The sequence below is a fragment of the Elephas maximus genome, chromosome 4, assembly GCF_024166365.1.
Source record: "Elephas maximus indicus isolate mEleMax1 chromosome 4, mEleMax1 primary haplotype, whole genome shotgun sequence".
NCBI lineage: Eukaryota > Metazoa > Chordata > Mammalia > Proboscidea > Elephantidae > Elephas > Elephas maximus.
In genome coordinates, this window is record NC_064822.1 from 180,819,214 (window position 1) to 180,889,350 (window position 70,137).

Here is a 70,137-nt window from a genome sequence, read left to right on the forward strand (position 1 = left end):
TAGAATATGACAAAAGTGATGGGATATCACTTCCAAGATTAGATAAGTGACTTCTGTTTTGTTTGCACTCTTTCTCTGGGTCTTCTTGGGTTGTTCTCTCTGATGGAAGCCACCTGCCATGTTTTATCCTACACTGTAGAGAGACCCATGTTGCAAAGAACTAAGGGAGGCCTCCTGCTCATGAGGAACTGAGGCCCTTAGTCCAACAGTCTGTGAAGAACTGACTGAATCTGCCACCTTAGTGTGCTTAGAAGTGGATCCTTCCCCATTTGAGTCTTGATATGAGAATGCAGCCTGGTTAACACTGTGATTACTTCTTTGTGAGAGACTCTGGGCCAGAGGGCACATATAACCCACACCCAGGATCCTGACTCATAGAAACTGTGAGATAATAAATGTATATCGTTTTAAGCCACTAAGCTTTGTAGTAATTTGTTATGTAGCAGTGGATAACTAATACATACATTTTCCTACCAACAGTGGGGTGCTGCTGTAACAAATACCTAAAAATGTAGGAGTGGCTTTGGACCCAAGCAGTGGGCACAGATTTGAAGGATTTTGAGAAACATGACACAGAAAGCTTAAATACCCTTGAACAAATTATTAGTAGAAATCTGGACTTGAAGAACATTGTCAGTGATGGCTCAAAAGGACATGAGGGACATGTTATTCAGAACCTGGAGGAAGAAAGGTCCTTGTTATTTAGTAGCAGAAACTTAACAACACTATCAACTGCAGTTATGTGGAAAGAAGAGCATGTGATTAACAAACTGAGTGATCTAGCTAGGGAGACTTACAAGCAAAATATTGAGGATGCCACCTGGTTTCATCTTGTGGCTTATGTAAAACCTGAGAGGAAAGAGAGAAGTTGAGGGAATGACTGTTAAGAATAAGGAGCCAAGACTTAATGGTTTTTGAAAATTTCTCATCCCCAGATGACAAAAGATGTTAAAATTAAGAAATAGATTCTTAACGCTATCAGGAAAATGTGGTACAGAGATAAATCCAAGGGTGTGACTCTATAATCTTTTGATAAAACCTTAGGAAGATCAAAGATTAAAGAATTATTCAGTCACACAAAGGAACCTTTAAAGAGATTAAGGGTATGCCTCACATACCTTTATGGAACAACGGTACTTTTGGGAAGCTTCAGGGTATTGTCCCTCAACAGAAGACCCAGGTAGAGAAGAGGTAGTTTTTGTTCAGCGGAGTGAACCCCTCCAAGTTTCATAGTTTTCATAGTTTTGAGAAAACTATACCAGAAGAAGTACTACTAGTTTGGAATAAAAGTGACAAAACAGTGCAAAATGAAGGAGACCATTGGACTTCCAAACTTCTGGCAGAAAGCAAGCCAAGAAAACTACTCAGTGGCAAACTTATGTTATCTTTCATAAAATAAAAATAAATAAGACTCAGAGAGAACTTAAGAGTCCAGAAGGTAGAACTGAGAGCCATGGAGAGTTATTCCCCAGACTTGAAACCTAATCAAGGAACTTCCAACATTTGCCTGACTTGATTTCAAAATTACTATGGACCAGTGATTCCTTTGTATCTCCATTCTACGCGTTTATGAATAGAAATGTCTGTAGGTGTTAGCCTATGTTGTCACACTACTGTATGTTAGGTGTTAGGAGCATATAACTTAGTTTCAGACTAGTTGTGGAATGACATCAAGGACATCATTCATGAAGAAAGCAAGAGGTCATTAAAAAGACAAGCAAGATGTCCGAAGAGACTCTGAAACTTGCTCTTGAATATCGAGTAGCTAAAGCAAATGGAAGAAATGGAGTAACAGAGTTAAATAGAAGATTTCAATGCTTGAGAAGACAAAGTAAAGTATCATAATTACAGGTGTAAAGCCCTGGAGATAGAAAACCAAAAGAGAACGCACCCGGTATTTCTCCAGCTGAAAGAAATGAAGAAAAAGTTCAAGCCTTGTAATATTGAAGGATTCTTCAGGGAAAATAGTAAATGACACAGGAAGCATTAAAAGAGGTTGGAAGGAATACACAGAGCCACTATACCAAAAAGAATTGGTCAACTTTCAACCATTTCAGGAGGTACCATATGAGCAGGAACGAATGGTACCGATAGAATAGGCCCAAGCTGCACTGAAGGTATTGGCAAAAAACAAGATTCCAGGAATTGATGGAATACCAGTTGCGATGTTTCATCAAAAGGATGAAGCACTGGAAGTGCTCACTCATGTTTGCCAAGAAATCTGGAAGATAGCTACCCAGCTGACCAACTGGAAGAGATCCATATTTATGCCTATTCCCAAGAAAGGTGATCCGACCAAATACAAAAATCATCAAGCAATTTCATTAATATCACACAGAAGTAAAATTTTGCTGAAGATCATTCAAAAGCAGCTGCAAAGTTCATAGATAGGGAACTACCAGAAATTCAAGCCATATTCAGAAGAGAACATGGAACAAGGGATATCATAGCTGCTGTCAGATGGATCCTGGCTGAAAGCAGAGAATACCAGAAAGATGTTTACTTGTGATTTATTGACCACACAAAGGCATTCAACTACGTGGATCATAACAAATTATGAATAGCATTGCAAAGAATGGGAATTCCAGAACACTTAATTGTACTCATGAAGAAGCTGTACATAGATCAAGAGACAGTCGTTCGAAAAGAACAAGGGGATACTACATGGTTCAAAGTCAGGAAAGGTGTGCGTCAGGGTTGTATCTTTTCACTGTACCTATTCAAACTGTACGCCGAGCAAATAATCCGAGAAGCTGGATTACATGAAGAAGAACACAGACAGCATCAGGATTGGAGGAAGACTCAATAACAACCTGCAATATGCAGATGACACAACCTTCCTTGCTGAAAGTGAAGAGGGCCTGAAACACTGATGAAGATTAAAGACCACAACCTTCAGGATGGATTATACCTCAACATAAAGAAAACAAAAACCCTCACAACTGGACCAACAAACAACATCATGGTAAAGGGAAAAGATTGAAGTTGTCAAGGATTTCATTTTACTTGGATCCACAATCAACACAGGGGGAAGTAGTCAAGAAATCAAATGACGCTTTGCATTGGGAAAATGTGCTGCAAAAGTCCTCTTTCAAGTGTTGAAAAGCAAAGATTTCGCGTTGAAAACTAAGGTGCGCCTGACCCAAGCCATGGTGCTTTCAACCATCTCATATATGTGAAAGCTGGACAATGAATAAGGAAGACCAAAGAAGAATTGACACCTTTGAATTGTGGTGTTGGCAAAAAATATTGAATATACAATGGACTGCCAAAAGAACAAACAAGTCTGTCTTGGAAGAAGTACAACCAGAATGCTCTTTAGGTGCAAAGATGGCGAGACTATGTCTGACATAATTTGGACATGATATCAGGAGAAATCAGTCCCTGGAGAAGGATATCATGCTCAGTAAAGTTGAGAGTCAGCGAAAAAAGAGGAAAATCCTCAATGAGATGGATTGACACCGTGGCTGCAAGAATGGGCTGAAGCATAACAAGGATAGTGAGGATGGCACAGGACCAGACAGTGTTTTGTTCTGTTGTATATAGGGTCACTGTGAGTCAGAACTGACTCAAAGACACCTAACAACAACAAAAAACAACTTAGTTTCACAGATCTATAGATGGAAAAGAACTGTACAAGAGAAGCTGTACTCAAGAAATGACACCAGAGGACCCTCATCCATACTTGGACCTGATTTATTTAATAAAATTCTAGATTTTAAGCTAATTCTGTAACAGGATGAGACTTTTGGAGGTCTTGGCAGGGAATGAATGTCTTTTGCATGTGAAAGGGATGTGTACCATTGGGGGCCAAGGGGCAGATGTGATAGGCAATCTGACATGGTTCCCAATGACTGCTGCTTCTTAATATTCACACACGTGTGTAATTTCCTACCTTGAGTGTGAGATGGACCTAGTTACTAGAATATTGCAAAAGTACTAGAATGTCACTTCCAAGATTAAATTATAAAGAACTTGACTTATGTCTTGTCCACACTCTCTCTGACACTTCTAAGCTCACCCACTCTTACGGGAGCCAGCTTCCAGGCTGTGAGTCATCCTATGGAGAGACCCACATGGCAAATAAATGAGGGTGGCCTCTGGCCAACAACTCGTAAAGAACTGAGACCCACAGTCCAACAACCCATGAGAAACTGAAGCCTGCCACTTTGAGCAACGCTGGAAGAGGTTTTGAGATGAGACAACAGCCCAGCCAACACCTTAATGACAGCCTTGGGAAAGACCCTGACACAGAGAACCTATCTAAGTTGCTTTGGTATGAGATGATAAATGTTGTTTTAAGCCACTATGTTTTGGGGTGATTTGTTATGCAGCAACAGATAAAAAATACACCTTATGTGTCAAGTACTCTCACATCTAGGAAATTAGTCTGTCTTTACAAGTACCCAGTGAGGGGCTGAGGGAAAGTATTAACTCACCTCCTTTCACAGATGGAAAAACTGAGGCTCAGAAAAGAAATAGGACCTCACTAAATGTAGCTGAAACCAGGCCCCACATCCTCCGTCTCCTTCAAGCTAGCTTTCTGCTCCTGTTTTTGTTCCACAGATGTGGGCCCAGATACTACCCTGTCCCTAGCCACCCAATGAGCCCACAGCAGCTCCCTGTCTGCCCCAATGGCACTACCAGCCCAGTGCCACCTGGATCAGTTTGTGAGAGTGTAGACTCACTGCCAATTTCTGACCTGGAGAGAAAGGTCCCAAGAGACGTTCACCAAGGAGAGGGGGAAGGTAGGTCCAGTGGCAGTCTGAGCACACTTCACTCACAAGCAGCTCTGAATGGGGAGAAGAAAGATTGGATCCTGTGTCCTGGCAGACCCCTGGCCCACCTCCCAAGTCCCCAACTCACCTTCCCAATCTCTTTCATAACATCACAAAATGTGTGAACCACTCTGGTGTGTGCTGAAGCCCAGGAGTGCAGATCTGCACTGTAGAACTACTGTTAAGAGCAATGGATGGTTGCCAGGCAGCACCCCTCCCCCAGCTGTTTATGGGAGTTGCCTTGGCGACCACTATTCTCAGGGCTCTGTTACCTCAGAAGGCTGGTAGGACCACCCCCAGGGACAGAGGTCAGGAGTAAACCAGTACTGAGAGGTCAGGAGGAGCATTCCTGCTTGTCTACTATTTCATTCACTCAAAATGAGCACCCACCAGGTGTCAAGTTGTGTGCCAGGCACTGAGGATGAGGAGAGGGCTCAGGTTCAACCAAGCACAAAGGAAGTTCTTGGGAGTACAGAGGAATAAGTAGAGACAGTGACAAACTCTATCCAGGGAAAAGGAGGCAGGTCTCACAAAGGGGTGGTTTTAGCTGGAGCTTGAAGGATGCGTAGGACTTTCACGGTTTAGAAGGGACTAGAATATTAAAGACATGGATGGGTTTAAAAGCATGAATGTAAGTCATGGCAGATAGAAGAGGGAAAGGAAAGATGCACTTGGAGCTGTTTGAGTTGGAGACAAAGGGATCAGGGACCAGGGAGTAACTTAGAGCAGAGTTGAGACAGTGAAGGTCCACTGTTACAGAAGGAGATTAGCAGTTATGTGGTTTCTTTTCTTCACAGTGAAGAGGCAGAAGACATTGGCGCCAACACTGACTCTGTCTGTTCTGGCTGCTCTCAACAGGAGCTGGCCAGGGATGGGGGCAGGTCTTGACAGGGATTGTCACTGGCTTGGTCAGCCTTTCAGGGCCTCTGCAGGATGCAGAGAGCATGATGGTTAAACCTGGGGGCTCCAGAGTCTGGGCCTGCCACTTATTAGATGAGTGACTTCGGCCGAGTTCTTTAGCTGAACTTCCCTTGTATGTGAAATATATGTAGTGGTTGTTGTTAGATGTCTTAGAGTCGTTTCAAGTTGTAGCGGCCCTGTGTACCACATAACGAAACACTGTCCGGTCCTCCACCCTCCTCACAGTCGTTATTATGGTTGAACTCATTGTTGCAGCCACTGTGTCAATCCATCTCATTGAAGGTCTTCCTCTTCTTAATGACTCTCTACTTTACCAAGCATGATGTCCTTCTCCAGGGAGTGGTCCCTCCTGATAACATGTCCAAAGTATGTGACAAGAAGTCTCACTATCCTTGCTTCCAAGACAGACTTGTTCATTCTTCTGGCAGTCCATGGTATATTTGATATTCTTTGCTAACATCATAATTCAAAGGTATCAATTCTTCTTCGGTCTTCCTTATTCATTGACCAGCTTTCACATCCATATGAGGTGATTGAAAACACTCATAATTCAAAGGTATCAATTCTTCTTCGGTCTTCCTTATTCATTGACCAGCTTTCACATCCATATGAGGTGATTGAAAACACCATGGCTTGGATCAGGCTCACCTTAGTCATCAAAGTCACATCTTTACTTTTTAACACTTTGAAGAGGTCTTTTGCAGCAGATATGCCCAATGCAATACATAATGCTGGAAGTTTGTGCATGAAATATATAACCCACCTCAGTGGGTAAGGGTTAAATGAGATCATTTCTGTGAAATTTTTAGTGCATTGTCTGGCACAGAGAGAAATGTCATGTATAACTCTAAGCTAACCCCATAAGCCACACGTCAGCAAGTCCTTCAAAGTGTACCAGACTCGGATCCCTTCTTCCACTTCTACACCTCCCCTACCCTTACCCCTCTGTCCAAGTTACCACCACCTCTTGCCTGGATTATCACAGTTGCCTTCTCCTGGTCTCCTCGTTTTTGCCCTTCTTCACTGTACTTACTAAGTGTCAATTGCTGCATAACAATAGTACCACAAACTTAGCAACTTAACACACATTTATTATCTCACAGTTTCTGTGGGTCAGGAGTCTGGGCACAACATAGATGGGTTCTCTGTTTCAGGGTCATAGAGGCTGCAATCAAGGTGTCAGCTGTGGACTCTTGTTGGCATGGTGTCCACAAAATCAGTTGAACCATCTGTTGAGACGTTGTGGCAAGGGTCAGTTGTTTGAGGATCAGGAATCTTGAAGAGGGATATCTAAAATGAAGCAGAAAAATATTAACATAAAATGTTGTATTCAAGTCCAAGAGGTCAACAGATGAAAATCTTTCAATGATTCAGCGCTCTTTGTCCAGTGTCTTGAAACTCAGATGTTCTTGGTGAGGTTGTCCTGTTCTGGTTACTGCTCCTAAGGGCATCATCACCTGAGTATTTTATTAGACTCCCTTAGTGATCAGACAGCAGCTTGTCCAGGGAGAACTCCAGCCTATGCATGGTCTGATGCAGTGATGAGCCCCTATGAGGCATATCTCAAGTCATTGGACTTAAAGATCCTGGCTGCAGGCGAAATCCAGCTGCAAGATAATCTAGAGTCTTGATAATAATCTGGGCAGTGAAGTTTTAGTTCTCAGGGATGCCAAGTCAGAAGGGAGGGAGAAAAATTAAAAACATTAGTGTAAAGTGTTGGAGCCAGTTATCGAAGGGAACTGCAAGAATTGCGAATGTGGTTAAGGGTTGGCAATGTGTGTTAAATGACAGGATCCAGTCCATTTACAGGTGGATAACAAAATCACCAGTTGCCTGGAGTTTACAAAGACAGGCAGAATAGCTCAAAGACAATGAACAGGACCAGAATCTGATAACCCACAAGGGTACTGTGTCATAGTGTGAAAATTCTCAAAATGTGAAGATCAATCAAATCCCTACTTTTTACTTCTCTCTTCAGTTCTGACACCAGCTGCCCCATGCAGCACTTCTCTGACCCTAGCCACCCAGAGGTAGGTCAGATCCCACAAGTTAAAAAGACACCATCCATCAGACTGCCAAATAGGCAGATGCCAGTCGCAAGTTTGGGGGTCAACACAATACTGTCACTTCTGACTTGCTAGCTACAGTTTTAGAGTTTCCCTGTACCCCTTCAGGATGTCAGCCACAAACTCGGGAGTCCTTCCTGGGCTCCCTTGCTTCGACCTATAGCTTCCACTACTGTTTCGGGTTCGATAGTTTGTTGTAACAACTTATAGAACTCACTGGAAGTGCTATATGTACAATTACAGCTTTATTATAGTAAAAAGGACATAAACAAAGAGTTGTACAGGACAAGGTCTGGGAGGGCTTCCCAGTGTGAAGCTTCCATGTCTCAAAGGACATGTTACCCTCCCACATCCATTTGTGTCTTTCACCAACCAAGAAGCCCATGGAGCTTTGATGTTCTGAGCCTTTACTGGTTTCATTACATAATCATAACTGATTGGATCGGCCCCCCTCCCTTCCCTGGGTTAGCTAATGTTGGCTATGCGGTGATCTTTCTGGCCAGACCAGCCTCCATCCATTAGCACAAACCTCCAGCTGTGGTCTACAGGTCTAGATAACAAAAAAAAAGATAACAAAGACACTTTAAATCCTCAGGAAATTCCAAGAGTTTAGAGTTATCTCTTAGGAACCGAGGACAAAGGCCAAATTACTTGAAGTAAAGGAATTCATTAGCCCACAGAAGTGCTATAGTTTTCTATTGAAACAAAATTTTGTCTCTACGGTCACCCCCTTTTGGTCAAGCAAGATGATCCTTGACCACAAAATAAGACCGGCCTTTATTATTTCCACAGCTGCAGAAAGAATGGTAATTTACCATATACGCCCACTCCTCACTTATTGACTATCTCATTTTCTGACATTTCACATTTATGACAATAGTAAAAAATCTACTGTCTGACTATTTTGTGCGTTAACAATGTGTATCTGGCAGTAACAAATGCCAATGTGTGAGGTGAGAGTAATGCTGGTTGTGATAGTTAAGGTTATGTGTCAACTTGGCTGGGCCGTGATTCTCAGTGCTTTGGCAGTTACGTAATGATGTAATTTTTATAATGACATAGTTTGGCAGTTTTATAATGATGTAGCCATCCTCCATTTTCTCATGATGCTGATTTTTACATAACAATCTGGTCTTTGGAACCTGACCATGTTGATAAGTAAGGAGTGGGTGTAGGCCTTTTTAAGTTTGCTTTGCTGGAAGTTTTCATAAGGTATCTCAGATTGGACTTTTAAAAACCCTTCAAGTCTAGGAAGCCGAGTCAAGAACTTGCCGTGCACTTTCACCTGCAGCACCTATAAATTTGGATAAATTCCTCTCTTTTTGAGGTCCTCAAAATATAATTTTCCTGGACGTGCTAGGAAGTTACTTTTCTTACCTGTAAGTCTGGGAATACTGTAAGCAAGGTACCAGATCAGTCTTCCTGGGACAGCTTTGTAAACACTGGCTCTGTAAATTCCACCTGAGTTGTTTTTTTTTTTTTAATGTCTGGTCATATATGATCCTATAAGCATCGTTTTCAAACACGACGTTCCAGTCAAAGCCTTGGTTATATAACTGATATTTCCAAACACGTCCTGTTAACAAGGAGAACAGATTTTTATTTAACCCATGGGAATAATTAGATAGATAGATAGATAGCTTCCATCGAGATGACTCCCACTCATGGTGACCTAACGTACAACAGAATGAAAGCTTGCCCATTCCTACATCGCCCTCACAATCACCAGCGTGTTTGAGTCCGTTGTTTCAACAATCACGCCAATCCATCCCACCAAGGGTCTCCCTTACCTTTGCTGGCCCTCTACTCTACCAAATATGATGTCCTCCCCCAGCGATAAATCCCTCCTGATGACATGTCCAAAGCAAGCAATTCAGACAATGCTCTGTTGTGAGCCACAAGGTTTTCAGTGGTCAATTTTGGGGATTAGGTCACCAGGCCTTTCTTCCTAGTCTGTCATAGTCTGGAGGTCTGTCAGTTCTTTGGAAGGTGGTAGCTTGTGTGTTGCTGTGATGCTAGAAGTTATACAACTGGTATTTCACATAGCAGCAGTGTCACTGTCTTGACCATCTAGAGCTGCTATGAGAGAAATACCAAAAATGGATGGCTTTAACAAAGAGAATTTTATTTTCTCACAGTCTAGTAGGCTACGAGTCCAAATTCAGGGTGTCAGCTCTAGGGGAGGTCTTTCTCTCTCTGTTGGCTCTGGAGGAAGGTCCTTCTCATCAATCTTCTCCTGGACTAGGAGCTTCTCCATGCAGGACCCCCAGGTCCAAAGGATGCACTCCGCTTCCAGCACTGCTTTCTTGGTGGTATGAGGTCCCCATGTTCCTCTGATATCTTCTCTCTTTTATATCTCAAAAGATGTTGGCTTGATACACTATTTAATCTTGTAGCTCTCATCAATATAGCTGCTACTAATCACTAAACCAAAAAAAAAAACCAAACCCAGTGCCATCAAGTCGATTCCGACTCATAGCCACCCAATACGACAGAGTAGAACTGCCCCACAGAGTTTCCAAGGAGAGCCTGGTGGATTCGAACTGCCAACCTTTTGGTTAGCAGCTGTAGCACTTAACCACTACACCACCAGGGTTTCCACTAATCATCAGAATGATAGAATTTGGAAATCCTGGTGGTGTAGTGGTTTAGAGCTACAGCTGCTAACCAAATGGTTGGCAGTTGGAATCTACCAGGTGCTCCTTGGAAACTCAATGGGGCAGTTCTACTCTGTCCTATAGGGTCACTATTAGTCAGAACTGACTCGATGGCAATTGGTTATTATTATTTTTTTTAATCCATCTCGTTAACATCGTGGTGATAGGATTTACAACACGTAGGGAAATCACATCAGATGACAAAATGGTAGACAATCATACAATACTGAGAATCATGACCTAGCCAAGTTGACAGATATTTAGGGAGGACACAGTTCAATCCATGACAATCAGTCATGCAAATGATTATATCACCATAAAAACAAAAATACTCAATCAGAGTTTCAAATTCTGGAGGAACAGGCAGGGAGGAAAAGATAAACGTTTCACTTCTGTTTACAAAAGCATAGTCTACTAAATTGTCCAGTTATACACAGCTGAAGAGACAAGGAAAAGGGGCTGCTTATATCTAGAAAATAGAACATTAAAGCATCCTTCATCCAAACCCATTGCTGGCAGGTCAATTCTGACTCATAGCGACGCTATAGGACAGAGTAGAACTGCCCCGTAGGTTTTCCAAGGCTGTAATCTTTACAGAAGCAGACTGCCACATTTTTCTCCCACAGAGCAGCTGACAGGTTTGAACCACTGGCTTCCAGTTAGCAGCCGAGTGGTTTAGCCACTCCACCACCAAAGTTCCCTATATCAGCTTACCTATACTTAAGGAGAGCTAAGCATGTCTTCTTATCTGACAATATTTCCCATGCAACTCATAACATATCAAAGAAGCCTAATTATTTCTAATTATAAGCTTAATTATCTTTCTTTTCACAAGGTGAAAGTACAAACTCTTTGTGATCTTCCAGAGGCCTTCTGGGAAATCTCAAAAGACAGTTTTAGGTGTGACCAATATATTTAGGATTAGATTTTTGGAAGGCAAAAAAATCAAAAGTTGTCAGGGGTGTTGAGTACTTGGTTAAGAAGGATCATGGGTCACTGAGAAACTATACTTCACCATCTGCTTAGCCAAAGAAACAATAAAATATTCTAGAAGTAACATAATTGTTTTAAAAAAAAAAAAAACAGCTCTTTTAAAAGTAAGAAGACTTGGTTCTCTTAAACGATGAAGGACATGACTGTAAAGTCAGTCTAAAGGGCAGGGAAGTTATTTTGATAAAATACAGAATCTTTGCCTTTTAGGCAGATTACTCAGAAGGCAAAGATAATTTTTTACAACCTCTTACTAAGAGCAACCCAGTAAATAAAAAAATGTCATTTTAACAGAGGGAAAACCAAATTTTAGTCTTTGACCAGTATACTATTTGGTATTAAAACTCTTTATCAAATCTTAGCCAGTTTTAACCAGGGCAAATAAAATTACTTTTCCACAAACATTCTACACCTTTCCATATTCATTTAGGTATTGTCCTACACTTTCCTCTCTCTCATTTTGAAACAACCAGTCATTTTATGTTAGGACAAATTACTCTCTTTTTTCCTTAAGACATACATCCTGCATACCTTGCATATACAATCCAGCCTAAGTCCAAGATTTTGAATGACCAAAAAGATCTTGAAAACTGTCTTCAAGCTGACATACCACAAAACATAATTACTGTTGAAATAAAATTTTGTCAGAACAAATTCATGTTCATTAATTTTGGGAAATATTAAGACTATTCAACTTATACAAGTACTTATCTATCTCTCAAACCAATAAATCTCTCTTGGAAAAAGTATAGCCAGAATGTGCCTTAGAAACGAGGATGGCGAGACTTGTCTCACATGCTATGGACACCTTATCAGGAGGGATCAGTCCCCGGAGAAAGACATCATGCTTGGTAAAGTAGAGGGTCAGTAAAAAAAAAGAAGATTGACATAGTATCAATCCATCTAGTTGAAGGTCTTCCTCTTTTTTGCTGACCCTTTACCAGGCATGATGTCCTTCTCCAAGGACTGATCCCTCCTGATAACATGTCCAAAGTATGTGAGATGAAGTCTTGCCATCCTTGCTTCTAAAGAGCATTCTGGCTGTACTTCTTCCAAGACAGATGTGTTTGTTCTTTTGGCAGTCCATGGTATATTCACTATTCTACACCAACAGCATAATGCAAAGGCACCAATTCTTCTACGGTCTTTTTTCATTGTCCAGATTTTGCATGTTATGAGACTATGGAAAACACCATGACTTGGGTCAGGTATGCCTTAGTCCTTAAAGTGACATCTTTGCTTTTTAACGCTTTAAAGAAGTCTTTTGCAGCAGATTTGCCCAATATAATACATTGTTTGATTTCTTGACTTCTGTTTCCATGGGCATTGATTGTGGATCCAAGTAAAATGAAATCCTTGACAACTTCAGTAGTTTTCTCTGTTTACCATGATGTTGCTTATTGGTCCAGTTGTGAGAATTTTTTGTTTTCTTTATGTTGAGGTGTAATCCATACTGAAGGCTGTAGCCTTTGATCTTCTTCAATAAGAGCTTCAAGTCCTCTTCACTTTCAGCAAGCAAGGTTGTGTCATCTGCATGTTGCGGGTTGTTAATGAGTCTTCCTCCAATCCTGATCCATGTTCTTCTTCATATAGTCCAGTTTCTCTGATTATTTGCTCACCATACAAATTGAATAAGTATGGTGAAAGGATATGGGATGGTTAAGGTTGTGTGTCAACTTGGCTGGGACATGATTCTCAGTGGTTTGACAGTTATATGATGGTGTGATCACTTCCACGACAAGATTTGATATTATGCGATCACCTCCATGATGGGATCAGCTGTGAGTAGCCCATCAGTTGAAAAGAGTTTCCTTGGGCTTGTGGCTTACATTGAATATAAATGGATATTCTGGCAAGGCTTGTGGGCTTTTGCTTGTTCTGGATCTTGAAGCTGACTCCTATTTATCTGACCTCCTGTACTTGAAACTTGAGCTACCAGTTTACCTGCAATCTTGTCTGCCTATCTTTGTGATTCATTGATCTTCACAGTCTGTGAGCAAGAGCCCTGCTCTCCAACCTGCTGATTGTGGGTTCGCCAGCCCATGTGGCTACGTGCATCAGAAGAAGCCTCTATCCTGGCCCACGGACTTGGGATGTTCCAGCCTCCACAATCATGTGAGCCATTTCCTTGATATAAATATCTATATATATATTTATACACTTTACTGGTTTTGTTTCTCTAGAGAATACAGCCTAAGACAGGATACAACCCTGAAGTTGATGTTACCTGTTCAATATGAGGTCTGAAATGTCCCCCATCAGCATTTGTGGAGGAGACCATTAAGATTGCCTTGCCGCCACGTATAATCTTACGGAGACTATGGACTAAATTTTGAGCAAGACATTGAGAAGAAACCAAGTGGCCACCTTGGTGTCTCCAAAGCCATTCTGAGTGGGTAAAACATCTAGCCTGTTTCTAATTAGCTTTTTCAGCCTCATTTGGTTCTTCTTGGGGTTTCCGACACTCTTCCAAGCCCCTCAATGGGGGCAAGGGTCCTAAAGCTTTGGCGACTCTAGGGAGTTGAGGATTTGGGATACAAAGGCAAAGATCTGGCAGTAAAGGAGGAGTAAAGTAGAGGAGTAAAGGAGGTCAGGAGATTAGAAGGGGGCAGAGGAAAGGTTTTGAGGAAGCTGAAGGAAAGTCTATGGTGGCAAAAAGGAAGAAGTGGGGGGAGAGTGATGGCAGGGAGAGGTCTTAGATGAGCCAGTTGGGGAGATCTCAAGTTTCCCAAAGAGGCTATTGAAATTCTAAATTACCTTTAGTAAAATGTTTCCATGTTTTGAGATACTGGGCAGAGTGAGTGCCATATTGATACAGCATATAGTCAATAAGAGAAAAGGAGGAGGAAGTGGACACCTAGAAGATTGAGAGTAACTCATGGGAAGAGCAGAATCAAATAGAAAAAGGAGCAGATATTTAAAAAAGTCCGCTCATGCACAATCCCAGCCTGGGAACCAAAAGGGCTCCTCATGCAATTCTCTTTGAGGAGTGAAGGACTCTGTGCAAGTCCTGGACAATGAGGCAGGAAAGACCATGTGGCCTCACAAGAAAAGACCCAGAGCAAGTCCTGCTCAAACAGAAAAGGGCCCTGCTAAGACAAAAATGAACTTGGCAGAGCCCTGCTGAATAGACTTGAAGTAACCCCCTGTTGGGCTTCTACAGACCAATGACTGGAGCACTGGATTAGGAGCTGTGACTCACCACTATGGATCCCAGTTTCCCCATCCAAGAAAGGACACTAAGGGTCCAAGAAGCTGGCGTGATTACCTGGGCAAAGGCAATGAGATGCAAGGGGCAGTCAGCGCTCCATCCGAGTCACAGCACCGTTAACCACCAAATAAAAAACAAATCCAGACTATGATAGAGAAAAGTTTTATTCAGAAAGAAAAGGGAGAAAAGGAAAGAAACGACTATGATAGTGGAGGGGGGCGGGCACTGCTATAATAGGGAGAACACTCTGACCGTGAGATATGCAAGCGTTTCGAAGAGGGAAAAAGCATTTTCTTCTACAGAGACTGAGCATCAACAAGGTTAGAAAAAACCCAGGTGTGGGGAAGTGGGATCAAAGGGTGACATCATCCAATAGTAAATCAGAATGTTTTACACTGAGGCCACCCTATGTCCAGGAGGGGCCCTTAAAGAGATGTGAAGCTGGGCCAAAGTTCAGGGATTTAGGGGAAGGAAAGACGCTTAGCCAGTTTGGTTTGCAAACACTTGGCTTCTGATCGATCAGTGGGGACAAGCAATTCAGTTACTCTCTTATGAGGCAAGGAATTTGGAGCATCTGTGTCTGACCTGACCATAGGTAAACAAGGAGGCGTCTGGGAGTCTTATCTGAGTCATATAGAAAGGTTGGTCATTTACAGCAAGTTGTATGCCTGAACACCAAGTGTTATGGATTGAATTGTGTCCCGCCAAAATATGTGTTGAAATCCTAACCCCTGTACTTGTAACTGTGAAACTGTTTGGAAACAGGTGGTTTCCTCTGTTATGCTAATGAGGCCATGCCAGAGTAGGGTGGGTCCTAAACCTAATCACCTCTGCGTTGTAAAAAGAGCAGACTAGACGCAGAGACACATACAGCGGGAAGAGAACAGGCAATAGGACATGCATCAGTAACTGTAAGGATTGCTGGCAGCTAGTAAATACTGAAACAGACAGAAAAACCTCCTCCTGGAGCCATGCCCTGAATTCAGACCAGGGCTTTGAACCGGTTGGTTCCAATTCGACCCCCTGCCGAGAATTTACATGGAAATTGTTAAAATGTAGATTCTGATTCAGTATATCTGGAGTGGAAATGCAAATTCTCAGCAGGGGATCATACTGGAAGGAAATGGTTCTAAGCCCTTATTCAGACTTTTAGCCTTCTGAACTATGAGAATGTAAATGTTTGTTTTTTAAAGCCACCCACTTGTATTTCTGTGGCAGCAGCATTCCAAAAAAAAAAAAAAAAACCCATTGCCATCAAGTCGATTGTGACTCATAGCAACCTTACAAGACAGGGTAGAACTGCCCTATAGGGTTTCCAAGGGACACGTGGTAGATTCGAACTGCTGACCTTTTGGTTAGCAGCCATAGCTCTTAACCACTATGTCACCACGGTTTCCATAGCAGCATTAAGGAACTGTAAAGTCTCTATTCTCTAGTGAATCCTGCCAACTGTACCAATTGTGCAAACTGGACTAGGATCACCCACTTCTGATGCCAAATTGTATGGTGAATAACAAAGCCCACTCCGCATGTCAGCTGCATCATATGGAAATCTCACCTTCCCTTCTCTGTTCAATTGACACCCCAGTTGCACATGCAACCCTTCTCTCATCCCTAGCCACCTGGTACAAGGTCAGCAGGTACTAGCCATAGCTTGGGATTCCACATAACTCTCTCCTCTTCAGACCAGCTGGCCCCAAATTTGGGGTTTTCCTCTACTCCCTTAGGGTATCAGCCACAAGTTTAAAAATCCACATGACTCCCTCTACTTCAGATCAGCCAGCCTCCACTACCCCTTTGGGTCCTATATTTCACTGGAATGAATCACAGAGCTCACAGGAAAGACCATATCTGCGATAATAGCTTTAATATAACAAAAAAAGGATATAAACAAAAAGATGCATAGGGCAGGATCTGGGATGGTCTCCCAGTGCAGAGCTTCCATGTCCCAAGGGGACATACTAACCCTCCCAGGAGCAAGTTCACTCTTACCAACCAGGAAGCTACATCTGAACCTCAGGGCTCAGGACTTTTATCAGCGTCGCCACAGGTCCATGATAGGTTACATCATGCCCCTTGAGGCTTAGTCAGCATCGGGCCCCCAGGCCGATGGGGTCTGGTCAGCTACCATCCATTAGCCTCAGGCATAGTCTGATTCTCAAGAACCCAGAACAAAATCAAGGGTAGGGGAGATGTCATTAATCATCGCTCTTTTCCAGTGTCTCAGGGACCAGGTAAAATTCAATATTTAACAGAATGTGGACTGTTTTTCTCACTGCTGTGCCCCCAGCACCTGGAACAATGCCTAACTCACAGTAAAAAACCTCGATAAACGTGTTGATTGAATGAACTTTAGGATTGGTGGAGGAAGAAGAGGAAGAGGAGGCGGAGTCACCATTCCCTGAGGCTGGCTCTTTGGCCCATCCCTCCATGCCTATTCAAGGCTCCCATAAGGGACCTAAAGCTGGTGTGAGAAGGACTGTGTGGACTTTAGAGGTGTCAGTCGTGCAGATTGCACTCACCCTGCTCCACTTCAGACCCTAAATGTCACAACCTTTAGTGCCACCACCCAAATCCCCAGCTACCAAAGGAGCCTCTTCCACTGAGCTAGGGGTTGGGGTATATCAGTGACAGACTTGGTCCCTGGCCTTCCAGAAGCTGTCTAACCCCCTGCAGGCTGGGCAGCACAGAGCCAGGAATCCCCAGTAGGCGAGTCCTGAAATTCATCTTGCAGCCTGTCTTAGTTTCTTAGTGCTGCTGTAACAGAAATATCACAAGTGGATGGCCTTAATGAACAGAAATTTCTCACAATTTAGGAAGCTAGAAGTCTAAGTTCAGGGCGCCGGCTCTAGGGGAAGGCTTTCTCTTTCTGTCATCTGTAGGGGAATGTCCTTGTTTCTTTTCAGCTTCTGTTCCTTGGTTCCTTGGGCATCTTGGAGTGGCATGTAAATTCCCCACCGTTTGTGCTTCCTTCTCTGTGCTTCATCTTTTATATCTCAAAGGGGATTTGCTTTAAAATACACCCTACACTAATATAAGGGAGCCCTGCTGGCACAGTGGTTAAAGCACTCAATTCTAACCAAAAGTTTGGCGATTCAAACCCACCAGCTACTTCATGGAAGAAAGATGTGGCAGTCTGCTTCTGTAAAGATTTACAACCTTGGAAACCCTATGGGGCAGTTCTATTCTGTCCTACAGGGTTAATATGAGTTGGAATCCACGTGATGACAATGGGTTTGGTTTTGGTTTTTACATTAATATGGCCTCATTAACATAACAAAGAAAACCCTATTAAAAAATGGGATTGCATCTGCAAGTGTTTGCTGTTGTTAGATGCCATCTATTTGGTTCTGACTCATAGCAACCCTATAGGATAGAGTACAACTGCCCAGTAGTGTTCCCAAGGAGTGGCTGGTGGATTTGAACCTCCAACCTTTTGGTTAGCAGCCAAGCTCTTAACCACTACTCCACCAGGGCTCCTCTGCGAGTGGAGGGTTAGGATTTGCAGCACCAATTTTTGGGAGACACAGTTCAATCGACAACACAACCTCAAAGGAGGTTTAAGAGAGTCTGTGTCTGGGAAAGTCAAAATTCAGCCATGTTGGTCCTGTCTACCAGACTACTTTCTTCCACTGTAGCTTCCTGATTCACAGTGCCGGGTCCTAAGACCTTTCTCCCGGGGGCTGAAGATGCTTCCCCAGCCCCTCCCCTCATGCTCCACAGTGGGGCTTGTTCTGAGTTGGGAAGGGCACTCGAGGCAGGAGGTCACCTATCTTTCCCCTCTTCTGAGGGCCCTAGTGCCTGTGTTACACAACTTTGGACACTCACTTGGAAGGCCAGTTTTCCTCTGGCCCCTTAGGGCACCAGGCCTACCTACCACAGGAGGGGTCAGTGCCCTAGCTAACCATGGCTTCATCTCTCTCAGGCTCCTGACACCTCCTCCTAGTTAGCCCTCCTGCGAGGTCCCAGAATGCTCTGGGGGCAGGGGGTGGAGTCCACCTGACATGGGACAACAGATAACTTTCCTTACCAAAATTATGTAGAAAAGTGGGTGTCCTCATGGGGCCCAGTTAGAGGTCACTACGGAGGGTTTCTTTCCTTGGTGGAGTCAAAGGAGCCCGAAGGAGATGGAAATACAAGAAAGGATGGAACCCAGGGAGATGCAGACAAACACACCTTCTCAGAAAAGGCAGATTTTATTCCAGCCTTATTGGGGAAAGGGAGAGTTTTACATAGCAATTTTTAAAACTTGTCAATCTCCTTCACCAGAGAGGTATAGGCCAGCTGCAGGTCACGCCAGGGTCACTAAACTCGCCAGAGTTACAGCAGGCGAGTGAAGGGGACTCTGCTCAGGCCTTCTCACCCTTCTGCTGGGACACACGGGTCTCCGGGGGGGCCCGGCGGAACCACTCAGACCAGGAGCCATCATAGACGGCCACGTCAGGCTTGCCACAGAGGTATGCAGCCAGGGCAATGTGGCAGGCGGTGACGCCCTTCCGGCAGGTGGCGATAAGGGGCTGTTCAAGGTCCACCTTCTTGGCCTCGAACATGGCACGGAGCTCCTCAGGGCTCTTCTCAAAGCCTTCTTCCGTCAGGAAGTCCATGAACGGCATGTTGACGGAGCCACGGATGTGGCCCGAGTCCAGTCCTGGGGTAGGGGCAGAGGACGCAGGGAAAGACAGGGTTAGGGGCAGCAGTGGGAGGGGCCGAGTGGCACCTGCAGGCTGGAACCAGCATGGCTTTAACTACTGAGAGCTTTGCAAATAAAAATAACCTCTTTGTCCTGTTCAGAGCTCAATATATTCCCAGCCTTACTTGCGTTTGCTGCCCATGACTTGAGACACCTGCCCCCCCCCAAAATCTGTCTTGCAGTAGTAATATCCAGAGCCATACCCATTGTAGGAGACAGGGATATGAGTCTCAGCTCCACCATTTATTAGCTGTTTACCTTGGGCAAACAGTTTCATTTCTCCGAACCTCAGTTTTCTCATCCGTAAAATGGACTCAGTGGTATGTACCTATCTCATAGGGTTATTGAGAAGGGCAAATGAGATGATTCATGAGAATGCTACGTGTTGTGGCGGTTGCTGAGAACACAGTGGGGAGAGAGAGACACATCCCAGGCCTTCTAGGAGATCACGGTCTAACAAAGAAGACAGACGTTAAACAGATAACCACATAATGCATTAAATATATTGCTCCATTTTATAGGTGAATACCCCGAGGCTTGGTGAAATGAAATGGCTCACCTAGGGCCACACACTGGGTCCCCTGGTTTCCCAGTTGAGCAAATGGTTGTGGAAAGAGCATGTGACCTATTGTTAGAGGTAAATTCAAATCCCAGCTTCTGCCACTTACTGGCTGGGTGGCTAACCAAAAGGTCTGCGGTTCAAACACACCAGCCACTCCACGGGAGAAAGATGTGGCAGTCTGCTTCCACAAAAGATTACAGCCTTGGAAATCCTGTGCTGAGTTCTGTGCTGTCCTATCGGGTCGCTGTGAGTCAGGAGAGACTCGATGGCAATGGGTTTAGTTAACGGGGGTTTTCCCTATAGGTAAAATGGGAACAAGTACCCACCTGTGCAAGGGCCATAATAAGGTGCAAATAACACATGGAAAGCACTGGTTGCTGCAGAAAGCGTGTTAAAAAAAAAAAAAAAAAAAAAACACCAGTTGCCATCGAGTCGATTCCTACTCCTGGCGACTCCAGAGAAGAACGGCGCTCCCCAGGGTTTTCAAGGTTGTGGCCGATGGGAAGTAGATTGCCAGGCATTTGTTAGTAGTCAAGTGCTTAACCATCTGTGCCACCCAAGAACTCCACAGAAGGCAGGCAGATGCTCAATAAGCGTTAAGAGTCCCTAGGTAGTGCAAACCTTTAACGTGCTCAGCTGATAACTGAAAGGTTGGAGGTTCAAGTCTACCGAGAGGCATCTCAGAAGAAAGGTCTAGCGATCTATATCCAAAAGCTCAGCCATTCCGGAATTGTCTCCACTCCTAGTATGGCCCCTCTGCCAAATTCAGTCACGGAACAGCACAGCAAGTGAAGCAAAGGGGAACGGGCCACCGCCAGCACCGGAGCTGCCCACAGGGCCCAGCCCCACTATGCCTCCAGCCACTCCTCTCTTCCCGCAAGTACCCCAGACCCTGGCAGCCTCTGAGCCCTGAGAGTACGGCCCAGTTGCCATCCAGCCCATTCCACCTCAGGCCAACTCTGTGTGTGCCAGAGAAGGTCTGTGCACTGTAGGATTTTCAGTGGCTGACTTTTTGGAAGCAGACTGCCAGGCTTTTCTTCTGAGCTGCCTCTGGGTGGACTCAAACCGCCAATCATTTGGTTAGTAGCCAAGTGCCTTAATTGTTTGCACCACCCAGGGACTCCAGGAGTAGGCAGGAGCCAAGTTTCTCTTTGTCTGTTTTCTTATTATTATTAGGTGCCATCAAGTCCTTTGGAAACCCTGGTGGCGCAGTGGTTAAGAGCTATGGCTGCTAACCAAAAAAGGTTGGCAGTTCAAATCCACCAGGCACTCTTTGGAGATTCTATGGGGGAGTTCTACTCTGTCCTACAGGGTCACTAGGAGTTGGAATCGACTTAATGGCAACTGTTACCAAGTCAGTTCCAACTCATAACAACCCTATGTACGACAAAATACAACACTGCCCAGTCCTATGCCAGCCTCGTAATCGTTGTTATGCCTGAGCCCGTTGTCGCAGCCACTGTGTCAGTTCATTTCGTTGAGGGTCTTCCTCTCTTTTGCTGACCCTCTTATCTGTTTGGGCTCCCCTTCGTCAGAGAGATAGAAGGCAGATATCCTGCTTTGCTTTCAGCATTTCCTTACTCACGAAACCAAATATTCACTCTAGAGAAATTCCTGACCACAGATGATCCCGCCAGTGGGTTTTCTCTCACCCAAAATTGAATCCTTTCTTTCCTGTTGGAAGTCAGCTTGGTGAATTTGAATTTCAAAAGATATGGCTGGGTGGAATGCCAGAGACCACGTGGTAACCTGATACCAAACCAAAACCCAGTGCTGTCAAGTCAAAGCAGGCTCAAGGTGACCCTATAGGACAACGCAGACCTGCCCCACAGGGTTCCCAAGGGGCAGCTGGGGGACTCACACTGCCAACCTTTTGGTTCGCAGCCAAGTTCTTAACCACTGCACCACCAGGGCTCCTGGGCCTGATACCAGCTGATCTCAGTAAAAGGGGAGGTCAGGGTTCTGTATTTCTCCCTGTCCCCCGCTTCTCTGTAAACCTCATTGTACCAGCTTCTTTGAGCCAGTTGCTTTTCTGGAATCAAAATGGTCTCCCTATATGTTCTGGTGGCACAGTGGTTAAGAGCTACGGCTGCTAACCAAGAGATTGGCAGTTGGAATGACCAGCTGCTTCTTGGAAACGCCATGGGGCAGTTCTACTCTGTCCTGTAGGGTTGCTATGAGTCAGAACTGACTCAATGGCAAAGGGCTTGTTTTTTTTGGTCATATGCATATAGAATAACTGCTCAGAATAAAACTTATGTTCAAATCTCTTGGTTTTAATTAATTTTAACACCTTCCTCCAAAAGTCCCTCCCACCCTGTTGAACCTGGCCAGGTGGGAGTGGGAGGAAGAGCCTCACCACGATGGCCAAGGTGGCTTGGGGCAGTGTGGGGCAGTGCAGAGCCAGGCAGGCTCAGCACCTGTGATCCTCAGTGTCCCCATAAGTGAAATGAGGGGATAACCCCACCTACCTCACAAGGTAGTCAGGAAGTTTAGCGATTGTAGGGAGAAGCACCTAGTAGCACTCACATTTCTGTCCCCTCTCCCCAAAGTCAAAGAGGATCCCAAAATTCTTTCACACGAGTCAGTCAAGAGTTCCTTGGCTCTAAGAGGTGTTCTATTTTCTAAAATTATAGCAATTTCTTCCTGTTGCAGTTTCATCTTTTTGTCTGGAAACTTTAATCTCATGTGCGCTGACCCTACCAAAAGAGTTTATCTGTTGGATTCAGGGGTGTTTATCTGCTGGTTTCAACATAAAAATGTTTTCAGCCTCCAGGCAGTGGGCTGGATTGAAGCACGTTTAAAAGCTGGAGCACGCAGAGTTTTGAATACCGTTTTGTTTCTCTCCCCACCCCCATTAAACAGCTTCATTGTTTTCTTCTGAGTATATAAAGGGCACCTCTTCTATTTACACTTGAACATGCAAGTACAATTAAAGGGATTCCCACTCCTTAGGAGACTCTCACTGGGGTCTCCTGAGGAGACAGCGTAGGAGGTGGTTCATCCTGGCCACCCTGGCTGAGCACCCAGGGAAGGCCCAAGGCCTCTGGGGGAAATGCTAGGAACTGACGGGCTGCGTGCAGCAGGGATGGAATGAGCCCTGACCAGAGAAGCTTGGAGAAGAGCCAACTAGGGGAGAGGCACACTGGCCAAAAAGCAGGGCTCCTTGCTTCTCTCCAGAGTCTGGCCTCTCACTTCCTGGCTTTCCCTCCCCACCAGGCCTGCACAGTTCTCATAACCTCTGACACCAGGCACCCTGGCAGCTGGTTCTTCCAAGAACTTCATCTCTTTCAGTCCTGGCAATGCAGGGAGATCACCCTTCTGACACTAAAAGGGATCCCAGGCTCAGAGGGGAGAAGTAACTTGCCTCAGGACACACAGTAAGGGTGCGTGACATGACTCAGGTCTGTCCAAGCCTGTGTTCTCTAGCCCCCAAGCCTCCCTGGCAAAGGGAGCTGAGACAGGGGAATGGACGAGATGACCTTTTGTGCTCCTCTGCTGCTCATGCTCAGAAAGTCTGATCTTTTTGCTCCAGCTTTGGTCAGAAGATGCCCATCAAGGCAAGGTCGCAAGTTAATACCCCTCGGCCCACTGGCAGCTGTTGCTTCGCAAAGGGAGGAAAACCTGTCTGGCCCTTTCTTGCTTTCCTCCTAGCTCAGCCCCCAGGCCGGGGAGAGAGAGCCATAGGCAGAGGGGTTGCATCCCATGAAACATGGGGGGAGGGAGGGCTGTGACCCTTTCCTCAGTGCCTGTGTTTGCACAGACTCACCCCATCCACAGCACCAGCCTTGGGAAACACCCCACTTTGAAGCCTGCCGACCTGGGGTCAAGCCTGGGCCATTCTGCCTCATTCTAGAAGTCTCTTTTTAGTTTCCCTACCTGCAAGTAGGACCAGTCCTAACCCCCGGCTTTCTCCCCTCAAAGGCTGCTATAAAGGGTTCTGCAAAAAGGGCTAATTAGGCATCAATATCCTCCCTCTCCATTCCCACCCCTCAAGGAAGGGAGGAAAAGAGAAAAACATTTATCAAGAAATGGGGCTGAATAACACAGTTTATGAAGAAAATATTCTACATTCTACTTTGGTGAGTACTGTCTGGAGTCTTAAAAGCTTGTGAGCAGCCATTTGGCTACTTCAGTGGTGTCACCCCTTCGGGAGCAAGGAAGAATGAAGAAAACTAAAGACACAAGGGGAAGATTAGTCCAAAGGACTAATGGACCACAACTACCACGGCCTCCACCAGACAGAGTCCAGTACAACGAGATGGTGCCCGGCTCCCACCACTGACTGCTCTGACAGGGATCACAATAGAGGGTCCCAGACAGAGCTAGAGAAAAATGTAGAACAAAATTCTAACTCAAAAAGAAAGACCAGACTTGCCGGCCCGACAGAGACTGGAGAAACCCTGAGAGTATGACCCCCGGACACGCTTTCAACTCAGCAATGAAGTCACTCCTGAGGTTCACCCTTCAGCCAAAGATTAGACAGGCCCATAAAACAGAAAGAGACCAGAGGGGCACACCAGCCCAGGGACAAGGACTAGAAAGCAGGAGGGGATAGGAAAGCTGGTAACAGGGAACCCAAGGTTGAGAAGGGAGAGTGTTGACATACTGTGGCATTGTTAACCAATGTCATAAAACAGTATGTGCAGTAACTGTTCAATGAGAAACTAGTTTGTTCTCTAAACCTTCATCTAAAGTACAAAAAAAAAAAAAAAAAATTAAATAAATGGTGCCAAAAAACTCCTGTGCCTGTTCTCTCCTTCCTCCCCACCTCCCCATCCCACCCCTGAGCTCCTATAGGTGAGCAGGGTTCCCTTCACTGAGAGCAGTTCAGAGGTGAAAGGACTTGAGGCCACACATGAAAGTGGCACAAAACCAAACCATCAAGTGGATTCTGACTCATGGTGACACCAGGTGTGACTGAGTAGAACTGCCCCACAGGGTTTTCTCGGCTGTAATCTTTATGGAAGCAGATTGCCAGGCCTTTCTCACACAGCACCACTGGGGGGTTTGAACTACCCACCTTTAGGTTAGCAGTCAGGCACTAACTGTTGGCCTCACCCAGGGACCAATCAGGATGCAAACCCAGGTCTGACTCCTACCCCGTGCCCCATGCAAACAGGACCAGAGGCATTTGGGGGCATAGAATTGAGGCCGGGGAAGTTGCTCATCCAACCAAGGTCTAGGCCAAGGCATGTGCCCACACCCCTATACATTACAACCAGATTGCCAAACACACCAGTGGCTCCCCAATCCCACCCCAAGTTGGGGCTGTGAACTTAGAGTGAGGGAGGGAAATGCCACCCACTCTGTCTTTGCAGATGACCTTGAACCTGTACAGCTCTTCACACTGCTCAAAGTCCCTTTCTAGCCACTGCTGCAGTTAAATAAACACCCACCCAGGAAGGTGGGCAGGGCTGATACTATTCTTCTCATTTCATAATGAGGGAGCCCAGGGAGGCGAGCAACTGGATTGCAGTCACACCACAAAGGACTGGTTGAGCTAAAATTAGACTCCATGTGCCCTGGTGCCCCTGATGGGAACTGGAGGAGGTGGGAGTAGGGCCACAGAGAGGGGGCAGAACTTTAAAATCCAGGGCTTTCAGAGGCATTGCCCGCAGCAGGCTATTTCCCCTCTCTGATCCTCAGTTTCCTCATCTGTAAAATGGGAATGAAGAGATCAAAAATGTCAATCTCAAATTCTCCCTTTTACTTATTTCTTAGTTTGCTTCTGGGCAGTTTGGAAAGTAGCTGGAGCACCAATTCCACCATCCCTCCCCTCAGTGGTGGCTTAAGTCCCAAGGAGTGATGACATCTTGGACCGAGGCCAGGAGGGGGCTGCAGACGTTCTGGGCCAAGAGTCTTTGTTAGGTGCCAAATGAACCTGAATCTTTAACTCCAGACCTTCAGGGAGCATGCAGGATGAGAAGAACAGGTGACCAGGGCAAAGTCGTGCCAGGAGGGCAGAGTCCTTCGCTCTTCTGGCTCTGCCACTAACCAACTGTGTGCCTTTGGTCCGCCTCTTCCTTGGTGTGCCTCAGTCTTCCCTCTGCCCTATGATGTGGCCTTTTAGGACCTGGAGCTCTAAGAACCTATGAAATGGCTTTCAAAGCATTTCTCCCTCCCAGGCCCAGAGAGGAAGAGACATTTTTCAACAAGTTAGGCAAAATGTTGCATAGCAGTCAGCTTCTGCAAAGGAAGGGCTCTGAGTGAGGAAAGAACCACCATTCCTGGACTGTAGGGCCACCCTTCCACCCAGGCTCTGGTCCAGAGAGATCGAGGGAGATGTTCTGGCAGGGGCTACAGGGCACCCAGCAGAAGGGATGGCAAGGAGACTGGTCCTGCACCTGGGAAAGGCGGGGCCTGGTGGTTCCCTCTGGTTCGCAGGTTCTAGAGCTCAGCGTTGCCTCTCCTGGTGCTCCCCCAGTAGCAGTGTAGAACCCTCCCAGACTCCCTTCACCTACAGGCAAGGAGTCGAGAGCCTGGGGGTGCCTAGTGGAAGGGATTCCCTCCCGACCCTTGGGGATGGGGCAGGGGTGGTTTTGCATCCTGGTTTAGAGCACAGCCTTTGAAAGTAGGCAGCCTCGCTGAGCTCAGATCCAGCTCTGCCACTTCCTGAGCAAGCAACCGAGCTTCCTGGCACCTCAATTTTCTCCCCTTTAAAATGGGGGTGTAGAGCCTCACTGAGTGAGAAAATGGAGCATTCCGTGCTTAGCAGGCAATGGCAGCTGCTGTTACAGCTCTGCACACGGGCTGCGTTGTGTGGAAAGTTATCACCCCGGCTGCCTTTGTCAACACCAGTCAGTGGCCCAGGTGGGCGAGATGTAGGGAAGGGGAGCTAGGGGAGGGTTCTGGTCAGAGTCTGTAAAGGCGTCTGGGGGACTAGAAGTGCCCTGAGAAGCTGAGTGTGCCCTCGGGGGGACCTCTGTACAGAGCTACGCATGTGTTGGCTCATGGGTGTGACGCCCTTTGCAACACTCTAGGGTGCCTGAGAGTGCATGCGGGTGGGCATGTGACCTGCCACCTCTGCAGATGCCACTCCACATGGATGCTGGGTCATTTGCTGGCACATGGCTATGGGGACACATATGTAGGTCCTCATGCATCAGAGCTGAAAAAGCCTTTGATTTGGCTCCACCCTCTCATTCTACAGATGGAAAGACTAAAACCCATAGGTGGAGAGCGCCCCAGTCATCCTCACTGCCCATCCACAGGGCTCCTTACACTGGGCAATGCTCCCCGGGGACCACCCACCCAGCTGCACGACCTACCTACTGCATCTGGCTCTGGCTCAGTGCCCAGGTAGCGCCCTTGGGACCGTGAATCCACCAGCTGGAACCTCTTAGATTTAAGGTTCTCCAGCACCTGCTCATAGGTCTTGAGCAAGGAAGGGTTGAGTGTGGCTTTGAAGACAGCGGGCTCTGGGCGTGAGGGCTCAGATGTCACTGGGTGGCCCTCTTTCAGCCAGTTCCGGAAGCCACCATTGAGCACTGACACAGTTCGGTGGCCAAACACACGGAACATCCACCAGGCCCTGGGCGCATAGAAGGTGCCCAGATGGTCACCATCATACACCACCACATGTGTGCTGTTGCTGATGCCCAAGCGGCCCACATAGTCGGCGAAGCGCTCCTCACTGGGCAGCATCATCTCGTAGGGTGAAGCCGTGTCCCGACACTCCTCTATATCAAAGAAGGAGGCGCCAGGCACATGGCGCTCCAGGTACTCCTTGCGAGCTTCACGGGTACCCGGCGAGTACCACGATGCATCCAGCACCCGCAGGCCAGGCCCCAGCTTGCCAGCCCGGACCGACTCTGCCAGCCACTTGGTGGAGACCAGTGCCCGGTAGAGCACCTGCTGAACCATGTTTTCAGCTCTGTGTGTCACCTGGTGTGGCTGGGAACCAGGAAAGAGAGATGGTTATGAGGAGGGCTGCGCGAGCAGTGGGGTGGGGCCTGGGAGGAGGAGCTGGGGCCCTGTTTTTCCAACAGCACTCCCCTACGGTGTTATGGCTATAGCAACCCAGGGATCATGGGGCATGCAGTGCGATAGGTTTGCAGGTTCCCTAGGAAAGGCCTGGGGCCTGCAGCTGAAGGGGGTGGGACAAGAGCTTCTGAGGGCTCCAGTTGGGGGAACTGGTTGGGGAAGGGGGCAAGAGTCCTGCCCCCTAGAAGCTGCAATACTCGCCCTCAGTATCCTTCCAGGAAAGAGCAGTGAAAAGATGGCCAGGATGGGGGGTGATGGCTTAGGATCTCCTTTCCTGGGAGGGCAGGAGGTGGGTGCATAGGAGGGAAGGTTCAGTGGAGCCCCCCACGCATCTGGGACTTGCCTGCGCCCTTCTGCAAACCCGACTGCGGCCTCTCGGAAACCCGGGTGGCGTAGTGGTTAAGCGCTACGGCTGCTAACCAAGGTCAGCAGTTCAAATCCACCAGGCGCTCCTTGGGAACTCTATGGGGCAGTTCTACTCTGTCCGATAGTGTCGCTGAGTCGGAATCGACTCGACGCGCAACGGGTACGGAGCCCTCTCAGAAGCCCGAGCTCGCCAGCCTCCAGAATGCCCGAGTCCAGCCCCGGTTCGGTGCCCTATGCGCCATTTGGATCAGGAGTTCCTGGGGCACCGCGGCACTCTGCCCCACTCTCGCCACCGGAACCCTCCCCGGGCCACAGGTGGCTAGGCCGGTGGCCCATTCCCGGGAGGCCCGCGCGCCTGGCTGCCGCACTCACTCGCCCTCGCCGCCGCCCTGGCGCTCGCCGTGCCCGCTGGAGAAGTTGGCCTGTTCAAACCCGGAGCCCGCAGCTCCCCGTCCGGCCGACACCATCGCGCCGCCGCCCGAGGGGGGACCGCGCGCACCCGCCGCCACTCCGCGCTGCTCTTCGCCCGGCGGCGCCCTCCCCGGCAGCCCCTCGGCGTTCAGCGCTTCTCCCGCCCCGGAGGGGCTCCCTTGGGCGCTAGGCGGCACGGGAGCGGGCGCGGGGACCGGCTAGGCGGCGCGCGCGTCCCCCGGGCCAGGCCAGTGGAAGGCGCAGCCAGCGGCGGCGCCGAGTGGCCGCGGCAGTGGGCTGTGCCCCAGTCTCCTCCCTTTGGCCGCAGCAGGTTGGTGGCGGGAGGAGGGGACAGCTGCGGGCGCGGGGAGGGGGCGTCCTGCCGCGGGGGCCATGGCCGAGCCGGGAAGCCGGAAGCCGGAGAGCCGGGTAACTGCGGAGGCGGCGCGCTTGTTTTCTTTGGGGGAGGTCACTCTTTGAGCTGTGCGGCGAAGTGACCCCGCACTGGGAAGGCTGCGGGCCCTGAGTGGAGCAGAGGGGTGCGGACTAGGAGGGAAGGCGCGCCCTTGGGGTCCCCCGACCCAGGGATCACTTGACCGGGGGCTGCAGGGTGGCCTGCCTGGCCCTAGTTTGCCAGGGTGGGGAACAGTGGGTGGAGGTGGGGGTGACCTGAAGCCACCAGACAGGGGAGGAAGGAGAGCTAATAAAGCTGGACGGAGAGATCAGGAAGGGGCGAGGCCCGACCGAACCAGAGGCCCCTGGAGGAGAAACTAGCAAAGAACTTGCCAGAATGAAACAAAATGAACATTTGTCAAGGCCTGCTCGGCTGACATTGCTGAGTACATCAGCTCTGCCAGGTGGTAGACCAGGAACTCTTATTTAAAGACTGCCAGAAAGGCCCGTCCAGGTGCCCGGGTGTACAGGGTCTGGGTGCCGTTGATGCTGGGCCATTGGTCTGAGGCCCCGTGGCCCTGTCTGCTTTTGTTGATCTTTCTCATCCCGGGAGCCCTAGGCCCCTCTGAAGCCTCTTACTCTTTTGCCTTTTTTTAAAATATGATTTACCTAATTGTAAGTAAATATAATTTAATTTTTAACTGTGACCGTGTTTAACAACCAAACCCATTGCTGTGGCGTCAATTCCGACTGAGTTTAACAACCAGCAGGCAAAATTCCTGAAAATCTAACAATTGGCTCTTGCAAGCCGGTAGGAGACATGCTGTCCCATATACCTGGGATGCTTTTCTCACCTCTCTCCCCCTTTTCAAACATTTTTATTCTGAAATAATTATATCCTCACAGGAAGTTGCAAAAATTCATACTCGGATAAACATTGACCCAGAGACTCTTCCAAACCCCGTGCTTGGTAGTGGGTGCCACGGGGGACCGGGGGGGAAGTCCTTGAGCAGTGCTCACTCCGATACGAGCCCTGATGTTTAAGGGCCCACCCTGCATGGGGAATCTACTGTAGGTCCTGAGGCCCTTCACCCCCACCTACAGTGGTCCTGGTCCCCCAAGTACACACGTGGTCCCTGTTCCTGGTGGGGGACCTTCAGTGACTTAATACACAGCCTCCCAAACCCTCCTATATCACCTACAGTCCCAGAACTGTCAGTCCTGAAGTCCTAAGACTCTAGATTTGCTGCTATTAGTTCAAAGGCCACTTGTGAGAGCAAATGTGAAGAAATAATGGGCATTTATTAAACTGTTCAGTGTTTACGAAAACCAGCCATATGCTGTGCATTGTGGTCCCTCTCCTTTCGTTACTGAACCTTCTCTCTAAGAGGCAGGGCTGCAAGTGCCATTATAAGAACAGAAACTGCCCAGGGAGCCTAACATGCCTGCTGTCCTGTGACGAGTTGAGCACTGGAGTGGGCTTTACACTGACTTTGGGGAACTCTGACCCCCAAACCAACGTTCTTTCCACTCCAAGTGAATCCTTGGGGGGACAAAATAAGGAGCCCCCAAAATGGGGGGAGACAAGGGCTTCTGTGGTTCACTGGTGGGGTTTTCAAGAAGCCTGCATCATCCCCACCATTATCCAACCATAGGGACACCCACAGATACTCTTATCACTCAGCCCAAGGCCCCTTGACAGCCTCCTATCCTGAAGGTCAGGGTTTCCTCGGCCCCTGAAAAGGTCAAGTCAGCTTAGACTTCCACCTCCTCCAGGAAGCCTTCCCACCCCTCAGCTCGCACTCCAGGCTGTGTTAGGGGCCCCTCTATGCTCACACTGGACTCTGGGATTTCCTTAGTTGCTTTGTCTCTAAAGCAGGCCCATAGCCAAGGGCCCCTTGAAGGAGTGCATAGGGATGCTGGCAGTGTGGGCAAAGTGGATCCCTAAAAGCCAGCAGGTGATGAGACTGGTGGAGGAGTGGGCACAAGGTGGCCATGGTGAGTGTGCCTGAGGCTGGGGAAGAAGTGGGGGCTGGCAGGGGGCCATGCCCCCTAGTGGGAGCTCTGCCTAGCAGAAGTGGTACTTTTCTCTAATCTGCACAAAGGCACCTTATGGACTAGCAGTTGCCCAGCAGAGCAGGCTCAGTGTGTTTGGAGACTCTGGGCTCTGGAAGGCTGAAACTGAGATGTCGAGGTGGCCTGGTGAGCACTCTTAGGAAACCCTGGTGGTGTAATGGTTAAGAGCTCAGCTGCTAACCAAAAGGTCAGCGGTTCAAATCTATTAGGCGCTCCTCGGAAACTATATTGGGCAGTCCAACTCTGTCCTATAGGGTCGCTATGAGTCAGAGCCGACTCGACGGCAACAGGTTTGGTTTTTTTTTTTTTTTTTGGTGATCGCTCTGGTCAAATGCACTCCTGGCCCCTGTCCAGCAGGGACAGTGGAGAGAAGAGGGAAGTGAGGCTCTAAGTCACTGTTTATTATGGATTGAATTGTGTCCCCAAAAACTATGTGTCAACTTGGCTAGGTTATAATTCCCAGCATTGTGTGGTTGTCCTCCATTTTGTGATCTGATACAGTTATCCTCCATTTTGTGACGTGTTATAAATCTTAACTCAAACATGTTAAAGAGGCAGGATTAAGGTGAGGCGTAGCTAGAGTCACCACCTTACAAGAGGGTGTGACTCACTTCAAGTTACACCTTACTCTTACTCAAGTCACACTTTTACTTGAGTCACACTTTCTATCTTACAAGAGATAAAAGGAGAAAGAAGCAAGCAGAGACAGGGACCTCACCACCACCAAGAAAGAAGAGCTGGGAGCAGAGGAAGTCCTTTGGACCCAGGGTCCCAGTGCTGAGAACCTCCCAGATACAGGAGACAGACAGCTGTAACACTGGAGATGGTGAGAAGTGGCAGCAGAGAACTGCAGCAGCAGAACCAGGAGACTAGCAAAGGATGGCACAGTGAGTGTGCCAAACCACGGAGCAAGAGAGCTGAGCACCTTCAGCTGAGACCTACTGGTGGAGTGGGGCGCCTCTGGGTACTTACTGGTTGGGCCGAAGAGCTTTCTAATACTCGCCCGAGGAGGGTATAGGCTGAGCCAAGATAGAGAGAGAGAGGGAGGGTGAGAGACGCCTGCCTGTGGGCATGGCTGAGAAGCTGTCTTGACGGAAGAACTGTATCCTGAGTCGTTTCTTTCTGATCCTAAACTGTAACCCGTTGTGTCAAAACACGTGGAGCTCTCCAAGGAACGTGGGGCCCACAGATGCTGAAAGGAGACAAGGACCTTCCCCTAGAACCGATAGAGAGAAAGCCTTCCCTTAGAGCTAGCACCCTGAATTCGGACTTCCAGCTGCCTACACAATGAGAGAATAAATTTGTTTGTTAAAGCCATCCACTTGTGGTATTTTTGCTATAGCAGCACCAGTTAACTAAAGCACTGTTGCTACTGTTAGAAGGGTAAAAGGAAGCTCAGGTTGGAAGGGCAAAACCTGGCCTTGCTGGACTCCGAGAGCCCACATGATGCACATCAGCTAAAAAGTCCAATTCAAGTGTCAGACTGCCCAGCGCGAAGCCTTGCAGCACCACGTCTTGGCAGCTGACCTCAGTCAACTTAGTGAACTTTTCTCAACCTCAGGAGCCTCAGTGTCCTCCTCCATGAAATGGGAGAATGATTCCAAACCTCTTGGGTTTGTTCAACAAATAATGGAGGGCCTACTGTGTGCCAGGCATTGTTCTAAGGTGTTGTGAAGATTAAATGGCACCTAGCAAGCACTCAGTAAATTTCAGCTACTATTAGGATGCTTACAGAAATGAGGGATGACTGCATGAGTGAATGAGTGAATGAATGAATTCCACCAGGGGCCTTGGTTTGTTTGCAAAAAAGCTGAGCTGTGTCCTGGGGAGAGGCTGAGACTTTGCCCTGCTTGCCGGAAAGTGCCAACAAGACCTTTCAGGCTGGGGCCCCCTACCTACCCGCCCTCCAGGAGGTGTTGCTGAGGAGCCGCCTGGCCCTCTCTCCACCGGGTCCTGTTCACTTGGTCACTTGGCACTGGGTTTATGCCCAAGGCCTGGCAGAGGGCAGTGCGAGGTCACCACAGCTCGGTTTCTGCTGTTGCTGGAGTCTGCCCTCCCCGGGCTCCACCTCCCCTGCCGGCCCTGCCCCTTTCCCAGCTGCGAGGGCGTTTCCCGCCCTGGGGCGGCCCCTCCCTGGCGTCCCTCCTGACACCCTCTCTGTTGCCCAGATCTGCAGCCAGAGTGCCGCCGCCATGGCCCCACAACAGCTCTTCCGTGCGCTAGTGTCGGCACAGTGGGTGGCCGAGGCGCTGCGAGCACCGCGTGCCGGGCCACCCTTACAGCTGCTGGATGCCTCCTGGTACCTGCCCAAGATGGGCCGCGATGCGCGCCGCGAGTTCGAGGAGCGCCACATCCCGGGCGCCGCCTTCTTCGATCTGGACCAGTGCAGCGACCGCACGTCGCCCTACGACCATATGCTGCCCAGCGCAGCGCACTTCTCCGAGTACGTTGGCCACCTGGGCGTGGGCGCCACCACGCACGTCGTGGTCTACGACGCCAGCGAGCAGGGCCTCTACTCGGCCCCACGCGTCTGGTGGATGTTCCGCGCCTTCGGCCACCGAGCTGTGTCTTTGCTTGATGGTGGCCTCCGTCACTGGCAGCACCTGGGCCTTCCGCTCGACTCTGGCAAGAGCCATCCAGTGCCCGCCGAGTTGTGCGCCGAGCTCGATCCTGCCTTCGTCAAGACGTTCGACGACATCAAGGAGAATCTCGAGTCCCGGAGTTTCCAGGTGGTGGATGCCCGCGCCGCTGGCCGCTTCCGGGGCACTGAGCCTGAGCCCCGAGAAGGTAATAGCTTGAGGAAAGGGGCTGGGAGGCCACCCGGTGAGCAGGGTCAGGTGTGCGTCCTAGGGCCCTGGACACTGCCCTGACCTTTGAAGGACAAGTTGAGGGGAGAGCAGTGATGAGGGGTGGGAGGAAGAAATCGAATGGAGGCCAGAGATGGGTTTCCAGTAGCCTCACGCTATAAGCCTCCCTTGCTTCGTTCATAAAGTGGGACAATAATGCTTACCCACCTCCCCTGATGCTTGGGGCAGGACTGCCTCCACCCCAATACTGGGGCTGTGCTGCACAACTGCAGATTGGGGGGGCAGGCCCTAGCTCAGAACAGGCCCCATGGGATGGAGGCCAGAGTCAGGTCTACCGTCATCCCTGAGGATGGTGGAGCAGAGGGGAAGGAGGAGGAAGAGTCTGGCCGAGTAAAAGCAAAGCCCCTCAGAGAGGCCAAGGCTGGAAGTGGGAAGCACAGAGACACTGAACAGAGTGGCGTTGCTGCCCCAGGTTGCAGCAGAAACTGCAGTAGACGGGCGGGTGGTGCTGTCCTGGGCTGGTACAGAGCTTTCGGCCTGTGGGTTGGGGTTCCCCAGGAAGGGAAGTAGGCCAGAAAGCCCTGCATAATGGGGGAAGGGGTCTCCCTAGGGTGGATGAGACAAAAACAAGGAAACCATTGCCATGGAGTCAATTCTGACTCACAGCAACTCTACAGGACAGAGTAGAACTGCCCGTAGGGTTTCCAATGAGAAGCTGGTAGATTCAAACTGCAAACGTTTTGGTTAGCAGCTGAGCTCTTAACTACTGCGCCACCAGGTCACCAGGGCGAAGCAGTCCCCACAAATTGGGTGGTGACGGCCACATTCTTGTCAGCCTTTCAACAATCCCATGTGGTGAGTACTGTCATTGTACCCCTTGCACAGAGGAGAAAATGGAGCTTAAAAACGGCTACCTTGCCCCAGGTCTCAAGAAGAGGCAGCCAGGATTCCAACTCGGATGATGGTACACCTAACCACGGTGAACAGCTGGTAATTCGCCGGCCCCTTCTCTTGTGCCTGCTTTGGGAAGGGTGCAAGGAACTCGCCATTTCCTCTGGGAAGCTCTCCCTAAATGTCAGTCATTCCACGCCCCCAAATTGGGGTTGGAGCTTCTGTTCTGTGATTCCAGAACAGCTTGGCCTTGGCCTGTCTCAGCACTGAGTACGTGGCTCAGCACTGCTTTCAGTGTTCCCAGACCAAGGACTGCTCCATGCTCCCAGTGTTCCTGAGAGCCAGCCCAGCACCTGGCAGAGTCGAGGCCCCACAGAGGTTTGAATTCTGAAGATCCCAACCACACAAGCAGAGCACTGATGAAAATAGGTCCAGGCACAGGAAACTACTTCAATCCAACCGTTTTTTGAGCCTACTCCTGCTGTCGTTGTTAGGTGCCATAGAGTCAGTTCCAACTCATAGCAACCCTGTGTACAACAGAAGGACCCACTGCCTAGTCCTGCACCATCCTCACAATCGTTGTTACGCTGAAACCCATTGTTTCATCCACCGTGTCAATCCATCTCATTGAGGGTCTTCCTCTTTTTCACTGACCCTCGACCTTACCAAGCATGATGCCCTTCTCCAGAGGCTGGTCCTTCTTAATAACATGTCCAAGTCTCTCTATCCTTGCTTCTAAGGAGCATTCTGGCTGTACTTCTTCCAAGACAGACTTGTTCATTCTTCTGGCATTCCGTGGTCTAGTCAATATTCTTTGCCAACACTATAATTCAAAAGCATCAATTCTTCCTTAGTCTTCCTCATTCACTGTCCAGCTTTCGCATGCATATGAAGCAATTGAAAATACCATGGCTGGGTCAGGCGCACCTTAGTCCTCAAGGTGACATCTTTGCTTTTCAGCACTTGAAAGAGGTCTTTTGCAGCAGATTTGCCCAACGCAATACATTGTTTAATATCTTGACGGCTGCTTCCATGGGCATTGATCATGGATCCAAGTAAAAGGAAATCCTCGACAACTTCAATATTTTCTCTATTTATTGTAATGTTGCTTATTGGTCTAGTTGTGAATATTTTTGTTTTCTTTATGTTGAGGTTCAATTCATACTGAAAGCTATAGCCTTCGATCTTCATCAGTGCTTCAAGTTCTCTTCGCTTTCAGCAAACAAGGTTGTGTCATCTGCATATTGCAGGTTGTTAGAGTCTTCCTCCAATCCTGACACCACGTTCTTCTTCATATAGTCCAGCTTTTCAGATTATTTGCTCAGCATACAGATTGAGTAAGTATGGTGAAAGGATACAACCCTGACTCATATCCGTCCTAACTTTAAGCCACACAGTCTCCGCTTGTTCTGTTCGAATGACTGCCTCCCGATCTATGTACAGGTTCTTCATGAGCATAATCAAGTGTTCTGGAATTCCCATTCTTCACAACGTTATCCATAATTTGTTGAATTATGTTGAGTTCAACACAGTGCAATGCCTTTGCACAGTAAATAAAACACAAATAAACATCTTTCTGGTACTCTCTGATTTCAGCCAAGATCGATCTGACGTCAGCGACGATATCCCTTGTTCCACGCCCTCTTCTGAATCCAGCTTGAATTTCTGGCATTTCCCCATGGATGTACTGCTGTAGCTGCTTCTGAATGATCTTCAGCAAAATTTTACTTGCATGTGATATTTATGATATTGTTCGATAATTTCCACATTTGGTTAGATCACTTTTCTTTGGAATCGGCATAAATATGGATCGCTTCAAGCTGTCTTCCAAATTTCTTGGCATAGACAAGTGAGCACTTCCAGCATTGTATCCATTTGTTGAAACATCTCAGTTGGTATTCTGTCCATTCCTGGAGCCTTGCTCTTCACCTTCCCTTTCAGTGCAGCTTGGAATTCTTCCTTTAATACCATCGGTTCTTGATCATATGTGTCTTGGTCATCTAGTGCTGCTATAACAGAAATACCACAAATGGATGGCTTTAACAAAGAAAAATGTATTTTCTCACAGTCCAGTAGGCTATAAGTCCAAATTCAGGGCACCGGCTCCAGGAAACGCTTTCTCTCTCTGTCGGCTCTGGAGGAAGGTCCTTGTCATCAGTCTTCCTTTGGTCTGGGAGCGTCTCAGTGCAGGAACCTCAGGTCCAAAGGACATACTCTGTTCCTGGCACTGCTCTCTTGGTGGTATGAGGTCCCCATGTCTCTCTGCTTGCTTCTCTCTTTTATATCTCAAAAGAGATTGGCTTAAGACACTGTCTAATCTTGTAGATCTCATCAATATAACTGCCTGTAATCCATCTCATTAACATCACAATGATAGAATTTACAACACAAAGGGAAATCACATCAGATGGCAAAATGGTAGACAATCATACGATACTGGGAATCATGGCCTGGTCAAATTGATACACATATTTTGGGGGGACATAATTCAATCCATGACAATATACTACCTCCTGAAATGGTTGAATGTCACCCAAATCTTTTTTGTACAGCGACTCTGTGTATTCCTTCCATCTTCTTTTGATGTTTCTTGTGTCATTCAACATTTTGCCCATTTAAAAAAAAAAAAATCCGTTGCCATCCAGTCAATTCCAACTCATAGCAACCCTAAAGGACAGAGTAAAACTGCCCCATAGGGTAGTTCTGGTGCACCTAGTGAATTTGAACTGCCAACCTTTTGATTAGCAGCCGTAGCTCTTAACCACTACGCCACCAGTCCTTCAATATTCCAACTCGAGGCCTGAATTTTTTTTCCGTTCTTTCAGCTTGAGAAATGCTGAGTGTGTTCTTCCCTTTTGGTTTTCTACCTCCAAGTTTTTGCACATTTCATTATAATACTTTGTCTTCTCAAGCTGTCTTTTGAAATCCTTTCAGCTTTTACTTCATCATTTCTTCCATTTGCTTTAGCGGTGTCACATTCAAGAGCAAGTTTCGGAGTCTCTTCTGACATCCATTTTGGCCTTTTCCTTCTTTCTTGTCTTTTTAATGACCTTTTGCTTTCTTCATGTATGATGTCCTTGATGTCGTCCCACAACTCATCTGGTCTTTAGTCATTAGTGTTCAATACGTCAAATCCATTCTTGAGATGGTCTCTAAATCCAGGTGGGATACACTCAAGGTTGTACTTTGGCTCTAGTGGACTTCTTTTAATTTTCTTCAGCTTCCACTTGAACTTGCATATGAGCAATTGATGGTCTGTTTTGCAGTCGGCCCCTGGCCCTGTTCTGACTGATGATATTGAGCTTCTCCATTGTCTCTTTCCACAGATGTAGAGTCAATTTGATTCCTGTGTATTCCATCAGGTGAGGTCCAAGTATGCAGTCACTCTTTATTGTTGTTGAAAAAAAATATTTGCCATGAATATGTCACTGGTCTTGCAAAATTCTATCATGCAATCTCCGGTGTCATTTATATTACCAAGGCCATATTTTCCAACTACTAATCCTTCTTTTTTGTTTCCAACTTTTGCATTCCAATCACAAAAGTAATTATCGGTGCATCTTGATCGCATGTTTGATCAATTTTAGACTGTAGAAGTTGGTAGAAGTCTTCAATATCTTCATCCTTGGCATTAGTGGTTGGTGCATACATTTGAATAATAGCTATATTAAATGGTCTTCCTTCTAGGCGTATGGATATTATCCTATCACTGACAGAGTTGTACTTCAGGACAGATCTTGAAATGTTCTTTTTGACAATGAATGTGACGCCATTGCTCTTCAATTTGTCGTTCCCAGCATAGTAGACCATATGATTGCCTGATTCAAAATGGCCAATACCAGTCCATTTCAGGTCACTAATGCCTAGGATATCGACCTTTATGCGGTCCTTTTCATTTTTGACAACTTCCAATTTTCCTAGATTCATGCTTCATACATTCCATGTGCCTATTATTAATGGATATTTGTAGCTGTTTCTTCTCATTTTGAATTGTGAGACATTAGGGAATGAAGGTCCAGAACGCTTCACTCCATCCAGGTCATTACGGTTGACTCTACTTTGAGGAGGCAGCTCTTCCCCAGTTATATTTTGCGTGCTTTCCAACCTTAGGAGCTCATCTTCTGGAGCTGTATCAGACAATGTTTTACTACTGTTAATAAGCTTTTCACTGGCCAGTTTTTTTCAGAAGTAAAGCTCCGGGCCCTTCTTCCTAGTCTTTCTTAGTCTGGAAGCTCTGCTGAAACCTGTCCACCAAGGGTGCCTACTGGTATTTGAAATACAGGTGGCATAGTTTCCAGCATCACAGCAACATGCAAGCCACCATGGTATGACAAACTGACAGATGTGTGGTGGTTCAAGCCTATATAGGTGGCAGTTTCTTACGTTTAAGCCTAATAAGGGCTAACGTGAACCCAGTGGGCCCTCTAGCTCAGTGGCAGGGGTGGGGAGGGAAGGAACGGCATAGAACAGTGAGCCAGAGCCCTGGCCCACGTTGTACTGGCTGTGTGTCACCTGGTAAATCACCTAATCTCTCTGAACCACAGTTTCTGCGCGTGTGAAATAGGAGCAGTAACACGTCCTTTAAATGGGAGATAACAGTTGACACCTAGCAGGCTTGTAAAAATGAACTGAGCTGATATGTGCAAAGGCTTAGCAGAGCTCCACGCAGCGTTCGTTCCAACCAGTGGCAAATGTCATTGTTACCATCGTCTCCACTCTACAGCCTGAGGCAGGCCCACCTCAGTCCAGCAGTGAGGGGAAGCCTGCTTCACTTGGTGGTGTTTCCAGGTGTGGGGACAGCCCTGCCCTTAGAGTCTCCACATTGGCTTGAAAGCTTCCTCTTATTCCTTGCTCCAGGCTTGTCCCTAGGTATTGTCTGTGAGTTAGCCCAGCTCTTTCATCCATTAAATGGGGATGTGTCTTAGTTACCTAGTGCTGCTATAACAGAAATAACACAAGTGGATGGCTTTAACAAACAGAAATTTATTCTCTTACAGTCTAATAGGCTAGAAGTCCAAATTCAGGGTGCCAGCTCTAGGGGAAGGCTTTCTTTCTCTGTTGGCTCTGGAGGAAGGTCTTTGTCATCAACCCTTCCCTGATCTAGAAGCTTCTCAGCACAGGGACCCCAGGTCCAAAGGAAGCACTCTGCTCCTGGCACCACCTTCTTGGTGGTATGAGGTCCCCTATGTCTCTCTACTTCTCTCTTTTATATCTCAGAAGAGATTGGTTTAAAACAAAACCTAATCTTGTAGATTGAGTCCTGCCTCATTAACATAACTGCCTCTAATCCTGCCTCATTAACATCATAGGGGCAGGATTTACAACACATAGGAAAATCACATCAGATGACAAAATGGTGAACAATCGTACAATACTGGGAACCAGAGCCTAGCCAAGTTGACACACATTTTGGGGGGACAACAGTTCAGTCCAAAACAGGATGCATGGTACACTCTAACTTTTCCACAGATTCCAGAGTGCTGTCTACGCTCAACCCTGAGAGTAGATACTGAGGTGGTTTAGCAGCTCTCTGGAGGGGTGTACCCGACCCAAGGCAGAAGCAGCCCTAGAGCTCATCCCTAGAACCAGAATGGCCTGGATTTGAATCATTAGCCATGAGCGTTTATTTTGTTGCTAGTCTCAGGCCTCCACCTGAAAATGGAAATAGTAGTAAGACCCGCCTGTTGGGGTTACTAGGCTGGTGTTACTGGAATAACCAAAATGTGTGTTGGAGCCCTGGGGATGTTTGCAGGATGTGGGTGAGGCTATGAGCCTCTTGGTGGATAGTCCTTTAGCCTTGCCTGCTTTCATGTTTACAACTGAAACTGTCTTTAAAAATGGAAGTCGGATTTCCCATTGCCAGGTCAAAGCCCAGTAGTATCACTGGGGGGGGGGGGGGGGCGCAGGGGTGTGGACCTTACTGGGTGACGGGGGGGAGGGGTAACACCAAAGCGTCTATTAAATTTTTATGCAGTGTTTCAGCAGAAATTTAGTTTTTATTAAAAAATCCCTGTAGTTAGTTATATCAACAAAAACATTTTTTCGTAAGCCCAGCTTACATGTATCAATATACCTACAAGGCTAAAACTCTATGCTAATATACTTTTTGAACCTTCTAATGCCCTCCGGGGGCCCTGGTGGCACAGTGGTTAAGAGCTTGGCTGCTAATCAAAAGGTAGGCAGCCAGTCCTTGGAAATGCTATGGGGCAGTTCTACTCTGTCGCTATGAGTCAGAAACGACTGGACGACAATGGGTTTTTAATGCCTCTAATCAGAATCGACTCGACGGCACTAGTCAGAGCTATCAATATCATCCAGTTTCAATGACACTTCGAATCACATGATTTCACCTGCACAGGCTGTAAGCACACGCTGTTATTTTTGTTGGAGCCCGGGTGCCTGAGTGGTTAAGAGCTCAGCTGCTAACCAAAAGAGTCGGTGGTTTGAATTCACCAGCTGCTCCTTGGAAACCCTGTGGGGCAGTTCTACTCTGTCCTACAGGGTCACTGAGTCAGAATCTACTTGATGGCAACAGTCTGTTTTTGTGGCTGCCAGTCGCTGATTTTGTCAAATTTTCTGGTGTTTTAGCCACAATATTGTGGTAATTCGCGTGTGAGGGTGACACCATGAGTTGCTGCACTGGGTGAGACCAACCTTAGTGATGCCACTGTCAAAGCCCAGGCCTTAATCCAGGCCTGCAAAGGCGTTCGCTCCTCCCGGCTCGGCCGCCCCTGGACCTCCTGCCTCTGCACTCTCTGGGCTTCTACCATAATGGCCTGGAATCCCTCCAGGCACTTTGAAATTCCCTGCCATCTTGGCTTCCCTGTGCCCCAGTGCTGTCAGTCCCCACCTCCCAGACCCTTTGACCCGGCTGAATCTACTCCCCCTTCAGGGCTTCCTCAGAGAAGCTTCCCTGACAGCGCCCTGCCCGCCCCCCCCACCCAGCCCCTCAGGCTGTGCCCCTGGTGTCTGGCACCACAGGACCTGTCACTGGGCAGTCTGGGTCTGAATCCCGGTTACCCCCTACCAGCTTGGGCAAAGTATTCTGTGTGTCTCAGTCTCTTCATCTGCAGAAAAGAGAGGATGACAATTTTGTTCCCATGGCGTTTTGGGGAGGATTAAAGGAGAAAATATCGCTGAGGGGCTTAGGACAATGCCCAGCATAAAGTGAGCACTTGATAACGTCAGCCATCAGTATTACCATTGTTATTTTTTATAATAGCCCCCATGCCACCCTGTAAGGACTTTTGATAACACCTATCATACCATAACACCCTGGTGGCTCCGTGGTTAATCATTTGGCTGCTAACCAAAAGGTCAGCAGTTCAAATCCACCAGCCGCTCCTTGGAAGCCCTGTGGGACAGTTCTACTCTGTCCTGTAGGGTCACTATGAGTCAAAATTGACTTGATGGCAACAGATTTTGGTTTTGGATCATACTTGTGAGGAGCCTTGGTGGCTCAGTGGGTAAAGAGCTCGGCTGCTAACCAAAAGGTCAGCAGGTTGGACCCCCCAGCAAGAGAAAGATCTGGTTGTCTACTTCCGTAAAGATTACAGCCTTGGAAACCCTATGGGGTAGTTCTACTCGGGACTACAGGGTCGCTATGAGTCGGAATCGACTCATCAGCAGTGAGTTTTAGCCATACTGGGTGGTGCCAACAGATAGTGCTCGACTACTAACCTCTAAACGTTGGCAGTTTGAACCCACCCAGTGGCACTGTAGGAGAAAGGCCTGGTAATCTGCTTTTGTAAAGATTACATTTCCACTCTGTAACACATGGGGTCTCCATGAGTCAGAATCGACAGCAATGGAGTTTCCCACACCTGCAATTACTCCGTTATGGCCTACCTGCCTTGCCAGATCCAACCCCCTGGCCTGCGAGTACTACTTGTCCTAGCTAGGAAGGTTTTGAGCCCTAGTGGCACAGTGGTTAAAAGCTTGGCAGCTAACCAAAAGGTTGGCATTTCGAATCTATCACCTGCTCCTTGGAAACCCTATGGGGCAGTTCTACTCTGTCCTATAGGGTTCCTATGAGTCTGAATCAACTCGACAGCAAGGGTTGTTGCCCCCAGGGTACACAGTAGGTGGTCAGGAAACATGAGGACAGAGTGCGGCTCTGGTGGAGTCTGAGTCTTAGGTTCAAACTGTAGCCAGCAATTTGCCGGAAGCACGGCCTTGGGCAGTACTTAATCTCAGCATCGCCGTATATGAAATGGTAATGCCTACCTATAGTGGTTGTGAGAATGAACTGAGATAATGCCTGGCATGGGAGACTTTCAGTACGGCAGCCTGCACCTGAGTGGGCTACCATTCACACCACCCTTCTGTTTTATCCTTCCTGCTCTCTCGCCACAGATATCGAACCTGGCCATATCCCCGGCACCGTGAACATCCCCTTCACGGACTTCCTGACCAAGGAGGGCCTGGAGAAGAGCCCTGAGGAGATCCACCACCTATTCCAGGAGAATAAGGTGGACCTGTCCCAGCCACTGGTGGCCACATGTGGCTCCGGTGTAACAGCCTGCCACGTGGCGCTGGGGGCCTACCTCTGTGGCAAGCCTGATGTGGCCATCTATGATGGCTCCTGGGTGGAGTGGTACATGCGTGCCAGGCCTGAGGAGGTCATCTCTGAGGGCCGGGGGAAGACCCTCTGAGGCTGGGCACGGACATGGCAAGCCCGGCGACATTTAACCACCAGCAGTGTCCAGCCAAGTCCAGCCCAGCTGTTTTGACCAGGAAAGTGTTTCTTCATCCAACTCAGGTGGCACAAGGGGCAATGTCCCTGAGGCCAGGAATTCGTGAATGCATGAATGCCCAGTGGAAGCAGAAGAGAAGGTGGCGGGTGGGAGCAGGGGAGGGAGGGCAGAAAGCCCTGCTACTTGTCATAGTGCTAAGCTGGTGTCCCACCTCCCCTCTCGTTTTACTGTTGAGGAAATAAAACAGCCAAATGCTAAATCCTTGTAGTATGGGGCTGCCTTGTTTTCTTAAGGAGCCAGTGGTTCCAGCATGCCCAGTGAGGGGAGCTCTGTGCAGCCTGAGGGTCGTGGGGGTCCTGTCCTGCCTTCTGAGTAGGCTGGGGCCCCAGAGCCCTTTTCTTCCTGTGATGGATTACATCACACCCCCGGCAAGCCGTCCTCCACCCCATAATCCTGGGGTCCTCCTTCTGGCTTCTGGGCTATTAAGGTGAAGCTTGCTGTAACATGCCTGGGACCCTACCCACAGCCCCCCACAATTAAGCAGTACATCCTCATTTCAAGAGAGGGATGGATCCAAAGCTTACTAGAAGGCTACAGCACGCTAAGCCTATGCCTGGCCCAGCTCTAGAATGTTCTCAAGAAGGGCGGAGTTTGGCCAAACTAGAGAATAGAGCTCCAAACTCTCATGGTTAAATCTGGAAGCTCTTGCTTGGAGGCTGGTCTCTGGAACTGCCAGGGGGTGGGGTAAACCCAGGGGTTTGATCCTTGCTGCTTAAGGGTAACCTCCTCCCCAAGACTTCCAGAGGGAGGGACTCTGTGCCCCTCACTCCTTTGGGCAGAAGTGGACATAGGTGTCTGAGAAGACCCCACTACCCCTACTGGACCTGGGTCACCCTCCCCATCTTTCTAGCCCCCGGGTCACACCATCTCTGTGGGAGAGGGGCAGTGTCAATCAGTGCTGACAGGGGAAGGACCCAAGAAGTTATCTTGTCTGGCCCCTCTTTCCAAAACAAAACCAGAGCGGGGCAGTGACTTACCCAAGGTTACACAATGCACCTACACCAGAGCCAGGAGCTAACTCCGATTTCTTGACTCTGAAGTTACTCTCTTTCTCCTTGGACTCTACAACTGGAGAGGAGTCATTTTCCAAGTCCACACAGAGATACCAGCCACAAAGAATCTTGGTTTTACATGGAAGAGTTCTGGAATAAGTCCCAACCTCTCCAGGCCTCAGTTTTTCATCTATGAAATGGGCATAATAAATACTTCAGAAGAGAATTCAGACAAGGACCTAGCCAAGAGCCCACTGAAGAATCCCGTTCCTCTAGCCCAGGGTTTCTCAACCTTGGCACTGTTGACATTTGAGGCTGGAAAATTTTTTTGGTGGGGGAGGGGGCTGTCTTGTGCATTGTAGGGTGTTTACCAGCATCTCTGCCATCTCCTTCATAGATTCCAGTAGCACCCTCTGATTGTTGCAACCAAAAAAGATCTCCAAACAACAACAAAAAAAAATCAAACCTGTTACAGTCGAGTCGATGCCAATTAATGGCAACCCCATCTGTTAGAGAGTAGAGCTGGGTTCTGTAGGGTTTGCTTGGCTGTAATCTTTACAGAAACAGATCCCCAGGCCTTTCTTTCCTGCCACTGCAGGGTGGGTTCAAACCACCAAACTTCAGGTTAATAGTCAAGAGCAAACCATTTGTGCCACCGAGGGACCTTAAAAGATCTCCAGACATTGCCACCTGTCTTCTGGAGGGAGGGGCACAATCACCTCCAGTGGAGAACCACTGCTCTATTTGCAATTAACATGTTGACCATAGCAGTCAGGAACAGTGAGGAGAGGAAACCCCAACACGGAGGGGGGCTCCCTCTCCCCCTCATAAGCCCCTTCCCTTGAGGCTACATTTAGTGGTTTAAAAGCTCCCTTCCTTTCTTGCTCGTCTCAGACAAGTTGTGTTTTCTCCCCTGGAATGTTGCTGCCCCTTGGAGGAGAGTGGTTTGCCTGCAGCACATGCTGGTTCTCACCTGGCGTCCTGTCCCAGCTGCTCCATTCCAGGCTGCCGGACAAGCTGCTGAGCCTCTCTGGGCCTCAGCTTCTTCGTCTTTAAAATGGGGATGATAGTAGGTTCCCTGAGAGCAATGAGAATTAGTGAGATAAATCCATATAAACTGCTTAGCTTGGTGCTGAGCACAGAGTAAACATCAAGTGTTACTGTTATTTGTTAAGGAATTTTATGTATCCAGCGTGTTGAACGTCTCCTGTGCTTCAGACACTGGGGGAAAGAGCAAGGAATAAGAGAATTGGATCGCACTTGACTACTAATCTAAAGGCTGGTGGCTCAAACCTACCCAGTTGCGCCGGGAAAGAAAGACCTGGAAATCTGCTTCCATAAAAATTACAGCCAAGAAAATCCTGTGAAGCGACTCTACGTTATATCACATGGGGTCGCCATGAGTCAGAATCAACGTCACCACAAAAGGTTTGGTTTGGGTTTTTTTTAGTGCCTGCCCTCACAAAGCTTTCAAACCAAGGAGGGGGAACTGGCTCTCTGTCATATTTCTGCGAAGAAGGGAGTACTGTGAAATGATTCATTATACAACAGACTCATTTCACAGATGTGGAAGGAAGTTCAGAGAGGTTCCGTGATTTGCCCAAGGATGCACAGCTTATTAGAGAGAGGAGCCAGTCCCCACTGAGCTTAGAATTCTCAGTGAAGGAGCCCCTCCAGTGGGCCTCGCCTGCGGTGGTTTACTGGCTCTCAGGATCCAGGGGAGAATGGAGTATAACCCAGGGTTTGGAAACACGGGTGACAAGCTCATGGAAGAGGGCCAAGTGTTCCCCAGCTCCACACAGAAACACCTTGAGCAGTGGGGTTTAAGCTGTAGTCAAGCGGTTTGGGTTAGGCTCCCTTCCCCAACCCAGTACAACCCTGGCAAGGAAACCCAGGCTGGTCCAAACCAGTTGCCGACCAGAAGATTCTGACTCGTGGCAACCCCATGCGTATCAGAGTAGAACTGTGCTGTGTAGGATTTTCAGTGGCTGCTTTTGTGGAAGTAGATCACCAGGACTTTTGTCCATCATGCCTCTGGATGGACTCAAACCTCCAACCTTGTGGTTAGCAGCTGTGCACATTGGCCATTTGCACCACCCAGGGCCTTCAAGCTGGGGCTTGTTTCTCCTGAGAAGGTCCCCAATGGGTCTGGGCAGGTCCAGGGGAGGCCTGCCCAGACGAAGGAGGACAATTTGACAGAGCTTTAAGTTGCAGCCTAACTTTTCAGAAGCTTGCTGGGAGGGGCCCAGGTCCCCTGAACTCCCAGAATAATTAACCACTGGCTGCCAGGACTCCTTATTAACCAGCAATCCAGGGCCCCTGCCAGCGGCCCCTCCACCTGCCTGCGCGTTCCAGGCAGGAGCTTGCCACACTGCACAGCCAGGCTGATGACATTTGGGTCCTTTGGCAAATATTTGCTGAGTATCTCCTCGGTGGCAGGGGCAGTAGGGAATGCCCTTCCCAGCGTGTCTAACCAGCTGCGTGGGAATGTTTCTACTCCTGGGACCGTGGCCTCGAGGGACTGTGGCCCAAAGCCCCCACCCACATAAGGGCTAAATCATGAATCCAATGTGGCAATCCCATCCTGGTGCTGCAGAATCAACCCCATAAGCTCTGCCTTCTAGACCCTGTTAGGCCTTCAGTCTTCTCATCTGAAAAAATGGGGCAGTCCAGCCTGCCTTGAATAGGGCAGCTGTGATGCTGAATAAGGTAATGCTCAAAGCAATACGAGGTGTCACTTCTATGGGAATAACCCCAGTTATATAAGCACAGTGAAGTTTTATGATCCTTAACTCATGAATGAGTCATATGGAAGATGAAATTTTCAGGTAATTAAAGCATTTCATTTAAGCACCAAAACTTTTCACATATTAACCCATCGTCATTGCTGTTTTGTGCCCTCCAATTGATTCCAACTCACAGCATCCCCATGTGTTACGGGGTAGAACTGCTCCATAGGGTTTTCTTGGTTATATGCAATCTTTATGGAAGCAAATCGCCAGGGCTTTTCTTCCACAGTGCTACTGGGTGGGCTCAAACCACCAACTTTTCAGTTACCAGCTGAACAAAAGCCTTTTTGTTCCACTCAGGGACCTGTAAGGTGTGGAAGCTGGTGTATTGAGCGAACTCTCAGCGGCTTTGAGTCATTCCTGTATCGCACAGTGATACCCTCGGAGGGTATTTGCCCCTAAACTATGGCTCCGACTGAGTGCCTGTCCAGTGGTCAGGTTCTGGCTGCTCTGTACCATCCTTGCTTTTACCCAGACTCCCCTCCTCAGCCTCCTTCCAGGCCTGCTCGCTGGGGATGGTCCCCTCTATTCCAGAGGCTTAAACCACTTTGTGGAGCCCAGTGACTCCTCAGTCTTCACCTCTAGCTGCTCGCTGTGCCCTGAACTCCAGGTCCCTGTGTCCACTGCCTGCTGGATGCCTGAGCCTACCCCCCCCCCCAGACCCCCATGCACGTTCTTGTCGAAGTGTTCTCAGCCACCTGCCATCAGTTACAGCATTCCTGCCTGGCACTGAGTTATCGAGACCCTGCCTCCCTCAGCTCCACGGCCAGCCAGCACCGAGGCCAGGAGATTTCCACCTGTTCCCACCACCTTGTCCAGGTCCCCTTCCCAGCCCCACACTCAAGATTCTCGGGCATAGTCCTGTTTCATCCATTAATTCCAGCCCGCCGGACCTGGGGGTGTCAAGGATGATGGCAGACCCTGTGAGGGGGAGGGACAGACACACGGACTGGCTGTTAAAACAACAGGATGAGTGTCTGAGAGATGGAAACATGGGGCAGGTGGAGGTTAGAGGGGGTGATTCTGGGTCTGAGAGGCACCTCTGGGTAGGGCTGGCTATACTTCATGAGTTCCCTAGACTGAGACTGCACCCTTTCCAGACAGGCAGTGTGGGGCAGGGTTCAGGGCAGCCTCTGGAGGCTACAGGTCCCTAGGGCCCACCCCCTGGCTGTGTGAGTGTGGCCAGTGCTTCAGTTTCCCCATCTGTGATGGGGGATAAGCTCGATGCACACCTGTCTTAGTTTCCTAGGGCTATTGTGACGGATGACCATAGACTGGGTGGCTTAAGACAACAAATTTCTTCTCTCACAGTTCTGGAGGCTAGAAGTCCAAAATCAAGGTGTCAGCAGGACCACGCTCCCTCCAAAGTCTGTCCCTCTGAAGAATCCTTTTTTGCCTCTTCTAGCTTCTGGTGGCTGTCAGCAGTCCTTGGCTTGTAGCTGCATCACTCCTATATCTGCCTCTGTCCTGAGTGGGCTCCTTCCTGTGTGTCTGTATCTGTCCCTGCTTTCTCCCCTTCTGTGAATATTAGTCATTGAATCGAGGTTCCATCCTAATCCAGTATGACCGAATCTTAACTAGTTACCTCTGCAGTCACCCTATTTCCAAATAAGGTCACATTTTGAGGCTCTGGGTGGGCTTGAAGAAGCCCTTGTGGTTCAGTGGTTAGGCGCTCAATTGCTAACCGAAAGGGTGGCAGTTCAAACTCACCCCCACTCCGTGAGAGGAAGAAGTGGCAGTCTGCTCCCGGAAAGATTTACAGCCTTGGGAATCCTATGGGACAGTTCTACTCTGTCTTAAAGGGTCGCTATTAGTTGGAATCGACTCAACAGCAGTGGGTTTTGCATTTTGGGAGTGAACAGGAATCTAGGGGGACATTATTAAACCCAACTGTCATGGATTGAGTTGTGTCACCCAAAGATATCCATCAACTTGAGTAGTTGTGATTCCCAGTATTGGTGATTGTCCACCGTTTTGTCATCGGATGTGATTTTCCTATGTGTTGTGAATCCTATCTGTGTGATGTTGATGAGGTGGGCTTTGAGGCAGTTATGCTAATGAGGCAGGACCCAATCTACAAGATTAGATTGTGTTTTAAGTCAATCTCTCTCGAGATATGAAAGAGAATCGAGCAGAAAGGCATGGGGACCTCATAACACCGAGAAAGCAGTGCCAGGAGCAGAGCATGTCCATTGAACCTGGGGTTCCTGCATGGAGAAGCTCCTAGACCAGGGGGAGATTGATGACAAGGACCTTCCCTCAGGGCCGATAGGAGAGAAAGCCTTCGCCTGGAACTGGCACCCTGAATTTGGACGTCTAGCCTACTAGACTGTGAGAGAATACATTTCTCTTTGTGAAAGTCATCCATCCACTTGTGGTATTTCTGTTATAGCAGGCCCAGATAACGAAGACACCAGCACAACACCTCAGAGGGTTGCTATGAGGCTAGAAATGATTTGATTCCTACAGAGCACTGAGAACAGAACCTGGCATGGCGAGCACCAAGTAATGTTTATATTATTTGTATTGCTTGTATTACTATATTTGTATGCCTGTTGTTATGGATTGAATGTGTTCCCCCAAAATGTACGTTCATTTGGTTAGGCCATGATTCCCAGTATTGTGTGGTCATCCACCATTTTGTGATCTGATGTGCTTATCCTATGTGTTGTAAATCCTAACCTCTATGATACCAATAAGGCAGAATTAGAAGCAGTTATGTTAATGAGGCAGGACTCAAGCTACAGGATTAGGTTGTATTTTGAGTCAATCTGTTTTGGGATATAAAAGAGAGAATCGAGCAGACAGGAGAGGACCTCATGCCACCAAGAAAAAAGTGCCAAGAATGCAGTGTGTCCTTTGGACCTGGGGTCTCTGTGCTGAGAAGCTCCTAGACCCAGGGAAAGATTGATGACAAGGACCTTCCCCCCAAGCTGACAGAGAAAGAAAGCCTTCCCCTGGAGCTGGCGCCCTGAATTCGGACTTCTAACCTCCAAAACTGTGAGAGAATAAACTTCTGTTAGTCAAAGCCATTCATTTATTGTATTTCTGTTATAGCAGTAGTACTAGGTAACTAAGACACTTATATTGTTTTATTACTATTATTATTAACATTCTAATCTGGACTTCTCTTGCCTCACTTTGCCTGACTGTAAGCTCTTGAGAGGTACAATATCTTATCCATCCTTTTCTTTTTCTTGGCACCAGGACAATGACTGACATGTGATGGGGGCTTAATGAATGCTTGGCAGATAAATATAAAGGAGCCCTGGTGGCACAGCGATTAAAGCACTAGGCTGCTAACTGAAAGGTCAGTGGTTCAAATCCACCAGCCACTCCATGGGAGAAAGACATGGCAGTCTGCTTCCCTAAAGATTTACAGCCTTAGAAACCCTATGGGGCAGTTCCCCTCTGTCCTATAAGGTCACTGGACGTGGATGGGTTAAACCCTCAGATGCTAACTGAAAGGTTGGCAGTTCAAAACCACCAGCCACTTCTCAGGAGAAAGGTGTGGCAACCTGCTTCTGCAAAGATTACAGGCTAGAAAACCCTGTTGAACAATTCTACTCTGTTCTATAGGGCTGCTATGAGTCAGAACAGACAGCAATGGAACATATAAATGAATGCACTATTAAGTCCGAGAAAGACCTTAATAACCACTCTTATTTATTGAGCCCTTTCCATATACCTAGGAGGATGCTACGTACTCCACGTCCATTTAATCCTCCCAGTAAACCTGAGAAACTGGTTATTAGCCCTGATGTTACAGATGAGGAAGAAAGGGCTTAGAGAGGTCAGGTGACTCGCCCAAGGCCACATGGTGTGTTAGGACTGGGGCTGGGGTTTGAATTCTGGATGGAATGACTCTAGGCCTTTCACCCGCTAGGAGACAGAGGAGGCAGTGGGGCTTCTCTGAGGGTGGGAGGAGGGCTTCATAAAGGAAATGGTGGGGGCACTGAAAATTAAAAAGTAAGCCCCTGCAAACACACAGTCGCTCACGCACACACACGTGCACATACCTTGGTTCACAGGTGAGGAATAAGGGAAGCAGAGGCCAGTTTGCTGGACCAGCTGTTGTTAGTTGCTGTCGAGTCGATTCTGGGCCAGCTGTGCACTCTGTGAAATTTCTCCAGGACTCCTGTGTACAAGATGGGCTCTCTTTAAATAATTCAGCCCGAAGCAGCAGAAAGAAGGGCAAGGTAGACAATCGCCAGGTGCTACAAACCAGGCCAAGTCATTAGCTGGCCCAGAGCTGGGGAGGGGCCTCCAGGTGTTCCTAGGTGAGGCAGGTGTCAGGGAGGCTTCGTGGCATGGTGTGGCAAGGACAGCTGATTACCCTGGTGGGGCTCGTTGGTGCCCACTGTTCCTTTTCAGGCTTCCTCCCCTGCTAAAACAAACAAAACCCATAACCATCATCAGGTTGATCCCAACTCACAGTGATCTTGTAGGACAGAGTAGAACTATCCCATGGAATTTCCAAGGCTGTAATCTTTGTGGAGGGGGCCCTGGTGGCACAGTGATTAAGAGCTCGGCTGCTAACCAGAAAGTCGGTAGTTCGAATGCACCAGCCACTCCTTGAAAATCCTATGAGGCATTTCTACTGTGTCCTATAGCATTTCTATGAGTCGGAATTGACAGCAACAGGTTGGGTTTGGTTTGGTTTTTTAATCTTTATGGCAGCAGACTGCCACATCTTTCTCCCGTGGAGTGGCTGATCATTTGAATTGCTGACCTTTCGGTTAGCACCTGAGCATTTTAACCACGGCACCACCAGGGCTCCCTTTCTCTCCTGCTGGCCTCTGCTATTCTCGTCTGTGTAGCTCATAGCATTTCCCTATTCCTGAGCCATGAGAGGCTTGGAAACCAGCTACAAGCCTGTCAGAAGAGCAAGTCTAAGGTCAAGGGCCCTGAGTGCAGGCTCAAGGGCTCCTTTCAGGCATGTAAGCTTGGGCACTTGTATAACCCACAGAGTGAGTGATGAAAAGTTCAAGGCTTCGCCCAAAGGTAGGTACATTTTTAATGCTGTCTGGTTGATTTTAAAATAAAGGAAGCAAGAAAACATGGAGATGTGAATTTTGTTCACCTCAGTTATTTTTTTTCCCCTGGGGTGCTGGCCCTCCCAGTGGCACTTTGTCGGGTGCGAATGAGCAGTGTGCAGCTGCGCAGGGAGAGCCCCCAGAAGTCCCCACAGAGGCCTGGTGAGTGCTTGGCCAGCAGTCAGCCGGGGAGCTGGCCCCAGAGGTGGGAGGTAGGGCAAGACTGCCAACATAAGGTGAACTGGGACAGAAAGAACCAGAAGGGAGTGTAGATCCAGAGGGGAGGAGCAGGAAGGAGAATGGAAGACTAGGTACTGGAGCAGGGAGGGAGCCGGAGCCAGCCAGGAGCAAAGGGAAGGGGGAGTGGCCCGGGAGGCTGCTGCTGCTGCCTGGCCTGGTCATTGGGTACATTGGGTGTAGGTGTGTCTGGCTGGCTGGCTGGTTCGGACTTGGACCTACAGATTGCAATAGAATGTCATCAAGGGAGGTCATGTGCTTGCCAAGTGAGGACAGCAGAGTCCAGCAACTGCAAACAGTAGTTGCAGTAACCGGCCTCTGAGTTATCATCACACTCAACCACTTTTATGCCAACCAATTTTACTTCCTTTTTTTTTACTTAAATTGGCCACACAAAAGGTTTATTAAAGATCTCAAAACAAAATATTAGAATAGGCAACTAGAGGAAGTTGTGAACTCACTGCTGTAAATTTTTTTTTTTTTTTAAATAATAAAGTATTGTTTGAGGAGACAATGCAGGCACTCTGAATAAAATTCAAGAGTTTCCAACTATTATAATAACTGGAGGAATAGTTTAAACAGAGAAGAAGATACACTTTGATGGTTACAAGAGGGCGGAGGGAGGGGGGGGAGGGAGATGGGTTTTCACTAATTAGATAGTACCAAACCGAACCCAGTGCCGTCGAGTCAATTCCGACTCATAGCGACTCTAGAGGCCAGAGTAGAACAATAAGAATTATTTCAGGTAAAGGGAAAGATGATACACAATATAGGCAAGGTCAGCACAACTGGCTAAACTAAAAGCAAAGAAGTTTCCTAAATAAACTGAATGCTTCAAAGGCCAGCTTAGCAGGGGTGTGGGTCTGGGGACCACGGTTTCAGGCGACATCTAAGTCAATTGGCATAATAAAATCTATTAAGAAAACATTCTGCATCCCACTTTGGAGAGTGGCATCTGAGGTCTTAAACACTAGAAAGCGGCCATCTAAGATGCATCAATTGGTCTCAACCCACTTGGAGCAAAGGAGAATGAAGAACACCAAAGACACAAGGTAATTATGAGCCCAAGAGACAGAAGGGACCACGTAAACCAGACACTGCTTCGACCTGAGACCAGAAGAGCTAGATGGTGCCCGGCTACAACTGCCCTGTTAGGGAGTGCAATGGAGAGCCCCTGAGGGAGCAGGAGAGCAGTGGGATGCAGACCCCAAATTCTAGTAAAGAGGCCAGACTTAACGGTCTGACTGAGACTGGAGGGACTGGAGGTCATGGTCCCCAGGCCTTCTGTTAGCCCAGGACAGGAACCATTTCCAAAGCCAACTCTTCAGACAGGGATTACACTGGACTATGGGATAGAAAACGATACTGGTGAAGAATGAGCTTCTTGGATCAAGTAGACACATGAGACTGTGTTGGCATCTCCTGTCTGGAGGGGTGATGAGGGGGCAGAGGGGGTCAGAAGCTGGCCGAATGGACACGAAAAGAGAGAGTGGAGGGAAGGAGTGTGCCATTTCATTAGGGGGAGAGCAAGGAGTATACAGCAGGGTGTGTATAAATTTTGGTATGAGAGGCTGACCTGGTTTGTAAACTTTCACTTAAAGCACAATAAAAAAAAAAAAAAAAAAATTTAAGAGGTTCCAAAAGGTACATGGGGCATCTCCCTTCCTGCCCAGCCCCAGCAAGCCAGTTCCCTTCTCCAGGGCAATCATGGTTACCATTCCTTTTGTGTTTCTCCAGAGATGATTTGTGCGTATAAAATGCAAATACATAGGTGTGTGTATACATTGCCTCTTTTTTTTTTTTTTTTTTTTGCACAAGTGGGTTCCAAGCTTACACAGAGTTCTTCACCCTGATTTTTCTCTTAACAATATGCCTTGGTGATTGCCCTATATCAGGACAGAGATAGAACATCCCTCTTAAAGACTGGGGGTGTCCCTTTCATGGATGTACCATTCGTTTTTTAACTAGGTCCCAGTATTTTGCTGCTGCAGGTGATGTTTCCGTGATTAACCTGACACATAAACTTGACGTTGGCACGTGTACCTGTAGAATAAATTCCTAGAAGCATCTGTGTCTTAGTGTCTTGTGCTGCCGTAACAGAAATACAACAAGTGGGTGACTTTAAAGAACAAATTAATTTTCTCACAGTTCAGGAGGCTGAAAGTCCAAACCAGGGTCTCAGCTCTGTTGAGTCCTTCCTTGTTGGTAGCCCTGGGCCTTCCTTGGTCTTTTTGCAGTCCTCGTGTGGCATCTGTCTTCCCCTCGTGTGTGTATTTCTGTGTCTAATCTGCTCTTTTTTTTTTATTTTATTGCTCAGAGTGATTAGATTTAGAACCCACAGTACTGTGTACAGTCTAATTTACATAACAAAGAAAACCCTATTTCCAAACAGGATTACATCCACGGGTATAGGGGTTAGGATTCCAACACATATTTGGGAGTAACACAGTTTAATCCATAGCATTCCGCCTCTTGAGGCAAGGGTCTGAGTCTTATTCATGTTGGGAGCACCAACAGTTCACATGGGGTGGGCACATAATTGTTGCTCTATAAATGCTGAAAGTGTGACAGGATGTTAAATACGGGGCTCTTCATCAGGCCCAGATGGTTTCAAAGGGGAAGTCTACCAAACCTTCAGGGACCAGGTAGTCCCCACGCTCCATAAAATGTTCCAGAGCACGGAAAATAAAAGTAAACTTCCTAAACCTTTTTATGAAACAAGGATAACATCAGTATCTAACCCTGATAAAGACGGCATTAAAAAAAAGAATACTACAGACCAATTTTGCTTGTTCCTATCAACTCTGAAATATTAAGTAAAATATTAGCAAACAGAATCCAATAGAACATTAAGACGACCACGACCTGGTCAATTTGTTCTAGGAATGCAAGATTGGGTCTGTTTTAAGAAATCCATGAGTACGTTGTTGTTGATTTTGTTTTTGTTTGTGGAGACCACGTGTGTTACAGAGCAAAACTGCTCCACAGGGTTTTCTTGGCCATGGCACAGAGGTTAAGAGTTCACCTGCTAACCAAAAGGTTGGTGATTCAAATCCACCAGCTGCTCTGCTAGAGAAAGACGTGGCAGTCTGCTTCTGTAAAGATTACAACCTTGGAAACCCTATGAGGCAGTTCTACTCTGTCCTATAGGTACACTATGAGTCAGAATTGACTCAAAGGCAAGGGTTTTGGGGTTTTTTGGGAATCTTTATGGAAGCAGATTACCAGGCCTATTTCTTTCAAGGTGCTGCTGGGTATATTCAGACCACCAAACTTTTGGTTATCCAGCAAGTGCAAACTATTTGTGCCGCCCAGGGACCTTCATGAATATGTTGTTGGTTGTTGTCACGTTGACCCAACTCATGGTGACCTTATGTATAACAGAATGAAACGTTACCTGGTCCTGTGCCATCCTCACAATTGTTGGCATTTTTGAGCCCACTGTTGTACCAATCCATCTAGGAATGCATGGTTGGATCAATTTTAGGAAATCCATGAATATGTTATACCATATTAATACATATAAGGAGAAAGATCATATGACTATGTCCATAAGCCAAAAAAAAAAAAAAAAAAAAAAACCTGTTGCCACTGAATCAATTCTGACTAATAGCAACCCCTACAGGACAGAACAAAACTGCCCCATAGGGTTTCCAAGGAGCAGCTGGTGGATTCGAACTGCTGGCCTTTTGGTTAGCAGCCGTAGCTCTTAACCGCTTCGCCACTAGGACTCCAACTATCTCCATAGCTGATGAAAATCCTGCGTCAAAATTCAACACCCAATCCTGATGAAAACACTCAGAAAAATAGGAATTGATGGATACTTTCTTAGCATGATAAAATGTGTATACATGAGTTCTAAAGCCAGCATTTTATATAATGGGGAAACACTAGAGGCATTTCCACTAAGATCAGGAACAAGTTAAGGATGCCTTGTATCTCCACTATTATCAGTATTGTACAAGAGGTATTGTTATTGCTGCGTTCCTTGTTTCTCAGTGTCATGCTGGCTGTACTTCTTCCAAGAGAGATTTGTTTGTTTGTTTGGCAATCTGTGGTATATTCAACATTCTTCCCCAACACCCATATTCAAAGGTGTCATTTCTTCTTTGGTCTTCTGCATTCATTGTCCAGCTTTCGCGTGTATGTGAAGCGATTGAAAATACTATGGTTTGGTCCTCAAAGTGACATCTTTGCTTTTCAACACTTTAAAGAGGTCTTTTGCAGTGGCTTTACCCAACGTAACATGTCGTTTGATTTCCTGACCACTGCTTCCATGGGCTTTGATGGTGAATCCAAGTAAAATGAAATCCTTGGCAACTTCAATATTTTCTCCCTTTATCATGATGGTGCTTATTGGTCCAATTGTGAGGATTTTTGTTTTCTGAAGGCTGTGGGTTTTGATCTTCATCAGTAAGTGCTTCAAGACCCCTTCACTTTATCCAAGCAAGGTTGTGTCATTTGCATATTGCAGGTTGTTAATGAGTCTTCCTCAAATCCTGATGCCACATTCTTCTTCATATAATCCAGTTTCTTGGATCATTTGCTCAGCATACAGATTGAATAAACATGGTGAACGAATACAACCCAGATGCACACATTTGCTGACTTTAAATTGTGCAGTATCCCCTTGTTCTGTTTGAATGACTGCCCCTTGGCCTGTGTACAGGTTCCCCATGAGCATAATTAGGTATTCTGAAATTCCCACTGTTTGCATTGTTATCCATAATTTGTTATGATTCATACAGTAGAATGCCTTTGCATAGCCAATAAAACACAGGTAAACATCTTTCTGGCATTCTCTGCTTTCAGCCAAGAGCCATCTGACATCAGCAATGATATCCCTCGTTTCAAGTCCTCTTCTGAATCGGCCTTGAATTTCTGGCAGTTCCCTGTTGATGTACTGCTGCTGCCGATTCTGAATGAAAATAAACTCTAAAGTATATTTTGAATCAAAGTGTGTTCTAAAAACTCTATAATTAAAGCAATTTGTTACTTGTGCATGAATAGACAGACCAGTGAAACAGAATAGAAAGTTCAGAAATAGATCCAAGAACATGGGGAAATTTAATGTATGATAAAGGTGGCGTTTCAAACCACTGGGACAAAGATGGGCTTGTTAAGAAATGTTCAGGACAGCTGATTAGTATTTGTGAAATGATGACATTGGGTCTGGGTCTCACACAATGGATAAGCTCCGAAAGGATCAGTGATCTAAATATAAAGAAATGAAATATCCAAGTACTGGGAAGAAATATGAGCAAATTCCTCTATAACCTGGGTGTATGGAAAAGTTTTCTAGCTGACTCAAAATCCAAATGAATTGACTGCATTAATTTTTTTTTTCCACAGTAAAAAAAAAAAAAACACTATAAACAAAGGCAAAAGACCAAGGACAAATTTGGAGAAAATATTAGCAACATATATCACCAAGGGAAAATATCCCTAATATATAGGGTTCCTGTAAAGGATTACAGCCAACCAAACCCTATAAGGCAGTTCTACTCTGTCATATGGGGTCACTATGAGTTGAAAATAACAAGGAAACTACGTATTCATTTACCTTTTGACCCAGCAACCCCACTTCTAGGAATTTACCCTGATCTTAAAAAAAAAAAAAAAAAAAAGAAACCCATCGAGTCAAGCCTATTCTGACTCATAGTGACCCAACAGGACAAAGTAGAGCTGCCCCATAGAGTGGTGGATTCGAACTGCCAACTTTTTGGTTAGCAGTCATAGTTCTTAATCGCTGTGCTACCAGGACTCCATCCTGATCATATACCTCTAGTAATATGCAAATATAATTAGTTATTTTTATAGTATTATTTGTAATTGTAAAATATTGGAAACAACCTAAAGGAAAATATATAGAAGAATAGTTCAGAATTTAAATTAAAGGACATTCACACCATGGACTATTCTGCAGAAGCTAAAAAGAGTGTAGAAGATTTCTACAAGTCGATGTGGAACGATTCCCAGGATATGTTCTTCAGTGAAAAAAAAAAAAAAAAGAAGCAGCAAAATGCAAGAGTATCCATTGTATGCTACCTGTTGTATAAGAAAGAAGGGGAAATAAGAAAATATACAGGCACCTGTTCACCCCTGTGAAAAGAAACTCAGGACAGTAGACCAGAAAGTAACAAGATCGATTATGTAGTGGGGTGGGTGGGAATAGGATGGAATGAATAGGGAGGGGGATTTTGACACTTTCTACTTTTCTGTATATAGCTTTTTCTACAGTTTTGACTTTTAGAACTATGTTGTATTTCAGTACTCAAAAAAAAAAAAGGACTAATTAAATCAAAGACGAGAGGAGCAAAAATGTAATACAAATAGAAACAAGTGAACATAAGCTGCCTTCAAATGGCTAACGTGGCCACACTGGATGGAGAAGAGACAGAAATAACCTAATAAACCTTGAACACTGTATTTTGGCTACTTTTAACTAAGTAGCCTCAGGCAAAAGACAAAAAGAACTGAAAATAAATATTAAACTCTTGTTAGTAGGTTTGATCCTTACTGTGTTATGGGTTATTAATTATGAAACCAGGACTGAGCAAATAAGTAAATATATTGAGAGTAATGGAACCAACTTTTTTCCTGTTGGAGAGAGGGGGAAAATATGGAGGGAGAGAAGACTTGAATGAGTGGTACTGGGCTGAAATTGGAGGTATCTGTGTGAACTCAGGATTTCTAAGAGAGGTAGATACAGAAATATAGATACAGATAGATTACCTAGGTGGCGCAAACGGTTAAGCGCTCAACTGCTATCCGAAAGGTTGGAGCACAGTTCCCCAATGCACATGGGGTCAAATGGAGATTTGCAAAACTCTGAAGCTAAGACAATGGTATTCTATCAATGTTAATTTCCTACCTTGATAATTTTACTGAGGTTATATATGAAAATATTCTAGTTTTTAGAAAATCACACCAAAATGTTGAGGGGTGAAAAGTCGTTAACTCTGCAACTTGCTATCAGACAATCAGAAAAACAACACTAATTAGCTATGTACGTAGTTATATGTTTTAAGGCGCCCTGGTGGCGCACTCGGCTGCTAACCGAAAGGTGGACGGTTGAAACCCACCCAGCAGCTCTGAGGGAGAGAAAGACCTGGTGATCTGCTGCCATAAAGATTACAGCCTAGAAAACCTTATGGGACAGTTCTACTCCGTCACATTGGGTTGCTACGAGTCAGAATCTGCTTGATAGTACACAACAACTACATATATTTGATACTTATATAATTTTATTTTATATATTTGAAGGGAGAAAGGCAGGAATGAAAAACCAAACACAGTAAAATGTTACCATTTGGGAAATCTGGGTAAAGGCTACCCAGAAGTTCTTTTTACTATTTTTGCAACTTTTTTAGAAGTCAGAAATAACTTCGAAATAAAATATTTTCTAAAATGCAGCTTTTTTCAGATTCAGTTTCAGCCAGGATTGCTAACTGCACCCACATCCCAAAACAAAGTGCTCTGCCATCTAAAGCCGTCCTGACAACAAACCAGTTAAGAACTCCCCTCCCATATCCGGCCTATAGCAGAAGGAGGAGAGAGGCAGGTGGGAGCGGATGAAGGCAGAATGAGGAGAACCCTAGGCGCGGTGGTTGGGGCGCTGTGTGCACTTCACTTCCTCTGCCCTAGGGGGTGGGTGGTTCGGGGGTGCCTCCTTCACCACTAGCTGAGTGGAAGGGACTTCCAGGAGGCCAAGCAGAGCTTGACTGCTCCCTCTGAATCCTGGGAGGCTCAGAGGCTGAGGTCAGACCCAGGCCTGGAAAAGCCCACAGGTGAGACAGTGGCGACAGGGGCGTCACTAGGGTTGGTGTCACCCAGTGTGGTAACTCATGGTGTCACCCCCCCATGGACCTCCTCCTGTACCAGACCACAGAGAATCCTTAGTAACGTTTTTTTGTGTGTGTGCTAACGTTACTTGTAAATCATAGTTCCCACATATCACTCATTCTTTTCCTTTAATCACTACTCCATTCTCAAAAGTTATTAATACGGGTTCACAGATACTAATTATCACAATATTGTAGCTAAAACATCAGAAAATTTGACAAAATCAGCCACTGTAAAAACCCCAGCAGCAATGAAAACAACAGCAGGCGCTTCCTGCATGTGCAGAGAAAAAACCACGTGACTGGGAGCTTCATTGTCATTGGGTAATAATGACAGCTCTGACCAAGGCACGTAAGAAGGTTCAAAAAGTAAATTAACATAGAGTTTTAGCCTTTCATAAGCTGGGCTTATGAAAAATGTTTTTGTTGTTTAACTACAGGGATATTTTAATAGTCATTTTGGTGTCACCCCTCTGACAGTGTCACCCAGTGCAGTCCACACCTCCTGCACCCCCCTAGTGACAGCACTGAGGCCAGCCGCTGGCCTTGCTGCTGCTCTGTGGCAGAATCAAGAGATGCCACGACTGTGTGTGTATCGGTGGGGGCGGGGAGGGGTCCTTGTCAGGCAGTGCATGACCAGAGGTTTCCTGGAACCAGCTGAGGACCTTGGGGAAGAGAGGTAAGGGCCGTGGGGGGTGGGGCCGGGGAGTGGGCAGGGGACCCGATTGAGGTGTTCCTTGAGTGGGGTGTCCCAAACAGCCAGCAGGAGGCATTGCCCAAGAAGGGAACTGCAGTGTGCATCAGCGTAAGGGCACCAAAGGACCCCCAAAACAACCCGCCAAAAAAGAGAGCCAGCTGGAGTCATCTGCTCCGGCCAGAGCAAAGCCATACCAGGGGACATGGGTGCCAAGCAAGGAAAACCTTCCCTGCCCCTCCTCCTCCTCCCACTCCCATCCCCACACCTCCCATGGAGGAGCTGGGGCGGTGGGAGTGGAAAGAGCTGGAGGAGAAGCTGGAGCTCAAAAAAACTACAGAAACCCCCTCGGGTTCCTCCTCCGTAAATGGAGATTACAGTCACACTCCCTATTGCATTAGAATTAAAAGAGGTAATTAATGAAAGTGCTTTGGCGCAGTGCCTGGCAAGGAAGTGCTTGTAAATTTCCCTCTGGCAGTGGGTCCCTAGATTCCTGGTTCTGGGTGATCAATCTCTGTGGAATTATAGCCACAGGAACCAGAGAGACAAATGCGGGTAGAGAGAAGGGCCTCTAGGCTGGCTGTTAAGAATTAGGCAGACTGTCATGGCCTCAGTCCCCAAACTCCGAGCTTCTGGAGGGAACCAGACGGAAGCCAACAAGACCACGGGGGTCGGCTGGCATGGGTCCTGGGTGCAGGTGGTGAGGCTACCCAAGGACCTGGGCAGATTGGGGCTCCCCTACTGGTGAGGCTGAATTGCCGGCCACACTGCCTGCTCAGTCAGGACGGGCTTGGGTGAGCCCTGCCCAACTTGTTGAAGATAGCAGCGCCTAGGCTGAGGGGGCCTGGGGCAGCATCACTGACAACCCCAACTGCCCAGTAACCTCTGTGCAAATTAGAGATAGGCACCTCTACCTCCAGACACTCGACTGCCATTCTCAATGTGAATGGCGCCCTCTAGAGTTCTGCAGATATTCTGGGCTCTCTGTCTTTCTGGTCAGTGTGCCCTTTAAGGGGAGGGTCTGTGTCTTACTCATCTTTGAAACATTAAAGGCCTGCGCCTCCACTCGTCTGTCAGTTTGTCATACTGTCGGGGCTGTGTGTGCTGTGTTGCTGGAAGCTATGCCACTGGTATTTCAAATACCAGCAGGCTCACCCATGGCGGACAAGCTTCAACAGAGCCTCCGGATTAAGACTGACCAGGAAGAAGGACATGGCGATCTACTTCTAAAAACACTGGCTGGTGAAAACCTTATGAATAGCAGAGGAACACTGTCTAATATCGCCCAAGAAGATGACCCCCTCAGGTTGGAAGGCACTCAAAATACAACTGAGGAAGAGCTGCCTCCACAAAGTTGAGTCGACCTTAATGATGTGGATGGAGTAAAGCTTTCAGGACCTTCATTCGCTGAAGTAGCATGGCTCGAGATGAGAAGAAAAAGCAAAGATGTCACCTTGAGGATTAAGGTGCACCTGACCCAAGCCTTAGTGTTTTCAATTGCCTCATGTATGCATGCTGGACAATGAATACGGAAGCCTGCAGAATTGATGCCTTTGAATTATGGTGTTGGCGAAAAATATTGAATATACCATGGACTATCAGAAGAACAGAAACCATGGTGGCGTAGTGGTTAGGAGCTGCAGCCGGTAACCAAAAGGTCAGCAGTTCAAATCCACCAGGCACTCTCTGGAAGCTCTATGGGGCAGTTCTACTCTGTCCTATAGGGTCGCTATGAGTCGGAATCGACTTGATGGCAACGGGTTTGGTTTTTTGGCTACCAGAAGAACAAATAAGTCTGTTTTGGAAAAAGTACAGCCAGAATGCTCTTTAGAAGTGAGGATGGCAAGACTTCATCTCACGTACTTTGGACATATTACCAGAAGGGACCAGTCCCTGGAGAACATCATACCTGGTAAAGTAGAGGGTCAGTGAAAAAGGGGAAGACCCTCAATAAGATGGACTGACACAGTGGCTGCAACAATGGGCTAAAACATAGCAACAATTGTGAGGATGGTGCAGGACCAGGCTGTGTTTCATTCTCTTATACATAGGGTTGCTATGAGTCGGAATTGACTTGATGGCACGTAACAACAACAACGAAGGCGAGCAACTGGGGCAGGCTTGGTGACTACTTGTTTGCAATTGGAGGAAGTTCTAGGTGACAGCACCACGACACACTTGTTATGAATATTTGAGTTGGTGGACCAGCTATCTAGCCTTTCTGAGCCTCATCTGTAAAATGGGAATAATAATACTTCCTTGGGCTGGAATGGAGCCCCTGGGTGATGCAGATGGTCAGTGTGCTTGGCTGCTAAGCAAGAAGCTGGAGGTTTGAGTCCACCCAGAGGCACCTCAGAAGAAAGGGCTGGTGATCTACTTCCAAAAAATCAAGCACCGAAAACCCTATGGAGCAGAGGTCCACTTTGACACACATGGGGTCACTGTGAGTCAGAGCTGACTTAATGGCAACTGGTAGTTTGGGCTGGAATAATATTTCTGGCCCTAGATGCTCAGTCATAATAGCCAACATTTACTAAAAGTCGAACAAGTTGCCATGCGGTCGATTCATGGAACCCCACGTATGTCAGAGTAGAACTGTGCTGCAGAGGGTTTTCAATGGTTGATTTTTCAGAAGTAGATCGCCAAGTCTTCCTCCCAAGGCATCTCTGGTGGACTCAAACCACCTATCTTTTGGTTAGCAGCTGAGTACTTGAACCGTTTATACCACCCAGGGGCTCCTGTAATAACACTATTAAGTAAGTATTACTAACGCTATGACGCAAATATCGCAAACGGTGTAAAGTGAGGTTTGAAGAGGTTAAGTAACTAACCAGGTGTCCCACTGCCAGGGAGTGGTGCAGCAAAGAGTCAAACACCAGGCTCCGGGGCTTGGAAAGCCTGATCTTATGCATGAATGTTTGTAGCCGGTCAGAACGGACTCTCCTTGGTTGTATATGTCTGTTTCTCACCTTGGGTGACCTGAAAGGTGCAGATTCAGAACCCACTCCTCGCCCCCAGGATAAGTGGCAGAACTGGCACCCAGGCAGTGCTAAGATTGGATTTGCTGTGAAGAACAAAACAAGCTGAGACTAATCAGAGTGTTCTGACATTCTGAACTTGGGGGAGAGGAGGACTGAATCCAAAAAACCCAGCTGGGATGAGTGACATCTTAGTCAGGGAGCTGACAGCAGATGTGAAACAAGCCACTGAGATCTGGGGGGTGCTGAGAAGAAGGTTCAAAATAGGAAGTGGTGCTGAGCTCAGGTGAGAACTTAAGGCTGTGTTCTATGTGCCTCCAGCCCTAGCTGGCAGCCAAGAGACTCCAGGTCACTTCAGGTCACGGGAATTTAGCAGGAGGAAAGGGCAGCTGCTTTGCTCTGGGGTCTGGATCATTTGTCATGAACTTTCTCCCTGCCCTTCCTTCCAGTCCCAGCATGGAGAAGCTAACTGGGCTGGTTCAACCCCGACTGATGGGAAATGGATCTTAATGATCAGCCACTGGTCTCGGGTCCAAGAAGTAATTAACAGGGTGGCAGGATGGGTTTCACGAGAACCAATATTCATCGAGTCTTTGCTCAAACAGCGTGGTGAGTTCTCTTTGTTAGCTCACTGAATCCTCACAACAACCACATGAGGTAAGGAGAAAGTACTGTTATTACTCCCACTTTACAGATGGGCAAACAAGTTCAGAGAGGTTAAGTGACTTTCCCAAGGTCACTAGCTAGTATGCTGCAGTCAGGGCTGGCATGCTTGCCTGGGAGCTTGTACCCCTTAACCACGTTGTTAGTTGCCATCAAGTTGATTTCAACTCATGATGACCCATGTACGCAGAGTAGAACTTCTCCATAGGGTTTTCAAGGCTGTGACGTCTTGGAAGCAGGTTGCCAGGCCTTTCTTCTGAGGTGCCTACCAGCCTTTCAGCTGGTAATCCAGCACTTAGCCATTTTGAGAACCGTATTAAAAAGTGCCGGCTGCTGTTTTTTCCAGAGGGGGCAGCAGGGGCAGTGTAACCGGCAAGCACAGCTAATAACTGTTGAGGGCTCACTAAGTACCAAGAATGGTGCTAATCTTTCAAGGCCAGTTCAAATCCCATCTCGATCATGTGTTCATTCATTGATCCATTCAGTATACTGAATGTCAGGGACTATGCTGGGTGTTTTATTGACATAATATAATCTTCACAACGTTCTAGGGCGTTGTTGTTGTTAGGTGTCACCGAGTTGATTCCGTACAACAGAACGAAACACTTTCTGGTCCTGCGCCATCCTCACAATCTTTTTATGCTTGAGTGCATTGCTGCAGCCACTGAAGCCATCTCGTTGAGGGTCTTCCTCTTTTTCCCTGACCCTCTACTTTACCAAGCATGATGTTCTTCTCCAGTGGCTGATCCCTCCTCATAACATGTCCAAAGTATATGAGACGTAATCTCACCATCCTTGCTTCTAAGGAGCATTCTGGTGTGCTTCTTCAAGACAGGTTTGTTTGTTCTTTTGGGAGTCCATGGTATCGTCAATATTCTTCACCAATGCTACAGATCTTCAAACTTCCTTATTCATCATCCAGCTTTCATAAGCATATGAGGTGATTGAAAACCCCATGGCTTGGGTCAGGGGCTGCTTACTCTTCAAGGTGACATCTTTGCTTTTCAGCACTTTGAAGAGGTCTTTGGCAGCAGATTTGCCCAGTGCAATGCGTCTTTTGATTTCTCGACTGCTGCTTCCATGGGTGTTGACAAGTAATGTTCTGGGGTGGCAACTATTATAATTCCCATTTTGCGAAAGAAGACTGAGGCTCAGAAAGGAAGTTACTCAAGCTCACACAGCTGGTGGATTCTCAGGAGCAGTACTCTAGTCAGATCCGTGACTCACTCCCTGCTGAGGGGAAGGGCTTGATTGAGAAAGCAGGGCCTTGGGCAATGTCCAGGAATCTTTCCCCCACACAGGGCCAGGCTGCCCCACCCTTGGGGAACGGGGGCTGGTCTACCTGCCCAGTGTGTGGTCTGTGTGTCTGTCCCCTTCCCTTTAACTCAGGCCCCGGACTGAAACAGCAAGGAGGGGAGGAAGCTAAGGCGGACAGCTTTCCTTCAGTCCTTGTCCCTCTCTGGTCTCCAACCACACCAGTAGCTGCCCCCCACCCCATTCTGCAGTGTCCATGTCGTCAGCCCCTCCTCCAAGCTATCTGGCTCATCCCATCCCTCCCTCCCCCCCAATTTACAGACGGGAAAACTGAGACCTCTCCCAAGACCTCATCCTACAAAACCCAGGATGAAAACCCAATTTCCCAAGTTTTGATCCAGCGTTCTCTCCATTCTTCCTCCCGAGAAATCATTCCCAGGAATGCAGACAAGCCAAGGCGGTTCTACTTTGTCTTATAGGGTTGCTTTGGGTTGGAATCAACTTTATGGCAATAAGTTTGATTAATACCAGCGTCACAGGGCTGCTGAGTGCTTTAAGTGGGTAATATGTGCACAAAAGCATCCAGAATACAGTAGGTGCTCAGCCAACCTTAAGTCCAACCTTTGTCCCCAAAGAACTTATGTGAGGGGACCCCCCACACACACACAAACCAAAACCGTTGCCATGAAGTCAATGTGACCCCATGTATTAGGAGTAGAACTTAGCACCCTAGGGTTTTCTTAGCTTCAGTCTTTACATATGTAGATCGCCAGGTCTTTCTTCCATAGTGAAAGGAGCCCTGATGGCGTAGTGGTTGAGTGCTCAGCTGCTAACCAAAAGGTCGGCAGTTGGAACCCACCAGCTGCTCCACCGGAGAAACACCTGCTTCCCTGAAGATTTTCAGCTTTGGAAACCCTATGGGCAGTTCTACTCTGTTCTATAGGGTCTCTCAATCAGAATCCTCTCAATGGCGATGGGTTCTTCCACAGCACCCTGGGTGGATTCCAACCGCCAACCTTTTGGCTCAAACCCACCGCCGTCGAGTCGATTCCGACTCATAGCGACCCTATAGGTTAGTAAAGTGCAAACAAATTTCCGGAATCCGGGGTCGCTGAGTTGGAATCGACTCGACAGCAACGGATTTTTTTTTTTAGGGCCCTTTTACACACACACACTCGCGCGCACACACACACACACTCGCGCCATTCGATAACCCCGCGTGGACAAAGGAAAAGCAGTGATGTGGGGAACAGACGGAAGGACAACTGAATTGGGGTATCCCTATTTTTCCAGTGGCCAGAAAAGGAATGTGACCTATCCCAGACAGTAATTCGGCCAAAGGGCTTATTCCAGAGACCCGGTTTGCGGCCTCCCAGCTGGCCAAGGCCGCCGGGCACAGGGCCCGGGACCCGCGTCTGCGCGCCCCTCCGCTCGGGCCACGCCAGCGCCGGGGCGGTGCGGACTACAGCTCCCGGCATGCCCCGCGCGGCCCGGCCCGCCTCCCGCCTCGGGGCTCGGGGCTGCAGACGGCGCGGCGGGCGAGGAGGATGGACGCCGGGGAGGCAGCGCCGCCGGCAGGGGCGGGCGGCCGCGCGGCGGGCGCCTGGGGCAAGTGGGTGCGGCTCAACGTGGGGGGCACGGTGTTCCTGACCACGCGGCAGACGCTGTGCCGGGAGCAGAAGTCCTTCCTCAGCCGCCTGTGCCAGGGCGAGGAGCTGCAGTCGGACCGGGTGAGGCCGCGCGCGCGGGGGGCGGCCCGGCGGGGTCCGCGGCTCCCCACCAACGCGGCTGTCGGGCCAGCCCGCGCGTCAGACCGGGGACGCGGCTGGCTTTATCCCCGAAGGGCCGGAGGCGGGAAGACCTGGAAGGAGGGCGGGGGGAGTGGGTCGGAGAGCCGGGGATGTGCCCATTGCCGTGGCAACGGGACAACGCGAGGCCCGCGGCCATTTGGAGCCTTGGAGGCTGACCTGGGGCGCCCACCCCAGGCGGCTGACTGGCAGCTCCGGGACGCTCACCCGCCTTTGGGGCTGCGGGGACAGAGGGCCACCATGGGACCTTCCTACCCAAACGGACTCCCGCTCTGGGGAAGAAGTTGGTGAGACCGCTTCTCTCCACCCTTTGGGGTGCGGTGAGCAGGGTGGAAGAGTCCCCGGTGCCCACTGAGTTGGGCTCCATCTGGGAGGACCGCTGGCCTCGCAGCACCCCTTCTGGGCTTCCATCCCAGCTCTGCCGCAAACTGCCTGTGTGACCTTGGGCGAGTCCTTCCCCATTCTGGGCTCAGCCTCCTGGTCTGCCACCCCAGGGGGCTGGTCTGGGGATGACCTCTGAGGTCATCCCATGCCCGGACCCTCCAGCGTTGTGACCGTGGGGAAGTCCCCTCACCTCTTGAGGTCTCAGTTTTCTTTCCGTAGAGTTGAGCCCTGGGTGATGCCTGCCCTGCCTCCCTGCAGGCTGTGAGTGTCCAATGAGATGGTAGCGCCTTTGGAAACTTGTAAACACTCCCTGGATGACTGGAGAGCTGTAGAGATGCATGGGGCTGGCTTCAGGGGACAACTGCTAACAGAACTGTTCACCAAGCCCTGCCCGGGGCTAGGATCACTGAGACCTCACCCACTGAGTGCTCATTGTAATCCTTGGCTACCGGAGAGAGGAGTGGGCTCAGAGGCCGCATCACGGGCCCAGGGTCACACAGTCAGGCAAAGGCAGAAGCAGAATTCGAACCTCGGTCCATCTGACCCCTAAACCTTTTTGCTCCATCATGCTACCCCCTTCCTTCTAGCCTCCCTCCCTCCAGTCCTTTTGGGGCCTGAAGCCAGGGAGAGGGGTATATGTGTAGGGTTGGGCAGGCTGGGAGGCCTCACTCTTCTCTCATTGCCTGCATCCTTCACCTCTGTAGGATGAAACCGGGGCCTACCTCATTGACCGCGACCCCACCTACTTTGGCCCCATCCTGAACTTCCTCCGGCATGGCAAGCTGGTGCTGGACAAGGACATGGCGGAGGAGGGTGAGTTGGCTTAGGGAGCCGTCCTGGGGCCCACATCCACATGTCCTAGCCCTGCCCCCTGCACCCTGCTGGGGTTTTCCGGGGAGGCCCGAAGCCATTTCTCACTGCTGGGAGGATATCTGCTTTCTTCCCTGTCTCTTACCTCTTCTCATCCCTGACAGGGCTGAATCCCGTAAGCCTCTGTCTAGGCTGAGCCTGGGGCTCTGCCGAGCTGACAGGCCCCAAGCTGTCGCTCGGTGCTGTTGGGGAGGTGATGGAGATGCACAGAGAGGGTGGTTGAGGGGCCGGTGAGGCCCAAGGCCTCTGTTGTGGGCGGGCATGCCCTTTCTCCCTGGCCTCTGGGAAGTTGGGTGTGGGTGGTCACACCCAGAGGCCGGGGTGAAGGGAATGGGCTGGAAAAGGGCATGGGGAGAGGTGGTGTTCTCTTTCTCTGGGGACTCCAGTATCTCAAATGCCGGGTGAGGCCTGGCAGCTAGCGGCGGGCAGAGCTCTGCAGCACAGTTTTGGTGTGGGTGGAAGGTGGGGGCTGCTCTCTGGTGGGAGGTTGGCACCTCCCGGCCCTGGGAGGCTGAGGCCCAGTGGTTTCCACCCCTGGGCCCAGCAGCTGGGGCAGCTGAGTCTGGGGAAATGGCATGTGGGCACAGCCGCAGCCAGGGATAGGACCTACGGTCTGGTGCCAAGTCAACCCTTCCTTGGGGCACAGGGTGTGGCTCTGGGTCAGCTGATACAGTCAGGCCAGCTTGGACACGTCACTTCTCTTCTCGGAGTCTCCATTTCTTGTGTGTTTGAAATGGGGGTGGTGACCCACCTTACAGGGAGCATGTGCTGGGATTAAAGATGTCGTGAGGTCCAGCCGGCATTTGCACACTGTGGGTGTCTAGCACAGCCCATCTCTCACCATCTGGTCCATGGTCTACGTTCCCCATCCCCATGGGATACTGTGGATGGGAGGCCAAGCGGCTTCCCAGCGGGTCAGGGCTTCAAGTCAGAGCCCCAAGCTCTTCTGCCGCCCCAGGGGAGCTCAGATACTGTGGGTGTGGCCAGACCCAGGAGCAGGCCCCAGGAGGAGGGATGTAAACACTCC

General features: G+C 48.1%; 3 protein-coding genes and 1 long non-coding RNA gene across 9 annotated transcripts in view; 2 read left to right on the plus strand and 2 right to left on the minus strand.

Moving 5' to 3' along the window:
• Positions 1–18,806: 18,806 nt before the first annotated feature.
• Positions 18,807–28,852, minus strand: TST (thiosulfate sulfurtransferase). Of its 2 annotated transcripts, none has more exons than XM_049884352.1 (3): positions 28,600–28,852; positions 27,147–27,771; positions 18,807–19,271 (listed from the first exon to the last, which is right to left on the minus strand). In XM_049884352.1, the coding sequence occupies exons 2-3, from the start codon at positions 27,739–27,741 to the stop codon at positions 18,973–18,975; spliced, it is 894 nt and encodes a 297-aa protein (XP_049740309.1). In that variant the 5' UTR covers positions 27,742–27,771; positions 28,600–28,852; the 3' UTR covers positions 18,807–18,972. The 2 variants fall into 2 exon arrangements, with proteins under 2 accessions (XP_049740309.1, XP_049740310.1); XM_049884353.1 differs by lacking the exon at positions 28,600–28,852 and adding an exon at positions 28,205–28,589.
• A 51-nt stretch (positions 28,853–28,903) lies between these two features.
• On the plus strand, positions 28,904–43,782 carry MPST (mercaptopyruvate sulfurtransferase). Of its 2 annotated transcripts, none has more exons than XM_049884351.1 (3): positions 28,904–28,969; positions 33,276–33,894; positions 43,161–43,782. In XM_049884351.1, the coding sequence occupies exons 2-3, from the start codon at positions 33,300–33,302 to the stop codon at positions 43,457–43,459; spliced, it is 894 nt and encodes a 297-aa protein (XP_049740308.1). In that variant the 5' UTR covers positions 28,904–28,969; positions 33,276–33,299; the 3' UTR covers positions 43,460–43,782. The 2 variants fall into 2 exon arrangements, with proteins under 2 accessions (XP_049740308.1, XP_049740307.1); XM_049884350.1 differs by lacking the exon at positions 28,904–28,969 and adding an exon at positions 28,983–29,067.
• A 254-nt stretch (positions 43,783–44,036) lies between these two features.
• On the minus strand, positions 44,037–51,720 carry LOC126076014 (uncharacterized). The gene is made up of 3 exons (XR_007517392.1): positions 51,362–51,720; positions 45,527–45,631; positions 44,037–44,743 (listed from the first exon to the last, which is right to left on the minus strand). It is a non-coding gene; the product is annotated as an uncharacterized LOC126076014 (long non-coding RNA).
• A 15,839-nt stretch (positions 51,721–67,559) lies between these two features.
• KCTD17 (potassium channel tetramerization domain containing 17) overlaps positions 67,560–70,137 on the plus strand; it is an 11,109-nt gene continuing 8,531 nt past the window's right edge. For all 4 annotated transcript variants that reach the window (XM_049884354.1, XM_049884357.1, XM_049884356.1 and 1 more), the window contains exons 1-2: positions 67,560–67,778; positions 68,945–69,053. In XM_049884354.1, coding sequence (XP_049740311.1) covers positions 67,596–67,778; positions 68,945–69,053 — 292 coding nt within the window. In that variant the 5' untranslated portion in view covers positions 67,560–67,595. The remainder of the gene's footprint in view (positions 67,779–68,944; positions 69,054–70,137) is intronic.

Coding starts and splice junctions, on each gene's coding strand:
- TST (XM_049884352.1), bottom strand. CDS start 27,741: ATGGTTCAGCAGGTGCTCTACCGGGCACTGGTCTCCACCAAGTGGCTG. Junction 19,272..27,146: donor GCCAGAGCCAGATGCAGTAG/GTAGGTCGTGCA, acceptor CCCCTACCCCAG/GACTGGACTCGGGCCACATC.
- MPST (XM_049884350.1), top strand. CDS start 29,032: ATGGCCGAGCCGGGAAGCCGGAAGCCGGAGAGCCGG. Junction 29,068..33,275: donor GCCGGAAGCCGGAGAGCCGG/GTAACTGCGGAG, acceptor TCTGTTGCCCAG/ATCTGCAGCCAGAGTGCCGC. Junction 33,895..43,160: donor TGAGCCTGAGCCCCGAGAAG/GTAATAGCTTGA, acceptor CTCTCGCCACAG/ATATCGAACCTGGCCATATC.